At 40.8% G+C, this 72089-nt stretch overlaps 1 non-coding gene across 1 annotated transcript; it reads right to left on the bottom strand.

The window, feature by feature from the left end:
- Positions 1-39097: 39097 nt before the first annotated feature.
- LOC141593780 (small nucleolar RNA R71) lies at positions 39098-39204 on the bottom strand. Its single transcript, XR_012521844.1, has one exon. It is a non-coding gene; the product is annotated as a small nucleolar RNA R71 (small nucleolar RNA).
- Positions 39205-72089: the final 32885 nt, after the last annotated feature.

Here is a 72089-nt window from a genome sequence, read left to right as displayed (position 1 = left end):
ATTGACACTCCAGATGAAAATTTGGAGTATTGTGCTGCTATTGTTACCCCTCCGCCTCAGATTGAGAGCAAAAAGGAGGAAGGTTCGTCTGTTTTCCTTGCTGCAGGTACAGATGAAAGCAATGAAGGAGCTGTCAAGGGACATGGTGCAATTACTGTCAATCAAATTGGGAGTAAGGATGCTAAAGATGGTGATAGAGGAGGAAGGATGAGGAAAGTTCGTGCTTATGTGGATGTGAACTATTCCCCTCCTACTGTTTTAAACGATTCAAATTCAAGCTCATGGAAGTTGAAGAGGACAATCAACGTTGCTGAAATGACGTCCTCCAGTCAGGAGCCCACCAAGGGGCTACTGAAGTGCATTGGAAAGTGAGCGGGGAAATGCCCCGTGTAACACCTTGTAAAAACACTTTTTAAATTTTCTGTTGAATTTCTTTTAATGCTTTTAATTAGGACAATTAGTTTATAGACAGTTTTTAGCATAGATTTAAGACTATAGACTGTTCTTATGCGTATTTGGTATTTTGGGATATTTTTCCACGTGCTTTTATGCAGGTTTGGGGAAGTTTTACGCAAATATAAAGGAAGAAAGACGAAATTCAAGAGCTTACGCGAGAAAAGAGCTCGATCGAGTACTTTATGTACTCGATCGAGTGAAAAATGGTCGATCGAGTGCTTCTTTTTAATCGATCGAGTAAAGCAATAAATGGGACTTCTCGATCGAGTAGAATTCTACTCGATCGAGTAGATGGAGCATCAAAGTGCTCGATCGAGTAGTTTAAAACCACTCGATCGAGTAAATGCAAAAGGACGCAGGGAGTTGTTCTTCCTTAAACTCTTTTGTTCTTATTTCTAATTCATTTTCCCATTATTTCGTCTAACACCTCCCTAATTGCGATCAAAATCATCCCAAATCCCCATTTTTCGTGCTCAAAAACCAAATCCGCCTCCTACAAATTGTTGCTTGCTAATTAATCTTTCAAAGCCCCTTTCCCCCTTAATTTGTGCTCATTTTCACGGTTTTAAAGAGGGTTTAGGGTTCGCGGTTTTTAGATCGAAAAATCGCCTCTTTTGCTTGTTTAATTGAAGATTAATTGCATTTGTAGGATTTCTATCATCAAGTAAGTGATTTCTACTTCCTCATTGCATTTTAATTTCGTTATTTCGAATTATTATGAGGTAAATTGTTTTAGGGTTTCGAAATTATTGATTAGTCGAATTTTTCGACTTAAATTGCCATTAATTGCCCTTGTCTATCTTGCTTGATGATCAATCCCAATTCCCCACTGAATGTTGCATGATTATTTCGAATTTAGCACGAATTTCGCCATTGGGGCTCTTACAGTCTAAAATTTCGACTGACAGTTGGTCTTTGTTGCTGTAAATTGCCTAGTTAACTTCATTGTGCTTAATTGCTGCTGTTGTTGACTGCCATCATGCCCCTATCACCGTTTGCATGCTGTAATTCGAAATTTTTGAGGGATATTGGGAATTTTAAGGGCTGAAGTCGATTTTTTCGACTGTTTGGGGACTACAATGCTGTCACATGCTGGTTTCTTGCTGTTTTAGCCACTGTTTAGCCATTGTTATCTTATCATATCCCCTGCCCCATGTTCACAGGATGGAGTCTAGCTCGTTGCCTTCTACTAGTACCACTTCTAGCCCATCCTTGAGTGAGACGGTGGCCCCTGCTGTTGCCACCGCCTCCGCGTTAGTCGATCTGCATGATCCCAGTGTTCCTAGTTTGTTGCAGTGCATTTTTCGCTCCAGCTAGCTCTGCTGCTAGCCCAGTTCAGGCTGCCACCTCCGTTACGGCCACCACCATTGCTAGCACTGCTGCTCGTCTCTCTTCAGTGGTGGCCACAGCAGCCACTACTCCTACACCAGCCGCTACTTTTACGCCTGTGGTGGACTCCCCAGCAGCCGCAGCTGCTTTTAGATCAGCCCTGGTTCCCCACACCGTCACTGCACAGGCTACTGCTTTGGGTTCCAGAGGCCGGGGCAGAGGTCGTAGACAGTCCCGTTCTACGCCAGCTCCAGCCACCTCTACTTCTCGCTACTCCACTCCATTTCTTTGCTCCTTCTACTTCTGGCACTATCACAATTCGAGGGGACACTTCCCTCGACCCTCACCCAGACTATTCGCAGAGCGTCAGGCTCGTATGGAGAGGGATTTAGTCCTTGCTTTACACCCTATGTACAAGTACCACTTGAGGCGACACCGTCCGATCCCAGAGGGTTGGCCACACCCTTCCTTCTACCGGTACCCACCTGAGGGGTATCCGGAGTCTGCTGACGAGGAGGAGGACGAGGACCCTGAGGTGGCAGTGGAGAGAGCTCGAGCAGAGGAGGAGAGGAGGAGAGAGATCCGGAGTACACGGTGGTGGACGACGACGACAACGCTGATGGGTAGCTACTGGTCTACTCACTTCCCCAGTTTTCTGGCTGGTTTGGGGAAGTTCGCGTTTTGTATGTATTTCTTACTCTTTTATTTTGTCTCCTTTTTATTTTATTGTTTTTATTTATTATTGGTTGTATATTCCCGTTTCCCTGTATATATCTGCTGGTGTATGCTGGAGGACAACGAGGGCGTTGTCCGTTTTGGTTTGGGGAGGGTATTGCATCCTTTTGAGTCTGCATTTGCATTTGTTTTGCATTCACGTTTATTTTTCAGCTTGCATTGTTGTTTATTTCATTAAAAGATCAAAAATCCAAAAAAATTAGAAAATTAGAAAATTTCAAAAAAAATTCACGTTTATTTTTGCATATAGGTTGAGTCGGAACGGTAGATTTCCATGATGATAATGCACTATAACTTGTCATTTTACTTGAGCCTTGCACTTTATTGATAGTTATTAGCTTTGTCATATGCATAGTCTACGAGTTTCTGTTCAAATATAGCTGACTGTTTAGACTTGACCTGATAAATTGGCAAACTACTTGATAAATTCTGAGTTTTAGAGCCATAACTGGTGACATTCATGACCAGTTCATTAGGAATTGAGAGTAGTACTCCTTGCATAGCATGTTCATCATTTTTGCACTATTATGACATTCAATTTCTCGTCAAATGCACATATTTGGGTTTGTGGTTGGTGTCACATGCAGGGAGGTGCTTGCGAATTTTCCTTTTTCCTTATATTTTTCACCCATTTAGCTCCACATAAGCCAAAATTTGCCTTTTTGACCCATTAGCTACATCCCAAACTAAGCCTGCCTAGTCAAGCTAGTTAGTATGTCTTTTGTGGTATGTTTTTCCGGCTGCAGTTTGGCCCATATTTCTTTGTTTGGAGTTGGTGGAAATTATGGAAAGAGAAAGGAAAAAGAAAAAAACGAATTGAAAAAGAAAAAAAAAGAAAGACGTGAAAGAAAGGAAAGACGTGAAGGAAAAAAAAAAGAAGCTGGAACGTGAGAAAGAAGAAAAAAAAGAAAGTTTGAAAAGTTTGATTTGTATGATTTAGTTCTTTCAGACGGTATTAAAAAAGGAAAGTTTGTGACCATCTGACTCCTCCATTCTTATTCTATATTTTTGAGGAGATTGTGTTTGAGTTTAGTGAGTTGTGTGCCAAATGAAGGGCACTTGTACTTAGTTTTTCAGTCAGTTGAGATTCGGATGGTTTATTATGGTCCTGTTAGGAACTAGCTTGACGCTTTTACCTCCACATTTGCATAACCTATTTTGCCTTTTCTCACCTGAACCTCACTATTCCCATACTTTTTGTAAGCCCTCGGCTGTGATGGACATTATTGGTTGGAGTGTGTGCATTAGTACTTGAATTGTCTCTCATTTTTGTTGCATGCATGCTATGTAGGTCGCAGTTAGGTGAGTGACTGTCTTTTCTTCTCTCTTCTACATATAACATTCACCCTTTGCTTCATGAGAGAAGAGTGATACGTGCCTAATGTATAGTCTTTTTAGCCTATTTCAGCACGTATTTCTATGCATTTCTATACTGTTTTTATGGTATTTTGCCCCGAATTGGCTACTTTGGTGTATTTTGTCCTTTTTGTAGGAATGATCACGAAAGTAGTGGAACCACACTCCTTTTCGTCCTTTTTGCATGCATTTAGAGGAGACGGGATTGTCCCAGAGTAAGATGCTGCATTCGGAAGCATCACGGCACGCACTACGAGGCACTTGGGTGAAGACGTGAGCTGAAATGAAGACATAATCACTCGATCGAGCTGTTTGCCAGTCGATCGAGTGGTTTCTACACCCTCTGAAGCTCGATCGAGTAACATTTTACTTGACCACTGAGCTGCACAAAGACCAAGTTCTCGATCAAGTAACCAATTGGTCGATCGAGTGACTTTTGCTGAGAATTTGGTCGATCGAGTGGTTTAATCCACTCGATCGAGTGGTTTTTATTGGCATGGGCTTTTAATTAGTCCGTGTAATGTTTTGTTCCGCAAGCTTTAGTTTCTTTTCTATTTAAACCTATGTTAATTAGGTTAATAGACATCTTTTACATCTTTTTATCTACCTTTTACTCTAGCTTTCACAGTAGAACTTTACTACGTAACTTTTATTCCTCTTCATTGTTACTTTACTTTGGGGTTATTATTATATTGCTCGGATTCAGTTGTTCTTTACGCCGGATTCGCACTGATTGTAATCCTTTCTCTCCCTTTATTAATAATAATCATTTGTTGCTTTAATTTCTCATTTGTGTTCTTATTTTCCTTTGCCCTAATTTTCATTATTGCGAGTTTTAGTTTATTTATAATGTTCACTGCTGGTAAATTTTTTGCTGTTAGTTTAATCACCGATATGAGTAGCTAAACTCCCTTCATGTTGGGATTAGGGAATCTGCGGTAGAAAGATGACGATTTAGTAGATGAATTAGACGAATTAATCACGAGACTGTCACTATAGCAATTTAATTGTAATTCCCGACCTAGTTGAGTGCACGCTTCTATGTCACCCATTAAACTGGCTAAAATTAATCCTGGATCGAAAGATTGGACTAAATAGGCCTGCTAAAAACAGTAGACTACCCTAATGAGGACGAAAGTTAAGTTAGTGGTATTTTAGGATAGAAAGTGGACCGAAAGGACCTTTTAACATCCATCTCACATTAGTTCGTCGAGTCATTTACGGTGAGTTATTGGACTACCGTAGTGAACCGAAATCCCGACATGTCCCTCTCTTCTTGATAGTTTCAACCGTTTTTATTGCTTTTCTTTTGCTCTTCCTTTTATTTCTCTTCCTTTCAAACTTCGTAGTTTAGAACCAATTTCAAACAAACCCCCAATTGTTACCATAGGATTAGAAATAGACAGCTATAATTACATTACCTCCCTGTGGATTCGATACTCGACTGCCTCTGCTACATTTTAGTTGAGACCGTTAGGTTTTATCTTTGATAGGGTTGCGATAGCCGTGTCAAATTTTGGCGCCGTTGCCGGGGAGGCAATTGTTCAATTTATTAGTTGCTTTATTTTTAGTCCTTTTCAGTCTAAGGGACACCCGTTCCCTAGACTATTCTTATTTTCTGTTGTAGTTTCTTCTTATGCGCAGGTCACAGGGTGGTGAACTAATACCATTCGATCCAGTGATTGAGAGAACCTTGCGCGTAAAGAGGAGATTGTTTCAAGATCAACAGTTAGAGGAAGAGTCTAGTTCTCATTCCAACTATTACGAGAACGAACTGTTCGAGGACAATCCACCGTCTTCTCCAGTTTCCAATTCATCAGTTGAAACCGTTATTTTTCCAGACTTTCCCGAAATGGCCGAAGAAGCGACCATTGCCAGTCATTCTGAACCCACAGCTGAGGATCTTTACAAGGGGTTCGAGCTACCAGGGGAAGCCAGGAAATTCGAGCCGAAACCTTCTTACCTTAATATGGTTGAGAAGAATCGATTCGGTGGGGCGCAAACGAGGATGCAAAGCAAAGCACATGGAGACTTTTATTGATTATTCTGCTCCATACCCCTACCGCCGGCGTGACAATGGATCGATAAAAGAAACCATGTTCATCTTCTCACTCCGCGATCTTTGCGAGGGAGTGGTATAGGGATTTGGACCGAGCCGCTCACGGTATAACCGATCGGAATTCACCGGGCTTTAGCGTTCTATAAGAAGTACTTTTCTCGCATCGAGGACTATTGCCATTAGAGCTCAGATAACGAGCTTCAAACAAGGGCCTGACGAGAACTTTCACGAGGCAAGGGTTCGATTTAAGAAGCTAGTGCGTACCATACCGCACCATGGTTTCGAAAAATGGAGCTTGTGCAATCATTTCTATAATGGTCTCGTATGACGATCGAGGGCTATTTTGGATCTGCGACCAATGGCCGATTTTTGAAAACTTGGGAGCAACCAAGGGGTGGAAGATCATAGATGATTTGGCCATCCATAAGGCTGAATATGGGAACTCGAGAGGAAATCAAAGTAGAGTTCTTGAATCTTCTTCTCGCCGCACGCACTTGAAGCTCTTACTGCAAGGTTTGACAAGTATGAGTTAGGAGGAGCCTCCAAGGGGGGAATGTACCAGGTTAATGCTATGACAGACGGTCCTTTCGTCTGTAGAAGATGTGGGGGAGAGGGACATGTCTCAGATCATTGTCCCAACTCCTATGAGTCTTGCGCTGCCTTCCAACACTACAGGCAGAACAACAGTTACTACGAGCCGAATGTCCACCCCAATTTGAGGTGGAGTAGTCAGAATGTACTCAATCCCACCGCCCCTCCGCATCGCCCGTATATTCTCTCCACACAAGAATCAACGGGGCTATCGAAGCCTCCTTCTTTCAACCCTCCTAACCAAGGTGCATCATCTTCTAGTGGGGTGAGTGAAATGGGTGAGCTTAAGTCCATGATGCAAGCCATATCGAAGCAATTGCGTTTGAATGATCAACAAAATCAACGAAAAAGACGCGTCATTTAAGGCACTTGAGACTCAAGTTGCCCAACTTGCTGCAAATCAATCCTCGAGAAAGCCGGGTCATCTACCGACTCAAAATGAGAAGAATCCACATGAGACGGTAAACCTGATAGAATTGAGAAGCGGTCTTTCTTATGAGGGACCAGAAGTGCAAAAATCAGACCCTAGGGAAGCCATTATTGATGGTGAACGATTATCTTGTCGAGAAAAAAGGGCTCACGACAAAGGAACTACTCGATCGACTGAAGACTGGTGTTCGATCGAGCAGAATTGAGGATGATAGTGGTCGATCGAGTGATTTTTCCACTCGATCGAGTGAACAGGAGGAATAAACTGGTCGATCGAGTAGAATTCCTACTCGATCGAGTGAAGCAGATAATGAGATTGGTCGATCGAGTAGAAACTTTACTCGATCGACTGCTGTTGAAGAAGAAACAACTCGATCGAGTGAGGAACTTGGTCGATCGAGTGGTATTGATGACGGGAAGCTTATTCGAGAGCCTGCTAGTGCTCGTTTAAGCGAGAAATCACCGGAAAGACCTCGTTCGAGAGGTAAGAAGCGTCCAAAGGATACTGAACTTGCACCGGAAGATACATTGGAAGCGAGAAACAAGGGACTCGAGATACCAATCACGGTTCCCTTCCCGAGGCGGCTACAGAATACCAAAGTTAATCAACAGTTTGGCAAATTCGTCGAACTTTTGAAGAGCTTGGAAGTCAGTGTGCCGTTCACTGAATTGCTGACTAAGGTACCCTCTTATTTGAAATTTATGAAAGAAATTTTAGCACGTAAGAGGACTATTAATGACAGTGAGACCGTAGCTTTGACTGAGGTGGGATCACCTATTTGAGAATAAGTTACCCCTAAGCAATCGGACCGGGTAGTTTTTCAATTCCGTGTCATATCGGTATGCAATTGATTGATAATGCGCTATGCGATTTAGGCGCTAGCGTAAGTGTCTTACCTTTGTCTCTGGCTAAGAGACTTGGTTTGACAAAACTGAGTTGTACCAACATGGTATCCGGATGGCCGACCGTAGTCTATCACGGCCATTAGGTATAGTAGAAGACGTATTCTGTTCGGATCGGGAAGTTCTTTATTCCGTTGATTTTGTTGTCCTAGACATCCTCGAAGATGCACACACCCCTATTATTTAAGGGAGACCATTTTTGTCCACCGCCGTGCTGCAAAGAATACACGCCGTGGGGAAGACTTTGACCTTCGGGTAGGGGATGAGGAGCTGATTTTTCATCAGTCCAAGTTCCGGAGAGCTCCCATGCAAGCCCAGCCTTGCAATGCTCTCTCTTCTATTATTCCTATTATTGACACTCCAAATGAAAGTTTGGAGAATTGTGCCGCTATTGTTGACCCTCCGCCTCAGATTGAGAGCAAAAAGGAGGAAAGTTCGTCTGTTTTCCTTACTGCAGGTACAGATGAAAGCAAGGATGGGACTGTCAAGGGACATGGCGCAACCATTATCAATCAAATTGGAAGAAAGGATGCCAAAGACGGTGATAGAGGAGCAAGGACGAGGAAAGCTGACGCCTACGTGGATGCGAGCTACTCTCCTCCTCCCATTTCAAGCAATAATTCATGCTCATGGCAGATGAAGAGGACAGTCAACGTTGCTGAGGTGACGTCCTCCAGCCAGAAGCCCACGAAGGGGCTACTGAAATTTGTTGGGAATTAAACGGGGAAATGCCCCGTGTAACACTTTATAATAGACAATCTTTGAATTTCTTTTGAATTTGTTTTATTGCATTTTAATTAGGACAGTTAGTTTAGACAATTTTTAGCATAGACGTAAGACTATAGACTGTGCTTTTGCGTATTTGGTATTTTGGGAAATTCTTGGATGTGTTTTTATGCAGGTTTGAGGAAGTTTCACGCAATTCAAGGAGGAAAAGACGAAATTCAAGAGCCTACAAGAGGAAAGTCCTCGATCGAGTACTTTTTGTACTCGATCGAGTGAACTTATGGTCGATCGAGTAGTTCATGTACTCGATCGAGAAAAGCCAAAGGAGCAACTGGTCGATCGAGTGAGTGTTTATCGATCGAGCAATAGGGACATCAAAAGTCCTCGATCGAGTGATTTAAAATCACTCGATCGAGTGAAATGAACAGGACACGGGAGTTTTCTAAACTTAAACTCTTTATTTCCTTTTCTAATTCATTTACAACCCTAATTTCGTCTAACCCTTCCCCTAATTGCGTTTTCAACTCCCCCAAATCCCCATTTTCTTGCCCAAATCACCAAATCCGTCACCTACATTTCATTGCTAGCATATTAATCTTCAAAAGCCCCTTGATTTCCCCTCTATTTGTGTCCATTTTTGCGGTTTAAAAAGGGATTTAGGGTTTGCGATTTTTCGACTGAAAAATCGTTTGTTTTTGCTTGATTCTTGAGGATTATTTGCATTTGTAGGTCGTATATCAACAAGTAAGTGTTTCTTCATTCCTCTTGCATTTTAATTTCAATTATTTCGAATTTTATGAGGTAGAAGTAATTTAGGGTTTCGAAAATCCATTTCAGTCGAATTTTTCGACTTAATTGCCTTTATATGCCCTTAATTAGCTGCTTGATGATCTTATCCCAATTCCTTGCTGTTGTTGCTTACCTAATTCGAATTTTGCGCGAGATTTCCGCGATTAGGGCTCCTAAGTCGAATTTTTTTTCGATCGTCGACGGTCTTTTTGTCGCCTTGTTTTGTTTAACCTCGGCCCTTTCTTACTTTCTTTGTTGTTGTTAATCGCCTTTTCCGTCCCCTATCGCCATTACTTGCTGTAAATTGTTGGGAAATCTTGTACTGTGAGTCGGAATCCTAGACTGCTAGGAGTCTTACGTGCTGTCATATGCAGTGTCTCATGCTAGCCATAGTCTCCAATAGTCTTACATTGTCAATTCATCATCACTCACGTACCTCTATTCGTAATTTCAGAGGAATTGTTGGATTTATCTGCTGGAAGTCGAATTTCTCGACTGATAGGGCCTTTACGTGCTGTCACATGTTGGTTAACGTGTTGCTTTAGCCACGGTTAGCAGCCGTTTTTCTTATCATGCCCTTTACCATGTTGCAGGATGGATACTAGTTCTTTACCTTCCACTAGTTCGTCCTCCAGCCCGTCCGTGAGCGAGTCAGTGGCCCCTGCTGTTGCCACTAGCTCCGCCTTAGCCACCACTGCAGCTTTGGCTAGTGTTTCTACCCCTGCCAGGCCTTTCTCCATGCTGGACAGAGGACTCGCGCCTCGTTTCCCGACGCCTGGTATGCTGCCACCTAGGCCGAATCAGCCGACTAGCCAGTTAGCCATTACTTCCGGCTCTTCTGGGGCTGTTGTTACGAGGGAGGCCGCCCTTACTTCTTTACCGGAGTTACCCACGGTACGTTTCACTTCCGTGGATCATCGGACTCGGTTATCCGCTTTGCTTCGTTGCCCTCTCTCCTCTACCCGTTTCATTGCACGGACTGACCTAGAGACCTTAGGAATTTATGAGGAGGTCTGTAGTTTGTTGAACGGGACGGGAATGTTGGGTCTGATTACAATGCAGGAAGCTGCTATTCGTATCCCTACATACGAGTTTTTCAGCTCCTACTCTTTTGACACCGACTCTTATGATGCCAACCACTCTAGTCCCTGCATTCACTTCCGACTCCGCAATGAGTCGCACCATTGGACTTTGGCCAGGTTTGGGGAGGTTGTAGGCCTCGTTAGTGACGGCCCCATCGACCCACCTCGGGATATCCGTCAGCCACTTTGGGTTGCGCTCTCTCACACCCCCTTCCCCACACGGAAGGGAGCCCACGTACACTTACCTGCTCCCCGTTATTTCTTGCGACTTATGGGAGAGACCATCTTTGGGCGACCTGAGCACAATAACGTGACCAACACTGAGCTAGCGATTCTCGCGGGGTATCTCAACATTGACTACGGTACCCCGTTTGTTCTAAACATTGCTTATTTGGTAGCTCAACATTGGAACGGAATTGGGAAGAAGGTCAGGACCTTTGTTGTCTGCGGCGGGTTAGTGACCAGGATAGCCCGCCATCTTTACCCCTCTGAGCCTGGACTTACCGCGCCTCATAAGCAGGCCTACCTTGATTTGGCTGCCATGGTTGACTTCACCTGGTTCCCAAAGGCGAAGGGCGCGAGGACGTGGAAGATTTGTGGTTCCACGTCTGTTACCTTGTCGTGCCCTACCCTTCCTCCACTCTTACCGCTCCCGACTGCTGCTGAGGGAGCGAAGCCACCTCCTCCCACCTACCACCTCACCCTCATCCCTTCTTCTACCTCTTCAAAGAAGAGGAAGCGAGAGGTCGGAGAGCCTTCTGGCTCTCAGACTCAGACCCCAGCTCAGACTGGACCCACACCCACACCCACGCCCACACCTTCACTTACCCCTCCTCCTTCTGGTTCGGCCCTGCCGGCCAATTTTGTTTGCCCTCCTGCTTTAGGGGCGCCCGAGGTCATGGACCAAGGGCGTCTGCATGCCTTGCTTCTGGATATGTGCAGGTACATTTCCGAGATGAGACGGGATGAGGCCTTGGCCCTATTCCCGCTCTACGAGTTCCATATCCGAGCACGGCGACCGATTCCAGCAGGGTGGCCGCATCCCTCCTTCTACCGATACCCAGAGGGTGGGTACCCTCCACTCCCTTCTGACTCAGAGGACGAGGTGGAGGAGACTCCGGTAGCACGAGAGGTGCGGTTGCGGGCTGAGCAGGCGGCACAGCGAGCTGCCAGAGAGGAGGCGCGGGACCCCCCGTATACACCAGGTGCGGAGGATGTGACTCGAGACGACGAGTAGCTACTGGTCTACTCACTTCCCCATTTTTCTGGCCGGTTTGGGGAAGTTCGTTTTTGTATGTACCTCTTACTCTTTTCATTTTGTCTCCTTCATTTTTATTTTATTGGTTGTATATTCCCGTTCCCCATATTTCTGCTGGTGTATGGTGGAAGACAACGAGGGCGTTGTCCGTTTGGGTTTGGGGAGGGTTTTGCATCCTTTAAAGTCTGCATTTGCATTTGTTTTGCATTCACGTTTAATTTTTCAGCTTGCATTATTGTTTATTTTCAATAAAAAATCAAAAAATCCAAAAAATTAGAAAATGTCAAAAATTCAAAAAAAATTTCACGTTTATTTTTGCATATAGGTTGAGTCGGAACGGTAGATTCCCGTGATGAAATTGCACTATAACTTGTCATTTTACTTGAGCCTTGCACTTTTATTGATAGTTATTAGCTTTGTCATACGCATAATCTACGAACTTACATTTCAAATATAAGCTGACTGTTTAGACTTGACCTATAAACTGGCAAACTACTTAAAAATTCTGAGTTTTTAGAGCCATAACTGGTGCCATTTATGACCAGTTCATTAGGAATTTTGAGAGTAGTACTCCTTGCATAGCATGTTCATCTCATTTGCACAATTATGACATTCAATTTCTCGTCAAATGCACATATTCGGGTTTGTGGTTGGTGTCACATGCAGGGAGGTTCTTGCAAATTCCCCTTTCTTTATATCTTTTACCCATTTAGCTCCACATTAGCCAAAACTTGCCTTTTTGACCCATTAGCTACATTCCAAACTAAGCCTGCCTAGTCATGCTAGTTAGTATGTTCTTTTGTGGTATGTTTTCCATTGCAGTTTGGTCCGTAATTCTTGTTTGGAGTTGGTGTTTGTACTAAGGAAGGAGGAAAGAAAAAAAAAAGTATTGAAAAGGAAAAAAAAAAAGAGAAAGAAAACGTGAAAGAAAGAAAAAAAAATATGAAAATCAGAAAAAAAAAGAGCTGGAACGAAAAAAAAAAAAAGAAAGAAAAAAATTGTGAAAACAGTTGTGCCCTCTTGTCAGAGTTGAGAAGATGTTTGAAGACGTACAATCGAAAAAGGTTGTTTGTTTGATCGGTTGTTTGCACGGTGCTTTTAAAGAGGAAGTTTTGTGACCGTCGACTCCTCCGTTTTATCCCATATTTTTTGAGGAGATTGTGTTGAGTCTAATGAGTTTTGTGCCAAATGAAGGGCACTTGTACTTAGTTTTTCAGTCAGTTGAGATCCGGACGGTTTCATTATGGTCCTGTTAGGAACTAGCTTGACGCTTTTACCTCCACATTTCCATAACTTGTTTTGCCTTTTCTCACCTGAACCTCACTATTCCCATATTATTTGTAAACCCTCTATTTGTGACGGACATTATCGGTTGGAATTTGTGCATTAGTACTTGAATTGTCTTTCATTTTTGTTGCATGCATGCTATGTAGGTCGCAGTTAGGTGAGTGACTGTCTTTTCTTCTCTCTTTTACATACTACATTTGTCCTTTGCTTCATGAGAGAAGAGTGACCACGTGAGAGTCCAGTTTTGTTGGTCTTGCAAGGTCGATAGGTCAGCTTTATTTCTGAACAGCTTATAATTCGTTTGCGTATTGACTGCTTAGATTTAACTGTTGATTTTTGTTGCATTAAATTGGTTCAAGTAGACAAGTTAAGCTAGCTCTGAGTTATCATTTCCGTTCCATTAGTTTAGTTTTGAGTTTACTCGAGGGCGAGTAAAGGTTTGGTTTGGGGAGATTTGATACGTGCCTAATGTATAGTCTTTTTAGCCTATTTCAGCACGTATTTCTATGCATTTCTATACTGTTTTTATGGTATTTTGCCCCGAATTGGCTACTTTGGTGTATTTTGTCCTTTTTGTAGGAATGATCGCGAAAGTAGTGGAACCACACTCCCTTTCGTCCTTTTTGCATGCATTTAGAGGAGACGGGATTGTCCTAGAGTAAGATGCTGCATTCGGAAGCATCACGGCATGCACTACGAGGCACTTGGGTGAAGACGTGAGCTGAAATGAAGACATAATCACTCGATCGAGCTGTTTGCCAGTCGATCGAGTGGTTTCTACACCCTCTGAAGCTCGATCGAGTAACATTTTACTCGACCACTGAGCTGCACAAAGACCAAGTTCTCGATCGAGTAACCAATTGGTCGATCGAGTGACTTTTGCTGAGAATTTGGTCGATCGAGTGGTTTAATCCACTCGATCGAGTGGTTTTTATTGGCATGGGCTTTTAATTAGTCCGTGTAATGTTTTGTTCCGCAAGCTTTAGTTTCTTTTCTATTTAAACCTATGTTAATTAGGTTAATAGACATCTTTTACATCTTTTTATCTACCTTTTACTCTAGCTTTCACAGTAGAACTTTACTACGTAACTTTTATTCCTCTTCACTGTTACTTTACTTTGGGGTTATTAATATATTGCTCGGATTCAGTTGTTCTTTACGCCGGATTCGCACTGATTGTAATCCTTTCTCTCCCTTTATTAATAATAATCATTTGTTGCTTTAATTTCTCATTTGTGTTCTTATTTTCCTTTGCCCTAATTTTCATTATTGCGAGTTTTAGTTTATTTATAATGTTCACTGCTGGTAAATTTTTTGCTGTTAGTTTAATCACCGATATGAGTAGCTAAACTCCCTTCATGTTGGGATTAGGGAATCTGCGGTAGAAAGATGACGATTTAGTAGATGAATTAGACGAATTAATCACGAGACTCTGGCACTATAGCAATTTAACTGTAATTCCCGACCTAGTTGAGTGCACGCTTCTATGTCACCCATTAAACTGGCTAAAATTAATCCTGGATCGAAAGATTGGACTAAATAGGCCTGCTAAAAACAGTAGACTACCCTAATGAGGACGAAAGTTAAGTTAGTGGTATTTTAGGATAGAAAGTGGACCGAAAGGACCTTTTAACATCCATCTCACATTAGTTCGTCTGAGTCATTTACAGCTGAGTTATTGGACTACCGTAGTGAACCGAAATCCCGACATGTCCCTCTCTTCTTGATAGTTTCAACCGTTTTTATTGCTTTTACTGCTCTTCCTTTTATTTCTCTTCCTTTCAAACTTCGTAGTTTAGAACCAATTTCAAACAAACCCCCAATTGTTACCATAGGATTAGAAATAGACAGCTATAATTACATTACCTCCCTGTGGATTCGATACTCGACTGCCTCTGCTACATTTTAGTTGAGACTGTTAGGTTTTATCTTTGATAGGGTTGCGATAGCCGTGTCAAAGAGTGACCACGAGAGAGTCCGATATTGTTGGTCTTGCAAGGTCGATAGGTTGGCTATATTTCCGAACAGCTTATAACTCGTTTGCGTATTGACTGCTTAGCTTTAACTGTTAGTTTTTGTTGCATTAAATTGGTTCAAGTAGACAAGTTAAGCTAGCTCTGAGTTATCATGTCTCTTCTATTAGTAGCATTTTAGTTTACTCGAGGACGAGTAAAGGTTCGGTTTGGGGAGATTTGATACGTGCATAATATATAGTCTTTTTAGCCTATTTCAGCACGTATTTCTATGCATTTTTATACTGTTTTTATGGTATTTTGCCCCGAATTGGCTACTTTGGTTCGTTTTGTCCATTTTGTAGAATTGAACGCGAAAGTAGTGGAATCGTAGTCTTTTTCGTCCATTTTGCATGCATTTAGAGGAGATGGGATGTTCCTGAGTGAGATACAGCGTTGGGAAGCGTCAAGGCACGGTTTACGAGGCAGTCGGGCACGGACTTGAGCTGATTTGAAGACAAAGGACTCGATCGAACAGTTTTACCACTCGATCGAGTGGTTTCTACGTCCCATATTGGTCGATCGAGTAGTTTTCTACTCGATCCTTATGTTGCTGAAAGATGAGTTACTCGATCGAGTAACTATCTACTCGATCGAGTAGATGTTGCTGAGGTTTTGCTCGATCGAGTGGTTTTATTCCACTCGATCGAGTGGTTTTCGCTGTTATGGGCTTTAATCAGCCCGTGTGTTGAATTATTTCGAAAAACTTACTTATTTTCTTATTTAAGCACGCATTAGTTAGGTCATTAGCATCAGATTTTATTCACTACTTAGCTTTTATAAAACTTTACTGCGTTAAACATTCTTCTTCACTGTAACCTTGCTCCTCGGATTTACTTTGCTCTGATTTTGTGTTCTTTACGCCGGATTCGCTTGATTGTAATTCCTTCCTCTTCTCTTAATAATAATTAATCTTTTGTTTGCTTTAATTCTTCGTTTCGTTACATTTAATTTCTGCCCTAATTTACTCCTTATGCAATTTTATTATAGTTTTAATATGTTGAATGCTGGAAATCTATCTGTTGTTAGTAGTGTTAGTTTAATTAGCGACATGAGTAGCTAAACCCCTTTCATGTTGGGATTAGGGGATCTGCGGTAGGAATGTGACGATGTAGTAAATGAAACAGATGAATTAATTGTGAGATTCTGTCACCATAGCAATTTAATTGTATTTATCGACTTAGTTGAGTGCACGCTTCTGAGTTATTTCTTTAATCTGGCTAAAATTAATCCTTGATCGAAACATTGGACTAAATAGGCCTGCTATGAACAGTAGACTACTCTTACGAGAATGAAAGTTAAGTTAGCGGTATTTTTAGGATAGAAAGTGGACCGAAAGGACCTTTCAACATCCGTCTTACATTAATTCGCCTGAGTCATTTACAGCTGAGTCACTGGACTACCGTAGTGAACCGAATTCCCGACATGTCCCTCTCTATCTGATAGTTTAAACTTATTTCTTGCCTTTACTGCTCTTGCCTTTATTTCTCTTTCCCTTTAAACTTCGTAGTTTAGAAAATAATTCAAACAACCCCCCCCCCCCCCATTTGTGACCAAATAGACGGACTTCTACAGATATCTTGCCTCCCTGTGGAGATCGACCTGACTTCCCTAGCTATATAGTTAGTTTAGTTAGTTTATTTTTGACAGGTACACGACAGACGTGTCAATGAACAAGGGTCATGCTACCATAGCATTTTGGCCCCTCCTTCTTCAAGAAATCAACAAAGAGGTACACATGGATAAGGCAAAAGGCAAGAGCCCTTCTCCTAGCCACCTCTGAAACATTGGCATCTAATCGGTTCGAAAAGATGTTGATAAGAGCCAACATTTCCACACCATGTGGAGCAAGAAGAAAGTTGGCTTGAATTGTCGACAAACCCAACATGGAACGGAATTTCTCCTTGTAGCACAATCGAGTAGGAGGAAGCAGCGGAACACAACCCGGCCACCCACTAATGGCTCCAACTTCTTCGGCAAGAGGACAAATCTCACCCTTCGGAAAAACGATGGTGTTTCGAATCCTAAAACCGAGAACATGCTTCAAGAAATGAAGGTTGAACCTTGACTTGACGGAGCACCAACAATTGACCAACTCCAATACAAATGAGTTGATACTTTTTGGGAGGCGACAAATCCCGGCACCATTGTCGCAACACATTCTCAAAGGCATCCATGAAATATTTTTGTGGAAAAAGAAGAAGAAGTTTTGTAGAGATGTTTTTGTGTTTCGGATGATGAAACAAAGAAGCGCAAATATCACTATTTATACGAGAATGATCAGCGCGTTTTTCAGAAAAAGGGGAAAGCTGGCTTCCATCGCCAGGCTGCTCGCGCCTATTTAGGCCTTCCCCAGTATTCCCGTTGTTGACTTGTCTCTTTCAACTTGTGTTTTCTCCTGACACCTCAAACCTCCCGCCAGGACACTCGTGCCTCTTCGGGATGATCCAAGACATTTTGTGTTTCCTCACACTCACATTTCCTTGTTTTCGCGTTTTACGAAATCAGACACGGTTTCCATGTCGCAGCTTTAAACATACGGATTTTTCTTTCTTTTTTAAAGGGGGAAGGGCTAGTCGCCCCGATCCATGACGGATCGTTTCCATGTCAGTCCATGTCACTCGAAATTCCGAAATTTTTTTCGCTTTTTCACAATTTTCCAGCAAAATAAAAATTTGAAATTGATAACACGACATCAGTTTTTCTCAAAATGCAAGCACTCACAAATTTGAGTCTTGATCTCACAAAAATCAAATACACTCGCAAAATCTTTTCTAAAATTCATCCTGACGGTTTGAGTTCGAATTTTTCGAGTCACAAATCAATTTCAATAATTACGATGCAATTTAATTCAAGACACGAGTTAATTGCTCAATTCTCAAACCAATTCCTTTTAATATCTAAACGTGACGACTTGTCGCGGAATTTCCAAATATCATTTCAAATTTCAATTTCTAACTTCAAGTCATCTTGGTTAAATTTGTTTTTCAATCAAATGCTTTTACGTGTTTACGTTTATGCATATGTGCTGCCTGTTGCCTGTTTTCTACACTAACGATGCAGGAACTAGTTCAAATCAAAAAGGAGAATTGACAGCCGACAGCGCTCCTCCGAAACACAACACAAAAAAGCTAAAAGTCACAAAATAAGCCACAATCCAAAAACAAATATATACAAACCGCCTCACGCAAAATGTAAATATATACAAACAAGAGTCCAAGACACGAACAGGCTATTACAACTACTCAGCGCCACCCGTCGGACCAGTCCCGGTTTCACGAGAAGTCACCGCCAACGCAAACACCACCACCTGCTCAGACTCCCTCTCCGGAGAACTCTCCAGCGTCTCACACTCCATCTCGACGTGAAGCTCCTCCGCTGCAGCCAACTGAGCCCCCAGAGAGGCAATCTCCTCATCTCGGCTCCGTAAATCGTCCTCACGACGCCTCAACTCCTGGTCTCGACGAGTGATCCCCAACCCCTAAGCCTCGATCATCGACCTAGCTGCATCCAACTCAGCACGGACCCGAGCAAGCTCCGCTGGATCCGCAGTACCCTACAAAACACAATACAGGTCATCAAGATCTAAAAACGTGAAATGCAACATAAAATACTCAAAAACAACACACAAAAAGTACTTGAGAAAGCCGATCCTCCCTCACAGCTAGGTCACCAGCAAGTGCCCTCCAGCGGTTAGCCATCCGCCACAAAGCCTGATGACTAACGGTCGTCACCTACATTCAAAAATGTCCTTCAATAAAATGTAAGGTAGAGTATAATTGAGGAAAATGTTCAAGGCGGGAACTCACCCTCAGAACGATCAACCTCCACTCCATGCTAACGTCGGTCACCTCGGCAACCGCAGGCTCCGGTAAGCGCAGCTGAAGCTTCTCGCCACCCGGCCCCTGAAAGGTGGTCTCCGTCGGGAAAGCTGGGGGCTGAGTCCTCATCAGCAGGTCGACTCCCTACCATTTGGATCCATATCAAAGATGACAAACCCTCTTATCAAAAGGGGCAATGAAAACAAAAGAACAGAGGAAAACATACCTCGATCGGGTACCAGGCAAGCCTCGACAACCAGAAGGTGTCGTAGTCAACGTCCCGCAACAACAACTCCTCACCTCCCTGCCCGTGAAGGTGCTCCTCAACCTCATCAGAGGTCGACACCTAAAATAACACCTTAGGCGGGTCGACTGGTACGACGAAAGTCTCGGTGAAGCACTGACGATCCAAACGCTCGCCCAGGTACCAAACCGGCTCAATCGCCGTCTCCAGGTACAAACGCAGGGAGCTGCGAGGCCGCAAACCCTCCCTGATGGGAGCCGGCACGTCCGTGTAGTGCTCCCAAGGCCGCCCAACAAACTGCATTCAGGACGAAGCTACTCAGCTGATTGGGGGCTTCCTAAGCTACCTAGTCATCCTATATCTATCTATTTCTATAAAGAAGAGGGAAAAGAGAGCAAGAACTTACGTCAGCAATCCGAAACTTGTTCACGCGACGCCTGCAGTCCTCGTAAGTCGACTTAATCGACTTCTTCCGAGCCACCATCCAACCTCTCACAGCAGGGTAGGTCGAGGGAACACCGCCTGTAGTCCCCGGATGCAGAGGGGTGAAGTAAACATACAACCAAGCCTATAATCAAACACAGCAAACACAAATCAGCCAATTTCTCAAAAATTGCCAAAATCAAAATCAAAATCAAACTCAAAAAAAACCACAAAAAATGCTCGTACCTCAAAGATGAGGCCGGGACCAACAAAGGCAGGGGCACTACCATCCCTCACTGTCTCCGGGCGCATCGCCGCGTGCAAGTACCGGGTGAAACTCCCCAGAGCCGGCGTAACCCAGTCAAACTGACCCAAAGTGTCAAGGTCAGTGAGGAGAGGAAGCACCTTGGTCGACAAGCGCTCACCCTTGTCACCAAAGTACGTGGAACCCAAGAAGTACCACAACCACAACTGTGCCTCCTGCTCGTCAGCCTCAGCCTCTGCCTCCGGACTTTCCAACGGCGCCGGAGTAACACCTGCCACCCTCCCACTGAAGTGGTCCTACACGTACGAACTCGCGATCAGGTACAGAGTGATGTCAGAAGGCACCAGCAAAGCGGTACCAATCACACGAGTAACCGCAGGAGAGGACACTCTCTCCGGCGTCTCGGTAAACTCAACAGGCGTCTCTCCACAGCGAAGGCTGGATACCATGGCGAAGTCATCTAAAGTCACATCGACCTTCCCAAACTCCATGTGAAACGACGACGTCGTATCCCAATACCGATCCAACATGGCACGGATCAGACACAGGTTCGACCTAATCGAAGACCTGTGAATATCCCGCCAAGCGGCCACCAACGGCCGAAAAGCTGACCTCTCTATCAACGCCCTCGTCCCGGCTCGGAGATCTTCGTAAAAGCCCATGCAGGTAGTGAAACCCGAGAAAGTCCTCATGGTGCCGATCTCCCGAAATCAAAAACAAACAACGTCAGAACGCCTATTCAGGTCTGACACTTCAAAAGTGACAAAAGTTCAATCAGGTAATACGACTCACCAAGCCCTTGTGAGCGCGGTAGGAGATGTGTCTGTCCAGTCAAAGCAACAACAGGCTACCGTCAAAACCGTCGGCCCAAGCAGGCGCCGCCCGCAGGTGCAGCCCCTGCGGGGCTGTAGCCCGTCTAGCTCTCCAACTCGCGACGTGGGCATCATCCTCAACTGTCTCCGCCCTCCGTCTCTTCTGGCCACGTGACTCAACGTGGTGGATAGGACCCATCTCAACGACCCTGGTGACGTTCTGTAACGTCCGTCTAATCGCCCGGGTTACGACGCTGCCTCGTAGAAACCCTCCTCCTCGGAAACGTCCGCCACTACCGCGGCGGATGCACTAGCCGGGGTACTAACAGGCCCCGTCCCAAACAACTCCTCAAAAGTTGCAGAGAGGGACCCGGCCTGTCCTGAACACTCTCCTGTAAACAGAGAACGTCAGCCGAAATTTCGGCATTACGACGGCGTAAAATGGACAAATAAAAAAAAAACAACCTGCAAAGCAAAACAAGGGCAATCCCGCTCAAACCTAGCCAAACAAAACACTTCACAAAAAAAACAACAACAAAACAATTCACAAAAAAACGCACAAAAAAACGACTCGCCCTTCTTTTCAAGCAAAAGACGAGTCAAAACAACCATCACAAAAAAACGGCATTTCAAGACCCACACAAGGTCCGCCAACAAATCAAAATATGCTCCCTACACAATGGGGAATTTTTCTACGGCTCAAAAAGGCAATTTATACGCCAATTTGAGCACAAACCGGTCAAAAATTCAAAATACGACCACGATGAGGCAACGTGATTTTATCACGCCTCAAAGCGACCTAAACTACCGGTGAGGTCCATTTCAAGGCAAACTATTCAAGCCCAAACAGGCGCTTATTTTGTCAGACATAAGACCGTCACAAAAGGCAAAAATTCTAATTTTGCCCACAATACCCAACAAAGGTCCATGATGGCAAATACGGTCTTTCCCGACTACAATGCAACCTAGTGGGACCCACTACCCAAGCAAATAAACTTGGCATTGTGAGATGAGACGGTTTCTCCACCTCCCTCACGTTTTTTGAGCATAGGAGCGGGAACGGGGACCAAAATGCAAACTAAAAGCACCCCTATACTCCTAAACAGGTTTCTAACCTAATGCAATCATCAATTTCACTCGAAATGGGCTCAATCAAAAATGCCAAAATCGATTTTCTAGGGTAAAATTTTCGCCCTAATTCAATCTATCCAATGGCCAACAAATTTAAATGGATTCGAGAGGAAATGCATACCTTGAGATGACATTATTGTTGAAGGCACGAATGGAAGCTAGCAAAGGTCCAACAATGGCGATTTTTGTGGTTTATTTGTGTCGAAAGGTTGAAGATGACGAAGGAATGGAAGGCAGCCAAACCTCGTGTCTTTTACAGAAAAATAGGGAAGACCCTTTGCTTCGCCAGGTGGCTCGCGCCTCAATCAAGCGTTCCCTACTCTCTCAGCGAATTTTGGGCTTTCCCCATAACAAACTTCAAATTTTCATTGACGATATTAAAGATCGTCATTCTCTCAAAAACAAAAACAAATAGTGGAAAATTTAAATTCGCTATTTTCGAAAATTTCAAACAAACGGCGATCAAAACCGCCATTTTCCCTTCAAAAAAACAAAATATAGTGAAAATTCAAAATTCACTATTTCCTCAAAATTCAAGCGACAAGAATTAAAACCGCCAATTTCAAAAAATAATAGTGAAATCAAAATTCACTATTTTCCTTCAAAAATTTCAAAAATAATAGCGAAAATTCAAACCCGCTATTTCTCCCAATTTCAAACAACAGCAATTAAAACCGTCAAATTTCCAATTAATAGTGAAAATTCAAATTCACTATTTCTTCAAATTTCAAACGACGGCAACTAAAACCGTCATTTTCAAAATAATAGTTGGAAATTAAATTCCACTATTTTCACCACACATGTCAGCGGCGGCACATAAACCGTCATTTCAAACAATGAATAGTGAGGATTCCAAATTCACTATTCCTTCAAATGTCAACGAGGGCTTCCTCGCGGAACCCACTCATTTCAAAAACAGTGATAGTGAAAATTGGAATTCACTATTTCCACGGCGGCATCATGAGTTCGTTACTTTCAAGACAAGCCCATTCGACGCGGCTATTCTCACGGTCCATTAACCGACCGCCCTATGGCTGGCGAGCCTTATTACGCATCGCGGCTGGTGAGCCCTCCTCATGTACGCCCCATGTCTGGCGAGCCTTAATACGCATCGTGGCTGGCGAGCCCTCCTCATGTACGCCCCATGGCTGGCGAGCCTTACTACGCATCGCGGCTGGCGAGCCCTCCTCACATACGCACCACAGCTGGCGAGCCTTTGTCCGCAAACGTGCAAGGACGTATCCGAAGATGCCTCAGGTATGACTCATTCTTATCGCTGGCGAGCCTTTGTACATAGTCTAACGGAGTTTAAACGACCCGCACGGATAGTCGACAGACTCTAAACTGTTCCCGATGACAGGTCCTTGGCTTGTACCCTTGAGTCGCCTTGGCGTCACCCTTCCCGATGGCAGGTCCTTGGCCCGAATCCCTTCGAGCCGCCTTGACGTCGCTTCGGTCTCCAGGTTGTAATCTTCGATTGACCTCGGGGCTCTACTTTGACTTTTGCCCTGTCCAAGCCTCAGTCAAAGTGGGGGCTCTGTAGATACCCAGTATCTGCTGAGACTCCAACAAAAACCCGATGATTATCGGACTACAACATGCTTTGGAATCGCGGCGTTTGATCGACAGTTTGTGTATAACTTTACGTCGGAAAACTTATAACGATTTTGAAAATAAAACATTTCAAAAATACCTGGAGTGTTTAATGCACGACGACGGGGTCGCAATGACACTAACTAGAGTCAAAACCGACACCGGACCAAAAACCGACTCAAAAATTCAAATCCCGACTCCAACAACGAGTCAAACAGAGTCAACTACAAAAAACAAACCACTTCAAACCTTCTATGTTAAGGTTTCCCGGAATCTTACATAGTCAAATATAAAAAATGTTCATCCAAAACCTAGGATAGAACAAATCATGATTGCACTTGTGTGAAAGCGACAAGACACCTCGAAGAACCGCGACGTCGCTCGCGCCTCTTTGAGCAGCCCAGGTGGTCACGTCGCTCAAAACTCACACAACCACTCATTTTCCGATAAATACCCCTCAAATGCCCCCATTTGAGAACTTACGCGAGTGTCCGCCCCCTCTTTTCTCCTTTAAAATTCTCGACTCGACTTCTTAACTCACAATCCGACGCGTATTTACGACCTACCGATCGTAAATAAAAGCCTTACACATTGTTTGGTACCGTCATCATGCATTAAATCACTTGACCGACCACTTCGACCACTACACCATCACTAATCTTAAAATATACTTTTTTTACTTACCAAAACGGTTTTAAACCGAGTTTTTTCCGACCAAACGAGTTGTTACACTTACATCGGTCACTCGCCATAACCAAACATGTAAGTATGAGGGTGTAAATGTAACACCCCCATATTCAAAGGAGCCTTAACTAGGTCTTCCTTAGCATATAAGGGCGTTACCATCTCGGTTACCCGAGGAAAGTAATAATCAAACGTCAATAAAAGAACTATAATATTGTATTACAAGTGATTTAAACCAACAAGCTATATAAAAGATACAACTCTGAGATTACTTGCTACGACTATCGAATCTCGTGAAGACTCATCCCTGCCCGGACTTCAGCTATCACCAACATCAACACCTGCTAAGACCGACTGCTCACCATAAGGGATCACGGCAGACACATAACAAACAAACAACCACATAAGGTCAGTACTGAGATATGACGCAACAAAGGCGACTACTACTATCAACACAATATGATGCTAGCAGACTTATACACACAAACACAATAGTCCAGCCAATCTCATCACATCGATCGTCCTTTGGACCGATCCCCGCCGATGGGGGACCGCAGCCGTACCCACAAAATCCCCGCTCATCAACTCGAGCGATAACCCTGTCCATTAATGTGCACATCCCCTCCCGTGGCGGGTTCCACGGAGGGCGAAACTAGGGCGTGAAGCCACTCCCGCAAGTGACCCCACTCAGCCGAGGCCACGCCTCGCGAACCATCAACAACGATCACAACCATCACGATACAATTATTATAGCAAACAACCAAACACAACACAGCCACAACATCCGACACACTAGACCATCTACAGAAACTGAGTAGGCAAACCTACCTTTAAGCCATCGCAACCAATCCATGCCGACAGATAACATGTCCAGCGATCAAGCAACGCCTATAACCAGAATACAATTCTAGATTACTAACAAGCAAACCCTAACTATGAAGAACAAGAACACGGATGATGACTATGACATACCTATAGGGAGAAACTCAGCAAAAGACCGCTACCCGACTCAAGAGACGCTCTCCTAAGGCACAAGGATCTTCACAAAGGTTTCCATGGAGGTTTTGAGGTGAAGGGAAGGGAAAGAGGCGACTGAAGGATAGGAGGAAAGTGGCGGAAGTGATATGCGGATTTAACAAAACGCGATATAAAACCCTCGCTGAAAACTGGGTACTCGATCGAGTACCCAACATACTCGATCGAGTAGCCCCCTACTCGATCGAGTACCCTAACTACTCGATCGAGTAGCCTCTACTTTATCGAGTACCACTCTTAATGCGCAACCCAGATGACTTCAGCACTTACTTCTAAGACTATTCCCACTCCCAAGGTCAGTCAACGCTGGTCAAAGGGTCCCTAAAAGGACGGGTATTACAGTAAAAATCCTTCTTTTATCATGTCTTCATTTGTTTCATGACTATAACATGCTAAACATGCATAACATGAGCCAAAACATGGGAAAAACGAGCCAAAATTGATTTTTGGCTTGAGATAGAAGCCCCTTGGTTCGCCGGCTTGCCCGCGCCTAAATGGGGTGTCTAGGCCAGAACTCAACCGTGTTTGTTCTCGTCTTTCCCCTTTAATCCATTTTCATATTTGTAATCGGTTTTTACCATTTCAAGTATTTTCGAACCTTTTTATTTTATTTTATTTGTTTTAACCATAAAACACTTTTCACCCTTGGTTCCTCATACCATGACGGTTAAATCCGTGTTTCGGTGATAATATTTGGTTAATAACATTTAAAAGGTATTTAAAGCCTTTTATTTCATTTCTTTACATTTTGGGAGGTATTTTAAATCCTTTCATCATTTCCTTACATTCTCAAAATAAACATATTAGTCACCAACACAAAGTCATCCTTGGTTCCACATACCATGCCGGATTTTAACCCGGGTACGATGATGAGTATCGACTAATTATATTCAAATGAACTTAAAACAATTAGTTCATAATTATTTTCAAAACTATTCATGTCAAGCTTGTAATGTCGAACCCGACACCGAATATTATCAAAATAATGATAATTATTCGAGTCTCGTTCTTCAAATCAACAAATGTGGTCTAAACGACTCTTTCAAACCAAATCGGGTTCAAATACCCATTTTCAATACGTTTTACAATATTTTCTAAAAGGTCAGAACACGGCATACAACCGTAGGTTGACCCGCGCCTAAAACAGGCCTTTTATTTCTCATTTTCAAAGCCAGGGGAGGTCCCCTTACACCGTCGGCTGGCTCGCGTCTCATGTATTCGTCTGGTACAGGGCCTGTTCCCTTTCCAGTACTAGTCTAGGACGATCCCGACTCCGGTTAGCCCGGATATAGGACGGATCAGATGACTATTTGCTTATTCAAAATCATATTTTCAAAATGCCTTACTAAGACAAATGGATCACGTTATGCACCATAAACCTAATACGGTAAATGGATGTTTAATTTCCGTCTTGCATGCAAATCAATTATTAATCCAATTCGACATCTTATACTTGATACTTGGATTTAATCAACCGACTTAGAAAGCTCTCACATGTTAGGTTTAAATTATTGGATGCGCATTCATGCATTTAAACCGTTTTATCAACTTTTGCATTCAACCAACCAAGATCGATCAGTAGAGGCCGCTACCGTGGGCGGGATTGGGTGTCTGATTAAAGGGCTTCCCAATACGTACCTTCACCTCTTACTCAGAAACTTTGGATAGTGGATGGCCTTATCCAGGGCGTGCGAGAGTCATTCTAGAGATAGGATGCTAAAGAGGGACGATTCCTTATCTTTAGTACCTATGTCAAACCCTGCTTTGTGTTTCGTTTGACCGAGGTATAAAGTGGATTTGAATGGGTTCCAAGCATCCCACAAATGCTTGGTGGCGACTCCGAACATCTCTAATCGTTTCGAGACCCTTACCGAGACGAAACCGACCGATCTAAAATGATCCAGTCGAAAGCATCTTTACGCCGCCAAGCGTGGCTTTCAAAAGACCGCTATACGTCCAACAGATTGGCTTGGCGTGTAGGTGGCTATGTCCACACATCCCATACACCACATACTTCTCTTGCTTATTTCTCTATGTTGGGTGGATCATGAGTTGACAAGAGAAACTCTCCTTCCTTGTTGTCATTACCAATAAGGCCTCCATCTATACTTGTCATAGGTGAGTTTTGCAAGCTCTAATTCATGTTATGAAAAATTTCATGCTCTCCGAATAGAGCCATTTTAACATCATCAATATCTTTCTTCTAATTGGGCGGTGTGTCTTTACCCTTCTCTTTGAGATTTTTATCTTTCCTTGTTCTTTGAATGGAGATTCCATCTTGTTCTTCTCACCCTCCCGAGTATAGTGATCAAACATAAAGCATGGCTCAAACAAGTTGGGAGCTCTCATAGTCTTATCAAGATTGAAGGTGATTATTTCATTAACCACTTCAAGTGTGAGCATCATGTGCTTTACATCAATCACCGCTCCGGCGGTGTGTAGGAATGGTCTTCAAGAATGATTGGAATGTTGGAATCTTCCTCCATATCAACAATGACAAAGTCCACCGGTATGAAAAACTTTCCAACTCTAACGCGCACATCTTCAATGTTATAGCTCAAGTTGCTATAACATTGCCTGAATGATGCTTCACAAATCTTCAATATTATAGCAAAGGATGCTATAACATTACTTGTTAAACTTGTAACCTAAGTCAATCTAACGAAGACTAAACAAATGATTACAAGCAAGAGTATATATACAATGTGAAGCACATACTTGTCATTATCAAAACTTAATCATATATCGATATGGTCCAACATCAAGTGAAATTAATTCGGCAAAAGATAAAAGCGGCCCAGGATCGCCAAAATAGCTATGCGGACTTACATCGTTGGGACATCGAGTTTCATGTTGGGGATAACGTTCTTTTAAAAGTGTCGCCTATGAGTGGGGTAATGCGGTTTGGTAAGAAAGAGAAGTTAATCCAAAATTTCAATAGACCGTATGAGATTTTGGATTGTGTGGGAGAGGTTGCTTATTGGTTAGCTTTGCCACCAGCTTTGGATCGTGTACATAATGTGTTCCATGTGTCTCAGTTACGGAAGTACGTGAGTGACCCTTCTTATGTGTTAGAGGTGGAGAACATCGAGTAGGATGAATCCTTGTCTTACCTTGGAGTGCCAAAAGAGATTCTGGATCGCAAGGTTTGGAAAATTAGATCTGGGGAAACAGTGTTGCTAAAGGTTTTATGGTCTAACCACAATGTTGAGGAAGCAACTTGGGAGGAGGAAGAGGTTATCAATGAGCGGTATCCGTCTCTTTTTGATCAAGTATGTGTAGTTATGGGGACGTAACTATAATACCACGGATTTTCTTAAGTTAAATACTCGACCGAGTAGAGCCTACTCGGCCGAGTAGTGCTCATTGTGTAGTTAGTTTTGGTTCTGCTGAGGAATACTCGGCCGAGTATGTAGAATACTCGACCGAGTAGAGGATTCTCGGCCGAGTATACACTTTACTCGACCGAGTATGCGGTCTGGCGAGTATTATTGTAGCGGTTTGATGCGGGAGTGTTTAGGGTTATTTAATATTCAAAGTTAGTTTCTAAAACGTCATTTCAACCCTAATCATTTTACGATCACTCTAATTACTCTCTAATCACTCCCTAATCATTCCCTAATCTCTTTGTGTATGAAATCGTCGTGGTCCTTGCGTGTAATCTCTCATCCTACTGTTGGTAAGTTTTATTCCCCATGTCATTTATGTTCTTTTTGGGTTTTCTGTATATATGGAATTGGGGAATAGGGGGATTGTACAGTTTGTGATTGTGCTTATGTGGTTATTGTTTAGGAGAAGACTTCATAGAGGAGCCTTTCTGATTGTTCGGTTTCCGTGCTGCCGTTGATTGCTAAGGTAGGGTTTTCCCTACTCAGTTTACTGTTCATTGTTATGACATGTTTGTTTTGTGATTGTTGTTATCTGCTGATCATCGGACTATGAGCGTTGTTGTGACGGTGTTGGTGTGGAGATGTTGAGACAGCTGTGATGCTGTGTGTGTTGTGATTGTGGTGGAGTCACTTGCGAGAGTGGCTTCACACCCTAGTTCGCCCTCCGTGGAACCCGCCACAGGAGGGGATGTGGACATTAAGGGATATGGATTGTTAGTCGCTCGTTGATGAGCTGGACTAGGTGGGATTGGCTGCGGTCACCCACTGGCGGCGAGGATTACCTGTTGCGATGGGTAATCTGGCAGGGCTACACACTTTGATGTGTAGTCGGTTATCGTGTGAGATCGGGAGACCGGGGACGGAGGATCATCAGTTGGTTACCTTGTTTGTTTGTCTTATATTAATTGAGTAATACTGACCCCGTTGTTGTTTGTGGAATCTGCTGTGATCCATTCGGGGATGGTGAGCAGGCTTGACAGGTATTGCTATTGGTGAGCTTGGGACAGTCATGGGGGATTTGTCATCACCAGTCGTAGCATCACAGTTCGAGTTGTAGTTATGATTTTACAGTTGTCAGACATTGGATTTATTTTATTGTAACAGTTTGGGATTTTGGTTGATGTAAACGTTTATACTTTATGGTATTTTAATAAATGTGCTCAGTTCAGACGCTTTTGATATATACTAACCTCGGGCAACCGAGATGGTAACACACTTTCATGGTAGGGTGGTCCTGGTAAGGCACCTTGGTATGAGGGGGAGTTACAGTAACCGTGTTTCTTTTAAGGGGGTAGGAGATGATCGCATAAGGTTTTGGTACAGTTTTATGTCAGTTTTTGGTAATGTTTGTGGTTGTTTTTAGTCGGTATGAGTTTTGTTAAGTTTTGTTTTTGAGTTTTATTAGTGTCGTTGTGTTATAGTTGAGTTAGTGCGTTTGTTTTTCGGTATGGGTGTGAACTTCGGGGACGAAGTTCATTTTTAAGGAAGGAAGACTATAATACCTCAGTTTTATGACCTGTTGGGTACTCTATCGAGTAAGGCTTACTCTGTCGAGTAAGTCAGTTTTGAGTTCTGGAGTTAGTACTGCCTGTAGGGTACTCGATCGAGTAGGGGCAACTCGATCGAGTAGGGGCTACTCGATCGAGTACCTCAGTTACTCGATCGAGTAAGTCGGTTTTACACGGGTTTTCGCCGAGTTTTGATAGCAATGCGACAATGATATATAAAGTACTTTTCATCAGTTTCTTTTAGTTTTTACCTTATTCTAAATATTTTACAAAAGAGAACAAGACTATGGTGCATCCTTCTCTCACATTGCTATCAAATCCAAAGGCTTGAGTCGTCGTATTTCAGAGTTCTTTACTTTTTTTGAGATCGTCGTATTGTGGGTATGATCCTAGTTCAGTTTTTATGTTTTTTTGTTAACTTTGGTTCAAACCCTAATTGGGTGATTTGTGGATTTTGGGAGTATTTTTGGTATTAGATTGTGATTGTATGATTATGTGTTGATAGGAGATGATTTCGTAGAGGAGCGCTTTTGATCTGTTGTTGTGTCGATTTGTGGTGATTGCATTCCAGTTAGGGTTTCCTTCTCAGTTATTGTATACTCCCTCCGATCCACACCAAAGGTAACATTGACTTTTTGGCACTATTCATGGTCGTAGAGAATCTTCGATATTATTCTTAATCTATAAGACAAAATATATTCATATGAGATCTTATTTGATTCATCGTCATGAGTGCTATAAGAATATCAAATTTTTATAATTTTTAATAATGTGTAACTAAAGATATTTACGTTGCAAAACGTGTCTCGGCAAGTGTGAAAAAGTCAATGTTACCTTTGGTATGGATCGGAGGGAGTATATGATTATGAGATGGTTGTTGGTTGTTGGTTGTTGGTTGTTGGTTGTTGGTTGTTGGTTGTTGGTTGTTGGTTGTTGGTTGTTGGTTGTTGGTTGTTGGTTGTTGGTTGTTGGTTGTTGGTTGTTGGTTTTTGGTTGTTGGTTGTTGGTTGTTGGTTGTTGGTTATTGGTTGTTGGTTGTTGGTTATTGGTTGTTGGTTGTTGGCATTTGATTATATCGTAATTGATTTGGTATTGTTGATTCTGTAATTGGTTGTTGTTGTTGTTGTTTGTCTGTGGTTCGCGAGGTGTGCCCTCGGCTAAGTGGAGTCATTTGCGGGAGTGGCTTCACGCCCTTGATTCGCCCCTTGTGGAACCCGCCACAAGAAGGGATGTGCACATTAAGGAACATAGGTTTTCGCTCGGTAAAGATGAGCGGGGCTTAGGTGGGAACGGCTGTGGTTCCCCACTGGCGGAGTGGGTTACTGGTTACAAATGGTAATATGGCAGGGCTAGACCTTCAGGCTAGTCAGGTGATGGGTGTTGTGACGGCGTTGGAGAATTGTGTTTGTGTATTGTTGTTGCATTGTCTTATATTGTGTATGCAATAACTAACCCTGTTTAATTGTTTTAAAAACTGTGGTGATCCATTCGGGGATGGTGAGCAGTTATTGGGCAGGTATGACTTGGATGCGCGAGGGATTAGCGGGGCATGAGTAACCACGAGTCAATTACGACTCTTCCGTTGTTGTGTCGAACATTTTATTTACTTTAATTGGATTTTGGTTTTGGAACACCAGTATCGTATTTTATCAGTTTGGTTTGGCATGTAATCACTTAAACTATTTATTTAAAGTACGTTCTTTTCATGGTCTATTTGATATACATTGCCTTGTTGTAACCGATATGGTAGCACGTTCATGCTTTAGGTGGTCTTGTTAAGGCACCTTGGTGTATAGGGGTGTTACAGGGGGACCCATGGTACAGCCTGGTGGCCGGGTATGGTGGGTTTGTTCGTGTGTTGTTGATGGTGTCGATTGGTGGTGGTGGAGTTGAGTCAGGTTTTGGGTAAGAGTATAAGACGGGTATTTAATTAGTATATTTATACGTATTAGATTAGTATATTTATACGTATTTGTATACATATTAGATTAGTATATTTATACATATTTGTATAATGAGATTAGTATATTTATACGTATTTGTATTATTATCGTATTTTAGGAAATGGGTTTTGTGAGACGGTTTTACGAGACGGGCCTAACTTGTGTTTGACGGATTGTTTATGCGGATTGCTAAAAGGTAGGTTTAACCTACTCAGTTTCATTGTTGTATTTATTTATTAAATGATTCTTTTATCATTTAATTTCATTGAGTGAGTCGTATTTCATGTTGTTTGTCATAACGACTCGAGGAGTCGGGATATTTGAGGAGCTGGTATTTGTGACGTATTTGGCGTATGTTGTCTGTTGTATGTTGTGATTATATATGTTGAAGGATTTGTTGTTGCTGTTGTTTTGGAGACGTAAGACGATTGGGAGACCGTCTTATGCTCGAGTTGCATCTTGGAGTTTCCTACTCCAAGAGGGATGTGCACATTAATGGCTCGAGTCTTGGAGAGACGAGTGTGGCTGAGGCACGACGTATGGCAGGGGATCCGGTTGGCTTCCGTACCCGGTACGTCTGGGCGTGTCCCGATACCTGTTTGTGGTTATCGGTATATCTTGGCGTGTCCCGGTACCAGTGTGGTTGTCCGTATGTTTGGACGTGTCCCGGTACCGTGGTGGAGGTTGTTTGATAGTGGTTCATTCATGTTATAGTCACGTTGCATGTTCACACACTCGAGTCGTGTCACACTTTATTTATTATTGAAACTGACGTTTGTTGTGTCTGTGTAATTGTCACCTATTTCCGGGGTGGCATGTGTCGATGCATGTGATATTTTCGATCATATGTGGAGCAGGTTAAGTACAGGTTGTTTGGATATCACGTGGGAGACGGGACGAGCTTGATGAGTCACGAGAAGAGTATAGTTGGTTAGAGTAGTATAGATGTCATGAGTTGTACTACTTTTATTTATTTGTTTACGTTTATGTAATTCATTAAACATTACATTAATAAAATGTTCTTTGATTAAAGTGTTGAAACACTACCTCGAGAAACCGAGATGGTAAAGCTCCAATTATCTTGGCTGGATAATTGGGGTGTTACAGGAGTCATTTTCGGAAATGGCTTCACGCCCTTGATTCGCCCCTTGTGGTTCACGTCACAAGGGAGATGTGCACATTAATGGTCATTGGGTTATTCGCTCTACGGTGTTGAGCGGGGCTTAGGTGGTAAGGTTGCAGTCCCCACTAGCGATGTGGATTACTGGTTGCGACTGGTAATCTGGCAGGACTGCACCTTAGTGTCAGTCAGGTGAATAGTGAATTACTGGAGTTGGAGGTTTGTGCTTGTATTATACCACGTCTCATATGATGTTCTTCAGTTACTAACCTTGTGTGGTTTTGTGTGTGTTTCTTTCTTGTTATGTGTATGCGGTGATCCATTATGGTGAGCAGTCAGTCTTAGCAGGTGTTCACATATGGAGCTTGTTTGGGTGCGCTGGAGGGACGTGTCTTCCACCGAGTCTTGGCTTGAGTAGTCTCACTGTAGTTATATTGTCTCATCGGTTGTATCCTTCTTTTATGTTGCGTTTAAAATATGTAACTAACTGTAGTAGTTCTTTTATAGGCATTATGATATACTATTCCTCGGGTAACCGAGATGGAAACGCCCGTATCTACTAGGGAAGGTCTTTTTAAGGCTCCTCGATAGATGGGGATGTTGCAGCTACCTAATCAGTCAAATTAGGATGATACACGGCTAGACTTTGAACAACAATCTAGCAAATTGGTGCTCGAGTATTTCACCTAATTAGATTGATGGTGAACCATGATTCATGGTGGCTACCTAGTTAATCACTCAAATTAGTATAATTACTAGTATTAATTTTATTGATAGTAATGTTTTTCTTCTTTTTCTCATAATAATAATAATAATAATAATAATAATAATAATAATAATAATAATAATAATAATGATAATAATAATGATAATAATAATGATAATAATAATAATAATAATAATAATAATAATAATAATAATAATAATAATAATAATACGACCAAATAAATATTTGTAGTTGGTTTAAGGCGAATCATTTGCCTTGAAGCTTGCCCAGGATTTTTACTTTTTATAGGAGATATACTAGAGGGGCAGACATTATGAAACTTCGTAGAAGAATGGCTCTTGTGTGTGCTATTTACAGCATATAGAGGGACAGGAACAACATGATAGATATTTCAAGGGAAGGCAGTCTTGGCTTCACATCTTAGTCCCCTGATTAAATTACAAGTCGCAATTTGTGCGGGTTAGGCGTTTATTTGGGTTTTTTTTGTCTTAGGGGAGTCACCTTGATCTCCTTTGTAGGATTTTAGGTCGCAATTTGTGTGGGTTAGGCGTTTATTTGGGTTTTTTTTGTCTTAGGGGAGTCACCTTGATCTCCTTTGTAGGATTTTAGGTTTTGTTAAGTCTTGTATTGTACTAATTATCTTTAAATCTTTTCTGCAAAAAAAAGAAAAATAATAATACACAATTGGTCTCTTTAGAGACGGTCTCCAACTAAATTAATTTAAAAGGATTGATTAATTTAAGAGGGTTTATTGATAATGAAACAAAATAAGAAATGAGAGTGCGTTGCACGGTATTTACAAATGTCCTATTAGAATATGGTGTTATTTTTATGTGTCAAGTTAATCTGTTTTATGTGAAGTTGTTTAACACCAAAATCGAATCGCAAATTCTTATTTAAGAAGGGTATATTCATGTTAAGTTTAAGATGTGTCAAGTAGTATGAATAAACCCTTAAAAAAAAGTAGTATGAATAAAGATAAAAACATAATGTATAGAGAAAAACAACATATTGTCTATACACAAGTTGGATGATACTTAACATATTTTAATATTAAGACTTATAACTCGTCTTTCAATAAGTTTATTACGATACCGTCTCTGAGGAGACTTACTCTTAAAAAAATTAATTTGATATTAATTATAAGTAATATAAATAATTAAAATATGTGTAATTTAGGTAATATAAATCATACGAAATATAGTGATTATAGGTCAATTGACCTCTTTGAAATTCTAGATACATAACTTGCTTCCTACAAGTATAAAGTGTTTGTAGGTCAATTAACAAACATTATGCCATCTATTTCATCTTCCATTTGTGTCCAAGTCAAGTTCAATTACTTGTAGAATCCTACCACTTCAAATCCAATCCAATTAGATTTACTTATCTTTACTTTTTAACTTCCAATTCAAATTCAGTTATCCATATTTCCATAAATTGTAGATTTAAGAAAAAAAAATGCAATATTTTACCTCATAAATTGTAGGTGGAGATATTTTTTCATTTACATCTCGTTTGGTTCAATAGCATAGAATAAAATGGATTGTAATTTGATATCATATATGTAAGACTTTTCTCGTTTCGTTTATGTCGTGGTTGTTTGTTTTTTACATTAATAAATTATCTTTGTAAGTCCATCAAATTATACATCTTTAGAATTCGGGCACCCATTATACCATATGCATTAAACACATTTTTCATTTTAAAACGTCAAATCATTACCAAAATTATACAAATTACCTTATGACGAAGTCAATCTTCTTCAAAGCTATGATCCCTACAAATGAATAAAATAGGCTGTTAGAGACGAACATGAAAATATACACAAAAAGACATTGCTACCCACAATAACAAAATAATGTGCACAAAGTAAATAAAATCATGAAAAAAAATGTAGCAATAGAGAATGAAGAAATCATCCGACTGTGTTTGTTTTAAAACATAATCCAATATATATACGATACGTATCTAAGGAGTACTTAGTAATTAACATGGGTTCAAATTGCAATAAAACTAACATACCTCTTTGAAAGAAACACCTACGCAGTATAATAGTTTATATTTGTATAAATCTCTAAATCTCTACTTTTGACTTTATCAAAGCTAGGCTTCATTGTGGGATAGAGATAATTTGTAGAATTTGCATGGGTTGTAACTTCTTTATATTGTAGACATTATTTAAGATAAAAATACCTATTTATTTAGATAATATTTTATCACGGTTGTTTATTTAAACAATTTAGATAGATAGATAGATAGATAGATAGATAGATAGATAGATAGATAGATAGATAGATAGATAGATAGATAGATAGATAGATAGATAGATAGATAGATAGATAGATCGATAGATCGATAGATCGATAGATAGTCTTTGGGCCAAAATCTGCATATTGACCTAATGGAGTAAGCCCACCTGATACATGTTAAGGAGTTGGGCCGTGAAGGAGGAATAAAATAAGGGAAGCTCAAATGTGGAGGGGAATCCATCTAAACGGATGGCTCACGAGGCGTGTGGAAGTGGAGAGGCCGTTGATAGGAGAGTCCGTGTTTTGGAAGGCTCTCAGGGAGATTCCAGGGAGAAGTCAGGGAGATCAGGGAGAACGATGGCGGATGGCTCGTTATGGAAAGAGTTGCAACAAGAGTATTGTTCCTTTCCATAAACCAGTAGGATACATCTAGGGTTCCTACCCTATAAATAGTCAAGGAAGTAAACAAGAAAGGCATTCAATCTCTCACGCAATACCTTGTGCTAGGAAAACTCACATATCATCTTCGTTGTAATCATCCTCTCATTAACAAGCTAGTGCAATATTTGGCAGGGCACCGTCCCTCCCGCGGTTGTTCCTACATTGGGTTTTCCGCGTCACCAAATCCCTCGTTGATGTGACCAATATTTGAGCATATTTAGTCCCCAAATTAACCTCGTTCCTATGCTTTTTAGTGCATAATTGGGTCATTTACTATCTTTAGTCCTTTGTTTTGCATATTCTTTGAGGTTTTGTGTCCTTGGTAGGAGAGGAGTGCAAACCTTGCGTTTTCATGGCAAAATGGAGCTAAATTGATCGAATCTAATGACCAAGTATCAAAGTGAAAACATGACTAGAAGGCCTATGTAAATAAAGTAGTAGATGGACACTGATGAAGAAGATCCTTGCATCTCCGATAAAATCCTTGAGGATTATTAGAAGAAGAAAAGAAGGAAAGAAGAAGAAAGCTCGCTGAACTAGAATCCGCTCGTCCCAGAGTCGGGACGCTCGTCCAGGAGCTTCACAATCCGCTCCTCCCATCATCAGGCCGCTCGTCAAAGAGCCCCACAATCCGAGCGTCGCACAAGCCTGGCCACTCGTCCACCACCTACACAATTCGCTCGTCCCGACCTTTTGGACGCTCGGATTGTTCTCCAGCACACACGACTTCTTCTTGTTCTACTCGAGATGCGCAGATTTTTTGAAAGACAATCTAAAAGGAGACTCGCATATTTTCTTGAGAGGAGCGATTCCTCAACTTTTCTTAAGGACTTAATCGTCATTTAAGCCCTTAGTAACCCTAATTTTTGTACCTAATCCCTACTATAAATACCCCATTAGACTAATGAGATTAGGATCATCTTCTTATCATTCCTTCGTATAGTTTATATTCTTCTAATCTCTCTTTAATCTTGTAATCAACTTTTAATTAAGCATTAATACAAATATCATTTCCTTAATTTCTTATTGTTCATCTTTTATTTTGGGTAATTGAAGATTATTTGGGGTTTATTTTGGGAGACTGACAACCTTCCATCAATCATCAAGTACTTCTATTATTCTTTGCTTTATTTTGGAATCATTAATAGGTATAATTCTCTTAATCCCTTTTTAATTATTGCTAATCATCTTCATGTATTCATCATGTTTTGCTTTGTTAGTATGATTGACAACCTTGCTAGCATGTTTACCATGATAATAAGTGAGTAGTTTCATTAACTAGGGTTAATGGGGAATTAGGGGAAACCAACATGGGGATTGATTCATGCTTAATCTAATATGCTTTCATAATTAATTTGCTTGCTTGTTGTAATTTTAACTTATGCACATGTTATGTTTGATGAAATGCGAGCCTATGAATCCTTGTATTTTTTTCCATCTCCTATCTTTTCAATGAGATTTGTAAGACATAAACCAACTCGAGTCTCATTAGACCATGCATATTGTTGGATAGGGAGGATTAAGTCGACTTGTAGGTGTTGTACAATCTAATCGATTCGGCTCCGGGACCCAAACCTTCCTAGGGATTGTAAGATATACACTAACTCAATCCCATTACAACAATAATTGCTTGCATCTAGTTGAAAACATGTTTGTATGATCAAATCCTATGAATCCCCTATGAACCCATGACACCATAGTGCTTTTAATCAAATTGTTTAAATCCCACTTTTATCATCTTGGTTGTTTATTTACATTGTTAATTAGTTTAGTGATCTTCTACCTCAAACCCAATTTGTGACACCCTTAGATACCGCTACTTGCAATCGAAAATCCTACATCAATACTCGTCCCTTGGGATCCGACCTTTACTTACCTCTTTACTAATATTAGTTTTGTTTGTGGAGTTATAAATATTGTCTTGGTCTAGGTACTCCTAACAATAAGTAACCGAAAAAGCAAACTCCTAAGTCCGACCAAAAATGGCGCCGTTGCTGGGGACGGTGTTAACTTGATTTGATTTTCTTGGATTGTTATTAGTTGTGTCTTTCTTTGCCTTGGGGAAGTAAAACTCCTCAAGGTTTGTTCTAATTGTTTTCGAGTTGTTTGATATTTTGCATGTCTAGAAGATCACAAGGTAACTTGTTACCCATTGATCACGAAATTGAAAGGACTTTGATAACCAATAGAAGACTTGCTAGAAACACTTTGAGAGGGATTAATGAGGTTGTATATATTCGTTCAAATACTATTGAGTTCATCAATCCTTTTGCAAGAGAGGGAGAGGATAACCCAACAAACAACCAACCACAAAATCAACCCACAATGCCTAAATTTTCATCACATTCCATACCAACCGAGGAGAACCTACCCAATGGTACTCTCACACCACAACACTTGACCGGGAATTTCATTGCAAAATCCGCATTTTTCCAATTAGTCGAAAGAAGTCAATTTGGGGGGATGCCTAGTGAAGACCCTCATTCTCACATGGAGACTTTTTGTGACTATTGTGATGCAATTTCAAAAACCGGAGTAACTCAAGACCAAATTTAATGGGTCTTATTTCCTTTTTCTTTGATTGGTACCGCAAAACAATGGTTGAAGAGCCTTGATAAGGCTACTCTTGGTATTGATTCTTGGAAGAAGTTGGCTCTAGCTTTCTACAAAAGGTTCTACCCACCGGAAAAGACTAACATGCTAAGAGCTCAAATCACGAGTTTTAAGCAAAGGGACGAAGAATCTTTGTATGAAGCTTGGGAGCGATTTAAAGCAACTTGTCGCTCATGTCCTCATCATGGACTTACCGAGTGGTTCTTAGTACAAAATTTTTGGAATAGTCTTTATGAAGACTCCCGAAACATTCTCAACATGGGATCAAATGGTATGTTCACGGCAGTTGACGATAATCAAACTTGGAACAAGATTGAGGAAATAGCGGTCCATAATTCACAATATAGTAGGCCTCGCAAGGCTACAAGAGGAGGAAAGCATAAAATGGACTCTATTACTCAATTGGGTGCTCAACTTAGTGCTCATCTTGATACCATTAACTTGAAGTTTGAAAAGGCTATGGCTAAACTTGAAGAAGCCTCAAAATCTCCAAAGCAACATGTTAATGCCATGGTGGCATCTTCATCAATTCCAAATGGAATATGTGAGAACTGTGGAACTTTGGGACATGACACAAGTGAATGTCGGGGGACTAGTGAGCAAGTGAATGCTTTTCAAACATACAAAAGTGGTACCCCTTATTCAAATTATTACAATGAAAACACCAAGTTTCATCCAAATCTCTCATATAAAAGCCAAAATGTTCAAAATCCTTCAACATACACCCCACCACCAATGAGAAACCAAAATCAAAGACCCTTTTTCATTCAAAACCAAGGCTACCAAAATCAAACTCCATACAATCAAGCAAATGACCAAGGTTTTGATGTCCAAAAAGCGGTCATTCAAATGCAAAAAAATCAACAATAATTCTTTAATCAAATGAAAAGGATAGTCAAGCAAAAGAAATCACCATCAACAATATCCTAGCCCACACAAAAAGGTTGGAAGCCCAATTGACTCAACTAGCATCTTCAAGCTCACAAAGGCAAAAGGAGCAATTACCACCACAAAGTACTCCCCCAAGATATGAATCGGTTAGTGCCATCCACTTGAGGAGTGGAACAAGTTATGACGGACCAAAGAAGAAAGTTGAGGATGAAATTGTGGAGGCTAGTGATGAAGAAGGAGTTGTGCAAAACTCTAAGCAAAAAGAACCCCTCACTCAAGAAATTTCAAAGAAGAATGAAGAAAAGGCTAAAGAGAAGGAACCCATTGTGATTAGACTTCCTTTTCCAAGTCGTCAAGCTAAGCCTAAGTTTGATGACCAACTTGGAAAATTCATGGAGATTGTCAAGAATTTAGAAGTCTCAATTCCATTCACAGAATTAATCAATCACGTTCCGGCCTGTGCAAAATACATGAAAGATATTCTCACAAAGAAGAAATCAATCCGGAAGCTTGAGACTATTGCTTTCACCAAAGTAAGTAGTGCCATTCTCCAAGGGAGTTCACCTCCAAAGCTTAAGGATCCGGGAAGTTTCTCCATCCCATGCACTATTGGTGACACTACGATCAACAAAGCTCTACGTGATCTAGGAGCAAGTGTTAGTGTTATGCCATACTCGGTGAGTAAGAGGCTAGGGATGGGAGAACTTAAGTGCACTAATATCACGCTTCAAATGGCGGATAGGTCGACAAAGATACCTCTAGGGGTATGGGAAGATGTGCCCGTAAGGATTGGAAAATTCTTTATCCCGGTAGATTTCGTTATTGTTGACATGGAAGAAGACTCCAACATTCCTATTATCTTAGGAAGGCCATTCTTGCATACCGCGGGAGCGGTGATTGATGTTAAGCATGGAGAACTCACCCTTGAAGTCGGAGATGAAACTATCACATTTAATATCGGCAAGACTATGAGAGCTCCAAGATTACATGAGCCATGCTTTATGGTTGATCACTATAGCCGGAAAGATGAAAGGAAGAAGTTGGAATTTCAATGGAAAAAGAAAGTAGATGATGCTCCGTTCAATGAGCAAGGGAATTGCAAAAAAGAGAGCTTGAAAAGCTCACCCAAGTAAAACAATGAAGATGGCCTTATTGACCAAAACAAGAAAGAAGAGGAATTACCTCCATCAACTCGAGACATTTTTAGTGACCAAGTAGACGAAGTGTGCGGTCTTTGGGGTGATGAGTTTGAAGGGATATTCAATCCCTATGTTGGAAATGCTATGACCCAAGACCACAATGAAGAACAACAAGTGCAAAGGTCTTTTCAAGATCTTTATCATGACAATGAACAAGCCTTCAACTACTTCTTCAAGGTGTTGAGAAACATCAACAACACCTTGGACATGCCCCCATGACATCTCACTAAGGATGAGAGTTTGGTGGAGTCCTCTCCAAACCACCATTTGTTAATATTCTAACTCCCTAACTTGTATTTCAATTATTGTATTGCATTTTTGTCATTTTTGGATTTACATTTTTATGCCTTGATCAAGATTTTTATCATTTTTTTCTAGAGAAGTGGGAGAGGGACTTATGAGTTTATTGATGTGTAGTGTTTTGCCTTAGTGTGGAGATAGCACTTGCCTAGGCTAACCATGCCTTTCTAGTGCCCCTACAATGAAAAATACAAGATTTGATTAATGAAATAACACGGGTTAAGAAGCACCCACGGATGGACCTGAATCCGTGTGGAAGAGGAAGAATTCGGGCATCTAGAGGGATAATCCGCTCGTCTTGAAGGAACCCGAGCGTCCAAGTCATCAGACGCTCGTCTAGTGAAGCTTCAAAAATTAAAATTTGGGTCTGACTGTGAGTCCGAGCGTCTCTGCTGAGAATCCGCTCGTCTCATTTAGGACGGTCGTCCAACAAGAAAGACGCTCGTCTTTTGGCTGCCAAATTCTGGGATTTTTCCCTGGAAAGAAATCCGAGCGTCCTAAAAGAAAGACGCTCGTCTCAGCTCAGAAAATCTGCTCGTCTTTCCTGCAATCCGCTCGTCCCGTGGCGTCTTTCACTGAACCCAAATCTTGAAGAATCCGAGCGTCCCGATACTTGGTCCGCTCGTCTCCCTCTGCAGATTCAAAACCAACGGGTCTCTTTAAACCCCCTTCCCCATTCATTCTCATTTCTTCAAAACATAAACACTACCCAAAACCCCAAAACCCTCATCCTCTCCATCAACAAAAATCAATTTTCTCAACCAAATCAAAACCAAACTTCCTCAAAATCAAATTAAATCAATCCTTTATCATCAAACAAGTGATTCAAACACCAAAATCTTCATATTTTTAGTTGATTTTTAGGAACCAAAGCAACATCCTTTTATCCTAAAATCAATTTGGGCATCCTTAGAAATTGAAGATTTCAATCTTTCTTTGGTGTAATCAAGTAAGGGAATATGGCAAGAACTAAAGGAGCAACAAAGGTACCCCAAAACGAAGACCCTTTCAAAGAGGCAACAAACCCTTCAAGCAAAGAAAGCATCAAAGGCATTGGTAGTTTCTAATGCAAGGTTGGTGGTTCAAGAACAAAGTCCTCCTATGGAAGCTACTACTACTACCACTCCGGTCATTGAGAAATTAACCGATTATCCAGAGGGAATTTTCACTTCCGACTCCCATAGAAAGAAATTTCTCCACTTTGCTAAGAAAACCATTATGCCTACTAAGTTTTCATGTGATGATGCATTGTCAAAATTGGGTATCCTTGAGCGAACTAAAGCCTTTTTCGAGTCTATGGGATTGGATAAATTTTTTACAATGCAAGAGTTGACTTACTCCTCCCTCACCTTAGAATTCTTGAGTTCTTTGAAAGTTATAAAGGTGGAGACTCGAACCACTATCGAGTTTCGTCTTGAAAATGTCGATAGAATTTTATCTTATGACGAATTGGGAAAGATATTTGGCCTTAGTGATGACCCGACTTATACAAAGACTCCTATCAAGTATGACCCCGCTCCTCTTTGGATGGCTATTTCCAGAAGGAAATTCACAAGATTTCATGATTGTCGTGCTCTCTTAGTCCACCATCCGGGCATTAGAATATGGCACAAGTTCATTGGGAATACTTTGATAGCAAAAATGGCACAAATCATCTTACCAAACTCGATTTTATTCTTCTTGAGTCGGCCTTCAATATTGGGAGGGAATTCACAAAGCCATACAATGCTTTGAGACTTTTGGTTGATCGATGGCTTAATGTGGATTGTGGCAAAGAAGGCACGGCCTTTATTGTCAATGGAGGACTAGTTACTCATTTGGCTAAGCATTTTAACCCGGATTTCAACAAGGGCAATACCTACAAAACGGCTAAAGGAGGCCATCTTATTGATATGGACACCATGGTTCACAAGTTTAAGTGGGTCAAGAACGACACTCTTGACAACAAATATGGGTGGTTAACAAACGAAGCTAGATCCTTCACCTTGCCTTCCAAAATTTGTCGATTTAATGTTCACCGACCGAACTACCTTCTCCCACTCTCCGAAGAGGCCGACTACATCATCCAACACCAAGCTACTGAACCATCCTCCTCCATTATCACCCCGCCTTATCCATTTGAATACCATGAGTTCACACCCAAGGATGCTAAGGCGGGAAATGATTATTTGAATCTACTTATGCAAGAAATGCATAAACAAGCCTACTATTATAGAGTTGATGCTTACAAGGCCCAATATCCGCCCCTCCTACATCTTGCTAGGCAAGGACATCTTGATCCATCTTGTCCTTTGCCTAGTTGGGAGGATAAGTAGGTTTTCTTTCCTAGCACCTCTTGTGGTGGTAGACCAGGTGATAGGGAGATGGTTGATGATGAGGGTTTTGATGAGGAAGAAGAAGTTGAGAAAGAAAGTGAAGATGAAGAGAGTGAAGATGAAAAAATTAACCAAGAAGAAGAAAGTGAGGAAGATCAAGGAAGTGCAAGTGAGAGTGGAAGAGACTCCACATCCATGGAGGTTGATGATGTTTCAAGTGAGGAAATTGATGATGATGATGATGATGATGACACGATGGGTGAAGATTAGCAAACTGTTGGAGGCTCCTACATTCCTACGCCTCATATATGGTTTATCTACTCCTTTTGTCTTTATTTTATCTTGATCATAGTTTTGAGAGTCCTAGCAACATGGAGGAATAACACCTTGGCCTCATTTAGGTGTTCATTTTATTGTTCCCGACTTGTAAAATCCAAAATGACAATTTATTTTTTAGTTTCATGCATTGCATTCCATGTGCATGAACTCCCCCGAAATTGTTAACATTAGAAATAGTGTCTATTGGGAAGTCCATGCATAATTGCATATGCATTAGGAGCTAATCTAAATTATGCTCTCCAACATAACAAAAACACATGCATCATGTAGTATAGTTTAGTGTAATTTGCATAATTTCCTGTCGTATTGGCCATTGAGGACAATGCTCATACTAGTGTGGGGATGGGGAATTCTAACTTGAGTTTTATTCAAAATCCAAAAAAATCAAAAAAATTTGAAAAATACAAAAACAAGTTCATTTCCTTTATAGTGTAGTCTCTTGTATATATTGTTTGTTCATCCTTGTTCACATTGATTGACTACGCCACATCCGAGACATGAGGATATTGAAGACCGCATGGTATGATCTTTCCTATCTCCTTTTTCCTCTTTATGTTAATGACTATGTGGCTTTATTTTGATTGATGCGGTATAAACAATGTGAATTTAGGACTTGCATTTAGATTATATGGCAAATTAGTTGGTAGAATCATATGCATTAGGATGTATAAATGCTAGTTGCATCATCGCATGTAGTTTGCATGTTAGAAATATTTTGTGAAACCGTCTATTTAGGAAGCTTGACAAGTGTATATAGGCCCTTGTAGATGCTTTTTCTTCTTAAGACTTTGCTTGTTAGAATACTTGTAAAATAACCTAGGATGTGTCATGCTAGTATCCTTTGACCCATGGATTAAGGCCTAGTCAAAGTACCTTGTGGTGTGATAACTCCTTGGCTACCGTTTATTCCAAGGTGACCCTTGAAACCATGCAACCTTCTATCATCCATGTTCTACCATATTTTGTCATCAAAGAGAATGGGCACAAAAATTGTTCAAAATTTGAGTTCAAGAAATGAAATGAAAAGATAAAAGAAATTTTGCAAAATTGCATCAAAAAGAAAAGAGGAGCAAAAATAAACTCCTATACTTCAAAAATAAGCACCCTCACTACATATGGGGTAACTTTGAAAATGTTCAAAAGAAAATGCAAAGAAAAGTTGAAAATTGTCAAGTATTGAAATGCCAAAAATAAAAAAGAAATGGCAAAAGAAAGTGTTCTCAAATGTTATATGCCACAAGAAATTGGGGGGAAAAACAACAACAAAGCAAACTCCCAGATGAAACTCAAATACTATTGATCCCTTTATCCATCGTATCCACTTTTGTTCATGGTAGAGAGGGGACGACCCTTCTTCTTTTCTAGGCAAGAAGGCGAATTCCGCGATCCTCCAGTGTTTCTAACACCATAGGGAGTATACTCTCAACGAAAGCATTTTGCGATTGAGGACAAAGGTACCCTAGCTTGACACAATTTGGAGGTAATTTATTAGTATCCTTCTAGGCTTAGTAGTTTGAAGAAACCATATCTATAATGGATTGTGTACCCTTGAATTACTTCCCCTTTAGATATTTTCCGCCACATAAATGAGGAAAGTGGCTATTCTTTTGTAGATGCATCCATTACTTGATTTTATGTCCTTTAATTCTTGGATGTGTCGCCATTTTGGCAAGACCCACCTTGCCTTGCAATAAGGCATCCTACCTCATGGTTGTCTTGTTGTGAGTTAAAGGGGCGGAGTGAGACCCGCTAATTGTCTCATGTCGACTTTATTAGTAGGTTAGTTTAAATAAAGGTCTTAGTTTTTGACACCTCTTTACTCGGGACGAGCAAAGGTTCGGTTTGGGGATATTTGATGTGACCAATATTTGAGCATATTTAGTCCCCAAATTAACCTCATTCCTATGCTTTTTAGTGCATAATTGGGTCATTTACTATCTTTAGTCCTTTATTTTGCATATTCTTTGAGGTTTTGTGTCCTTGGTAGGAGAGGAGTGCAAACCTTACATTTTCATGGCAAAATGGAGCTAAATTGATCGAATCTAATGACCAAGCATCAAAGTGAAGACATGACTAGAAGGCCTAGGTAAATAAAGTAGTAGATGGGCAATGATGAAGAAGATCCTTGCATCTCCGATAAAATCCTTGAGGATTATTGGAAGAAGAAAAGAAGGAAAGAAGAAGAAAGCTCGCTGAACTAGAATTTGCTCGTCCCAAAGTCGGGACGCTCCTCCGGGAGTTCACAGTCCGCTCGTCGCAACATCAGGCCGCTCGTCCAAGAGCCCCACAATCTGAGCATCGCTCAACCCTGGCCGCTCGTCCACCACCTGCACAATTCGCTCGTCCCGACCTTTTGGACGCTCGGATTGTTCTCCAGCGCACACGACTTCTTCTTGTTCTACTCAAGATGCGCAGATTTTTTGAAAGACTAGCTAAAATGAGACTCGCATATTTTCTTGAGAGGAGCGATTCCTCAACTTTTCTTAAGGACTTAATCGTCATTTAAGCCCTTAGTAACCCTAATTTGTGTACCTAATCCCCACTATAAATACCCCATTAGACTAATGAGATTAGGATCATCTTCTTATCATTCCTTAGTATAGTTTATATTCTTCTAATCTCTCTTTAATCTTGTAATCAACTTTTAATTAAGCATTAATACAAATCTCATTTCCTTAATTTCTCTATTGTTCATCTTTTATTTTGGATAATTGAAGATTATTTGGGGTTTATTTTGGGATATTGACAACCTTCCATCAATCATCAAGTACTTCTATTATTCTTTGATTTATTTTGGAATCATTAGTAGGTATAATTCTCTTAATCCCTTTTTAATTATTATTAATCATCTTCATTTATTCATCATGTTTTACTTTGTTAGTATGATTGACAACCTTGCTAGCATGTTTACCATGATAATAAGTGAGTAGTTTCATTAACTAGGGTTAATGGGGAATTAGGGGAAACCAACATGGGGATTGATTCATTCTTAATCTAATATGCTTTCATAATTAATTTGCTTGCTTGTTGTAATTTCAACTTATGCACATGTTATGTTTGATGAAATGCGAGCCTATGAATCCTTGCATTTTTTACCCATCACCTATCTTTTCAATGAGACTTGTAAGACATAAACCAACTCGAGTCTCATTAGACCATGCATACACTACTACAGATACAGGCTATAACAACGGGTAAAAACCGTTGTAAAAACAAAAAGCGGACGTTGTTAAAGCGGCCGTTGTAAAAGGTATTTACAACGGTTAGGTTATTTACTTAAACCGTTGTAGAAAGTATTCACCACGGTTAAAAGCCGTTGTTTTAGCGTGTAAGCCATTGTGGAAAGTGTTTCAAAAATTTGGTGGGAATAATATAACAACGGTTCTTAGTTTAATAACCGTTGTTGTAACTTTCCCTCCAAAATTGTGAAGACTTTTAACAACGGTTATATGATACATACCCGTTGTTGAAATTTGTAGTAACAACGGTTCTTAGTTTAAAACCCGTTGTTGTAACTTTCCCTCCAAAATTGTGAAGATTTTTAACAACTGTTCTTCGTTTAAAACCTGTTGTTGAATATTATGCGCGGTATTTGTGAAAGGTATTCACAACGGTTTTGTTTTTAGTAACCGTTGTGAAAGGTCTTCACAACGGTTTTTTTTAGTAACCGTTTTTATTACGGACTCCTAATGTTTTTAAAAATTAAATTTGTTTCATGCCATTCAAAAACATGCATATATCAGCAGCACCATATACCAACACCAAAGATAAATCACAAATTTGGGTTCATCAACTCAATAGATTCAATTCAACCACAACAAGACATCATATATATATATATATATATATATATATATATATATATATATATATATATATATATATATATATATATATAGATTTAGGATCCGGTAAGAACAAACATTCAGTGAGAACGGTGAGAATGAGTGGATACATTCACTATCCATACGACTAAATCAATATATAAGGCAAAACGTTCATTTACCACCCTATCCCTTCGTCATTCTCAAATTCAGTCAACCCACCCCACTCATCACACCCCGCCACCCACTGCTTCATCTCCGGCCAGTCAGACAACCATCGACACCACCCGGAGTTCAGCAGTATGCCGTCACCTCCAACAACATTCATCAGCCGTCGCTGGCACCTACTACTTGTCATCGTCGCCGGCGACGGATCACCAACAGCTCCGGCAAACCGTCGCGAACTTCTCTGATGTTTTTACTTTCGAGCTCTATGGATTCCGTTCAACATTCCGAACCTACAACTTTCAAGCTCCATACCTCGATTATACTTCTTCAAATCTCGATTTCGGCGATATCTTCTTTAGATCTCGATTTTCCGGCGATATTTGTGGCATGGGAGAGGTCATAGAGGGTAATCTTTGGTCTTACTGGTAAACCGCAGACGGCAAGTCGCCGGCGACTTTATCGTCTATTTCGATGTATCTACACCAATTTTTAATGTATCTTACTACTATTTTAATGTAACTTAAAATAGATACACAAAATCAATTACTAGGTACATTAAAACGGGTTTGAGATACATCAATATAGAAATCATATATACTATTTTCGTGTAGCGCAAATTGGTTTTGTAGCTCAAAATTATTATACATCACCGTACAATCACCACCGCCAAATCCAAACAAAATGAACAAATTAACTCTCAATTGATTTTGTAGCAACTAACAGCAATGCGAATGGTCACAACCAGGACATGCAAGTTGCAATTACTTTCAATTGCCAAATGGACATAACCAGGTTAATCGAAGATGACCAATCATGGTTAATTAATTATATAAATGAGATATTACATGGTAATAATGCAACAAAATGTTGATCGCAGATGACCAGTGGTTTCGCCGCCGGTAAGTTAGCTCGGAGACCGGTGAAGTGAACGACATCAGTGAAGAATGGATAGAAAATAGATGCAAGGTGATGGTACAGATGACGAAGTAGGAAGAGAGAGAACAGTCGGTGAGATGCGCCGCAGTGGGTGGCGACGGTGGTGCATCAGGTGGCCGACGGTGAAGGAACTGGTGATAGGGATGTGAGGTGCACTGAGAAGTGTGAACGGAGAGAGATATGAGTGAATTTTGGGTTTAATAATAACGGTCAGTCTTACAGATTATTAGAGAGTGAATATATATATGCGTTCTCACCGTTCTCACCGAGTATTCGTTCTCACCGGATCCTACCTCTCTCTCTCTCTCTCTCTCTCTCTCTCTCTATATATATATATATATATATATATATATATATATATATATATACTTACAAGGAGTTAAATTTACATGAACTAATCAGCATTCCCTAACTTCAACAAAAAATTTACTAATAAGCTGATCTAAACTCTGAGTATCATGCATTTCTATTTTCTAAGACGTATTTGCCCAACATGTCCCTTACCTCGTCTATATCTACACTTGAGTACTGCTGAATCTCTGGTGACGGGTTGATTACATACTGCGGAAAAAACAAATTAAAGACAAGACATTATTGTAACAACATCAAATACTGCATAGCAACATCAAAAAAGTAATAAACGTAACACATTATTAAATTAATAACCTTTTATGGAATAAGGATATATCTTCGCCTAATAATCTCCAACATGAACCGACAAACGTAGTATCCACATTGTATGCTATCCGGCTGGCGAGGGGCCTATTATTACATAAAACCAAACAGACGAGAGAAGGCTCACATCAGAATCTTGAACTTTAGGTATTGTATTAGTATTAAACACAGATTTTTGCACTTAATGTATTGTATTTGAGCACGTACCCCTGTTATCGTAATAAAATCAGGGCCATCATCAGAATCTTTAGTGGGTTGATCCTGCTCGTTAGCTCTTCTCTTCTCAAAGGCCCTTTTTTTAAAAAAAAAAAAAAAAAAAAGAGGCAGACACTCATTTTTTTAGGGACAAAAATGAGCTTTTTGCTATAAATAAAAATTGAAACTTAATGTTATTATAAATAAATCAGTATTATAAACTTACTTATTAATCAAGCGCTTAAAAGTCTCGCTTGGTGGATTATGTAAAGAGTCCAACCAAAAAACTTTCTTCTTTGTTGGCATGATGGTTGCTAGCACCCAATGAGTCCTACATCAAGAGACATCATCATTATTAACAAGTACATATATTAGCTATGAAAATGCAATTGTAGGGGGAAACGTAATATTAATTTGTTTATTACCCTTTTTCATTATAAGCGGCAAAAATCAGCTTCTTGGTTGTCGCCAATTGCTGAGCAATATAATCTACCCGATCTTTGAACGAGAAATCCGGAATAAATAAAGATAAAACATAGGGGCACAGGAATCCGTATTGATCAACTGGAATCTTCTTCTCGGGGATCACTCTCAATTTCAATATCCTACATTATTACGGTATTAATTCCGGTATTTAATTAAAACACTATCTAGTAGTCAGAATATTAGAATATGAAATTATTTATTAAGAAACTTACTATATCCAAACAAATAGGTGTGCCACTTCAATCTGGTCTAGGCCAGCCCAAATGGCTAGCATATCCCATGACATAAGTGCTTCGCGCTCAACCCCTAGAATATACTCCTCGAGCGGAATAACTATCAATTGCTCTGTGGCTATGCGACGGCAAGCCTCCTCATGCAGTTTTCTCATCGTCGCCGTTCTTACTTTTTGCATGTAATCCTTCCCAGTATATTGTGTGGAGTTTAAACTCCTAACTTCTTTTAGGTCGGGGAAATAATGATTCTTTGATTTTGTGCTACTACCACCAGCCTACACATGTAGATAATTAAAATAATAAAAAATCCAAAGGTAACATATCCTAGTTGGAGTAATAAAAATAAAAGCGTACTTAACTAAATACCTCGTCAACTTGCTCTTTCAATGATGAGGTAGTAGTAGCAGTATGATTTGGGGACTTAGGCTTATCAGTCTTTTTTGTCCCCTACACAAAATTACCATGCATGCTTTTAAGAAATACAGACAAAATATAATTAAGGGAGCGAGGTTTTTAAAAAAATGGAGAAGTTAATTAAATACCTCATCAAGTTGTTGTCTGGACGAGGTAGTTGGCATGTCCGGGGACTTAGGCTTATCCGCCTTAGCCGGCTTTTCTGTTCCCTACACATACAAAAAATTTCCATGCTTTTTAGAAATACAGAAACAAAAAAAATTAAAGGGAGGTTTTCATAAAAATGGAGAAGTTAATTAATTACCTCATCAAGTCCCCGGACATTAGGCTTACCCGCCAAAGCCGGCTTTTTTGTTCCCTACAAAAAAAAATAACATATAAATTTAACATATAAAAACATTCAACAATTAAAAATGTAACATATATATAAAGATATTTCTTCTAACCCCAATGCTTTCTGCCGAGGCGGAGACGAGCCGAGCCAAGTAGATGTGAGTTTCGAGCCATTGGATGAAACTCCCAACCGCATCTCCCGAGAATGGTAATGTCGTCACAATTGGGACAGCGGTTGTGATTTTCATGGCCTGGAAAGAGGCGTAGTTATCTCTACTTTTCTATGATTCGGCAAAATTTTTTCGCCATGAACTACTACAGTTACCGCGGCTGATTTGGTGTGCATTTCTACGAGACCCCGGCCAACACGCACATTTGGATTTTCGAATTTAGGGTCAGCAAGAATACCTACTACCCTCTTGTTTACGGCCTGAAGAATATACACATACATTATTATATCCCAAAATTTAATAGAATTCATATAAATTTAACTAATTAAACACTTCATGTATGCATACCTTACTGAAAACAGGGAACTGACTTGAAGGGGATGTATGCTGTTTTCCATCAGCCGTCTTCTCAAGTTGCATCTCCTTTTCAGACCCATTATTTACCTAATAAAATTAACCAATGGCACGATGTCAGAAGTTATAGCATTAGAGTTGGCAGGGAACACACCCCCTGATCTTACCCAAAAAAAGAAAGAAAAGAAAAATAAGGAAATATTAGGTGGTACCTGATCGGCTTTAGTTGTTACAACTGACTTGAAGCATTAGGTACACGATCTTTCGAATCTCGTTGACCGATACTTCCTTCTCAGCATGTATTTCCAAGGTAGTAGTGTTCTCGGCCTCTTGACCAATCTGTTATACCTTATTACCCCCTTTACAAATGACATCCTCTATCATCTTCACTTCTTCTTCGGAAAGCTTGCCTTCAGCATTCAACTTTAGTAGTACGGATGCCATTAACTGAAGCTGCGTGCCAAGAATGTAATGTGTCAGCAATTTTTATCCCAACAATAACATGTGAATTGAACTTAAATGAAAATAATAAAATAAATGGTACCATGTCAGCCTTCTCAGACTTAGTCTTCCTTTTCTTCTTTATCGGGGCAGTTGTCCCATAATATTTCGTTACTCCAACCTGTAACGGGACGCCCCTCAAACGACCTGGATGTTCGGGTCGGCCGATCGCTCTAGCAAGAACGTCATTGTTAGGCCCAGTTTAGCCTGGACTAACTCTAACCTGGCCTGACCTTACAAGGCTGATTAAGGCAAACAGAGACCAGACAAATCAAACCATTATTTGGTAGATGAAGAGTATTGCAGGATGAATAGGCTACTTAATTCCAGAAGGAAGGTCTGATGGTAAGCACGGAATAGCCTGGCAAAGACACCTAAGCGGGCGGATTAAGTCAAGAGCAAAAAACGGTTATATAAAGATAAATATTCATGTCCTATTCTCAAGGAAGACCAAGTCTAATTATGAGACTATATCACCCATGAACCTAGACGTGCAAGAGGAGAAAAAGCTAAGGATCAATCAAAGAAGAACGAGTCAACCGAATTAATAGGGACTGTGCCCTATTAATCCGGTAACAACTCCGACAAAAGAGAAGAACGTTGAAGGTCAATACAACGTTCATGTTTATGACTATAAATATTGTAATCTAGCATTTGTAATTTCATTCATTATTCATCAGTCTTGAACTACTTCACTACTTATCTTTCATTATTTTCCGAGCATCCAATTACTAAAACAAATTTGTATTCAGCTTATCTAAATAATATAAACATTATTCTTTATACTTAGTCTTTCCTTGTCATTCATTTACAATATTCCAAAGTTATAGAACTAGATACCCAAATTATTCTTTAATCAAGCCGGACCCATTCAGGGAAAATCCTGCTAAAACAATTAGCGCCCACCGTGGGGCATCTAGTTCTTCAACCAATAAAATTCCCTTTATCATTTTTCATTTAATATTCACACAAAAAAATGGTGGAACTCACCTCAGAACAACAACTAGCAGCTGCCCTGGCCAAGATCAAGGAATTGGAGACAATCCAGGAGAAGGCAGCCCAGGCAGAAGCAGAAATCAATAGGCTGAAGGAATCTGAGTCTAGCCTGAGGAAAAAATTGGAAAATCAGGCTTCGGGCTCCAAGACCAGATTCGAACCAGGAACCCCATTCTCATCCATTATCAAAAACATTGACTTTTCCAATTTTGGAACCCCGGAGAAGGATACATTATCCGGTACCCCAACCATTTCAAATGATGAAACAAACAAAATCAAGCAGATAATAATGATGGCTATGCTTGGGAAATCCAAAACTCCACAACAAAATAGAAAATATACCGGAGTACCGGACCTATGCCCGAAGTAGAAATTGATAGCTTTTTGACTCGCCCTTTGCGGATGAAATTGCAAAGATCGATCTCCCAAGAAATTCACCGTCCCATCTATGAGAACTTATGATGGAACCTCTGATTCACAAAATCACGTTGCTATATTCAAACAGAAGATGTTGGTTTGCCTCAATACCCGGTGAACTCGGGGACGGTGCATGTGCAAAGGCTTTGGTACAACCCCCCGGGAGCAAAGACATTACAATAGTTCATTAATCTCCCAAATAGAGGCATCAAGAATTTTGCAGAATTGATCAATGCCTTCAAACAACAATTGCAAGGCGAGAGATATGGCCAAGAGACCCAAAGAATGCTGTTCGAGGGTAAAACAACTTCTGGAGAATCTCTCAAAGAATTCCTGGCAAGATTTGTCAAAGAGAAGGTGGCCATTCCCAGGTGTGATGAAGAAACAGCGGTAGAAGCCTTGAGGCAAGGAGTCTGCTTGACGGTGACATCTATGCAGACTTGACCAAGAAAGCATGCCCAACCTTTGCCACTGTTCAATCCATCGCCTTATATCATGTCAGATTGGAGGAAGATCTCAACTTCAGGACGAACTCATCCGGAGGAAAGCAAGGCTATGGACACACTAACAGGAAAAGCTCCTACCAGAAAGGAGGAAACCCCAAATCAGCACCCTATTCCAGGCCTGAACGATCTGAAGTCAATATGGCACAAGAACATAAAGGTAACCTTTCTAGCCTTCCAACTATTCTTGAATATAACTTCTCTATTAATACTGCAGGATTAATCAAACGCTTAGAAAGCCTGGGAGATACGGTCAGATGGCCCAAGAAGTCCGACAACCCCAGGAAAGACCCAACGAGATGGTGTGACTTCCATCAGGATATCAGGCACACCACAGAAGAATGCATCTAACTCAGGAAACAGGTGGCATATCTTCTAAAGAAAGGCTATTTGAAAGACTTAATCCAGCATCCAAAGAACAAAGATGAAGGACAAAACAAGAGAGATTCAGGGAACGGCAGAGATCCTCCTCCTCCTCCCCCCATCTATGAAGTCAAGTTCATAAATGGAGGATCGAAATCATGGTCCGACCAGCTCAATTTTGCCAAAAGAATATCCAGGGAATCCGGACTTGACCCCCTTCCGGGTCAAAGTCATTGCCCGCTATTACTTTTGATGACTCGGACTGCGGGGAATATCGATCTACACCATGATGACTTGGTAATCACCATGCAAATTGGCACGACTAAGGTATCAAGAATCACGATAGACGGAGGCAGTTCAATCAATCTGGTGATGCTTGACGTCCTGAAAGCTATGAAGATAGATGAAGGAAAGATCATCAAGAAATCCAGCGTCCTGGTTGGATTCAGCGGAGAAACAAAGAACACCCTGGGCGAAATCAGCCTGCCAACCTATGTGGAAGGCGTGGCTTCATATGAAAGATTTGGAGTAATGGATTGCCTATCCTCATATAACGTAATCCTGGGCAGACCATAGATCCACAATGTCAAAGCAATCCCATCAACATACCATCAATGTGTGAAAATTCTAAAAGAATGGAGGATAACCACCATCAGGGGAGAACAGAGGACGGCTCAGGAATGTTACACTCAGGCTTTGAAACCCTCAAAGTCAGGTAAGTCCCTTGCATAGCAATTAAAGTCACCTGTCAGGGAAGAATATATAGCGCAATCACAGATGGAAACAGGAGAGGTCATATTGGACCCAGAATTCCCTGACAGGAAAGTACTTATAGGGTCAGATGCACCAGACTCGGTCAGACTCAATCTGGTCAGCTTTCTCAAAACTAAAATGTCTTGTTTTGCTTGGTCACATTTTGATATGACTGGTATAGATGCTGATGTTATAACTCATAAGTTGAATATTGACAAATCCTTTAAGCCTGTACAGCAAAAGAGAAGAAAATTTGCTGCAGAGAGGCATGAAATCATCAACCAAGAAGTTGACAAGCTATTGGACATGGGAATGATCGGGGAAGTAATGTACCGGCGGCTTGCAAACGTAGTAGTCGTCCAAAAGAAAAATGTCAAATGGAGAGTCCGTGCAGACTACACCGACCTAAACAAAGCTCGCCCAAAAGATCCATTTCCCCCTTGCCACACATCGATGCAATGGTGGATGCCACTGCAGGCCACGAAATGTTAACATTCATGGATGCCTCCAGTGGATTCAATCAAATAAAGATGCACCCGCAGATCGGAAAGCACGGCTTTCATTCCGAAAGAGGTATATATTGTTATCTTTGCTATGCCCTTTGGATTAAAGAATGCGGTGCAACCTATCAAAGACTAGTCAACATGATGTTCAAAGACCAAATAGGAGATACCATGGAAGTCTACATAGATGACATGGTAGTCAAGTCAAAAAGGAGAAGATCCCGTCAAAGACTTGGAAGTAGCTTTTCAAATCTTTGGAGAAATTCAATATGAAGCTCAACCCACAAAAATGCCACTTTGGAGTCTCGGCAGGCAAATTCTTGGGCTATTTGGTAACGAGAAAGAGGAATAGAAGCCACGAACGGATCAAAGCTATCCTGGAGCTAGAACCACCAAAGACAGTCAAAGACATACAAAAGTGATTTGGAAGAATAGCGGCCCTGAGACGATTCATTTCAAGATTATCAGAGAGGTGCAAATCATTCTATAACCTGCTAAGGAAAAACAAGGACTTTCAATGGACCCCGATCATCAGTGCCTTTGAAGACCAGAAAACATATCCATCCTCTCCTCCTTCTTTGGCAAAAACCGGTCAAAGATGAACCCCCGAAAGATACGTGTCGATCCACAGCTTCTTTGTCGGTGCGGTCTTGGTCGAGAAGCGGACGGACAACAACACCTGTCTATTACGTAAGTAAAAGTCTCTTGGATGCGAGAGATCGGTATGGCCTACTTGAAAAATATGTTTTAGCTTTAATTATGAGTTGCACAAAATTAAGACCATACTTTGAAAGCCACCCTATAATAGTCGAGAACCAACCTTCCTATCAAGTCCGTACTTAGGAAGCCGAATTTTCCAGGGCGAATGTGCAAATGGTCGGTCCGGTGAGCACATACAACATAACATTTGAGCCAAGGACAGACAATTAAATCACAAGCACTAGCGGACTTTGTGGCTGATTTTAGTCCAACCCTAGAACCCGACCTAATAAAAGAAGTAAATAAAACCGACCGGCGACCAAACAGGACCTAGAATGGACCCTATTTGTCGATGGTGCAACCAACATGAGGGGCACGGGCCGGGGGTACTACTAAAATCGCCACGGGGGATAAGATAGTACATGCTATATTTGTGCATTTGAGGCTACCAACAATGAGGAGAATATGAAGCCTTAATATTTGGATTAAAGGTATGTATTGACCTTGGTGTGCAAAACCTAAAGGTAGGTCTTTGCGATTCCCTTCTTATTTCCAACCAAGTAAACGGAATATATCGCAAAAGACTCAAAAATGATACTCTATTTGGAAATTGTTCAAATTTTAAAAGCAAAATTCCGCAATTTTAATATTGACCAAATTCCCAGGGACTTGAATACCCAGGACGATGCCTTAGCCGGCCTAGGATCCAACTTCAGTCCCCTTGACTTCGATAAAATACCCATTGTACATTTATTAGAACCTGCAATAAATAAACAAGATGAAAGTTTCCCAATTTATGTTGCCAATTCTTGGACAAAACCTTACTATGACTGGCTACAACAGGGAATCCTTCCCCTAAATAAGCAAGATGCCAGAGCACTAAAAATAAAAGCTGCTTCATATACTATTATTAACAACGTGCTTTTTAAGAAATCGCAGGTTGGGCCATACCTCGGATGCCTGGAGCCACAAGAAGGCGAGCGGATATTATCGAAATCCATGAAGGATACTGTGGAAATCATAAAGGTGGAAGAAGCCTGGCAAGCAAAGTACTCAGAATAGGTTATTACTGGCCCACCTTGAGGGCCGATTGCCTGGAATTTAGCTCTAAGTGTAAAGCTTGTCAGATTCACGGACCATATATCCATCAGCCATCTGAGGAACTACATTCCATATCCGCACCCTGGCCATTTATGAAGTGGGGCATGGATATAGTAGGGAAACAACCTCAAGCACCCGGACAAAAAGTTTTCATGCTAGCAATGACTGATTACTTCTCCAAGTGGATAGAAGCTGATTCATACAGGCAAGTCAAGGAAAAGGATGTCATAGCATTCATCAAACACAACATCATATGTAGATATGGCATCCCCTCTGAAATAGTATGTGACAATGGCACGCAATTCGTGGGAAAAAGAACAGCAGCCTTCTGTGCTCAATGGAACATCAACCTGGTAACCTCCACGCCAGGATATCCAAAAGCTAATGGTCAGGCAGAATCCAGTAACAAAGTAGTAATCAGCTGCATAAAGAAGAAACTAGAAAGAAGGAAAGGCAGACGGGCTGAAGAGCTCCCCCTGGTCCTCTGGGCTGATAGAACCACGCTTAAAACATCCACAGGCCAAACCCCCTACTCCTTGGTCTATGGATGTGAAGCGATAATCCTGAGGTCGACATTCCATCACCAGATGCGGCTGAACACAGTAACAAGCAATATACCTCTAATGGAGAACAGCCTGGACTTAACGGAAGAATTAAGAGATGCAGCCAGCATTAGATTGGCAGCATATCAGCAAAGAGTTGCATAAAGCTACAACAAGACTGTCAAAGCCAGGGTATTCAGGGTAGGAGACCTTGTCCTCAAGAAAGTCTTCCAAAACACAAAAGAAAAGAATCCTGGCAAATTGGCCCCAATCTGGGAAGGTCCCTACCTAATTGACTCAATAGTCGGCCAGGGAGCTTATAGATTACAAACCCTGGACGGCGAAATGATCCCAAGAGCTTGGAATATTGCACACTTAAAACTATTTCACATATAAAATATATCTCCCGGTCGGGTATAATTTTCGTGTTCACATTTCTTGCACGACACGATGTGAAACTAAATGTATGATACTTGCCATTATATGAATAAATGCCTTATAGAATTTCTTCTATTATGTGCCCAAATACTTGTCAATATTCTTATACTTATTAGAATCTTCAATACTTATTTTACATACTGCATTTTATTTAAAACAAATCTTAAAGATTGGAGGCCACCCCACCAATATCCAACTGATACCCAATTTTCAGTTACAAAACAGGCCTTAAAATACTGAGCTCAACTTAACATACAAACCTGGAAAAACTATTCCTGGATTGTATAACATAGATGGGTCATAAGCCCTCCAGACAGGCAGGGGACGTAAGCCCTCCAGACAGGCAACAATTCCACCCATAACACAATAAATGGCGAGATCAAGCCAAAAATCGCCCGATCGGTCGAATAATCGCGAGATCCGATAAGACATTCAATACTACAAATGCCTTATCAAAACACAAAAAGAACCAACAAAGACCAAATATTTATTTACCCAAAATAGCTGGCCTTGCCACAAACCTAATTATCCATTCCAGGGAGATTCCCCCTGGATGAGCCAAAAAATACCTAAATATTCATTCCAGAACACTCCCTCCCCCTGGATAGGCCAAAACAAAAAGAAAAAACTCCAAACTAAGTGTAGGTTTCTCACCGAATCGACTCACAACCATCCACCATTTCCGATCACAGATTTTCCCTTGGAAGGAGGAGAATCCGCCTCATCTTCTTGACCCATATTGGCCAAATCAGGATACTAGGCGTCCAAAGCTGCCTCATCACGGTCCGAGCCCCAATTAGCCCGATCAGAATCCGGATCCCTCATAGCATCAACCCGGCCTTTCCCAAAGAAGTACTGAGCAGCATCAGCAAGCCGCGCCTCCACTAGTTCCTTCTCGGCGCCAAGATCTTCATTTTTCCTCGGTGATCTTGCATAGCCGCTTCTCGGCCCAACTCCTCGATTCTGACCTCTAACTCTTGCCCGACAGCCTTGTCGGCATTTGTGGCGACCACCTCACAAACTATAGCACGGACGCCTCTCTAGTGTCCCAGTGAGATTGAAGCACTACCTCATTACTCCCGGATGGATGTATGCGGCTCACGGTTAACTTTATCCACTTTCTCTTCCAAGCTAGAAACCCTGGCACTGGGCATCCCCGAGTTGACAAGCAAGTAGCCAACCTAACATCCAATCCCTACAAAAAATAAAATCAATCAGCCAAATATAAAAGTGACACAAAGAACACATAACAAATAAAATATCTCTTTACTGACTAACCTCCTTAGCCCGAGAAGCAAGTTAAATGACCTTTGTCACGAGAGAAGTCAAGATAGAGACCACCTTAGTAGAAGACTCAAGGGTATTAGCAGATAAAGGCGGCTGCCCATCTTGGCGGAGAGAATTCATCTATCCGCGCCAGGCAAAGCATCCATATCACCAATCCTAGCGAGACACCGCCTGATACTCCCGATCGGTTGAGCTGAATAGGCTCTTTCTCTTTCTCCTTCTCTTCCTCCTCCTCCTCAGGGACGACATCTTCCCTCCTCCTTTTGGGAGCCTGGACTACCTCCGGTGATACTAGCCCGGTGAATCCCGAGGAGGCTGGACATCGAAACCGAGAATGTCAAGCGTCTTGTTACTCCCACTAGCCTCCTGGCTCTTGGGTGATTCAGCAATTCTAGCCACCCCGACCTTTAAATCTTTTGCAGTAAAGCGGCCAACGTAGTGAAGACACCGAACACCGAATATATAAAGAATGCACATGAATATGAGAAGAGAAGTCATAACAAGACAATAATCAAACACGAAACATGCGAAAAACATACGGGAAAGAGCAATGGAACTAGGCTTGCCTTTGGGCACCACGACGGCGCTCGGCTTAGTCTTCATATACGGGGCAATAATTCCCTGCCGGACTAGCAGCCAAGCTCTCTCTTCCTCGGGAATAGCGAGGAAAGCCTCTATCCGGAAATAGCTTCCTCATCGGGGATCGAGTTCCAATCGGGAGCTGCAAAAATCATCAAATACAAAGGTGAAAACTCAAAATATCCTAATTTCGTAGAATATATATTGCAAATTAACAAAGACAGAAACCTACCACTTTCCAGAGGGGGATATCTCGGGTAATCAAAGCTGACCCCAGGCTCTCGGTCCGGACAAACATGAAAGTCTTTGCCCGACTTTTATCATCTCCGAGTCCGGGTTAGTAATTAATGGAGACATTTTCGACTTGATTCTCAAATTAAAACGACCATTAACGGGATTTTTCATATGATATATTGCCTTGATATCATTAATAGTAATTACAAGGTTGTGTTTAGCACATAAATTTTCAATAGAATGAACAAGTTTCCAAACCGTTGGCATAATCTGGAAAGGTGATACTTCCATAGCACGAATGGTGTCAATCATTAAGGGAGTAAAAGGTAACTTACGACCTGCTTTGAACGCCCATTCAAAAATACAAAACCAACCAGGTGACACCAGTTAGCTCGATGGACAAGACTCGGGAATCCATACCTCAGTCGACTCAGGAATTATTTTCTTCTCCCTTAAAACCCTATCATAGTTTGTTTTCAATAAGTTTTCTTCAGGAAAGTAAGGATCCAGAGATTGAAGGGCAGTAAAAATAGAATCTTGATATTTAAAAGCACAGCACGAGCTGGAGGATCAACTTCCATCACCTCTTCCTCCTGGACGTCTTTGGGTTCAGATTCAAGACGACCTTCCGGGGTGCGAACGTTTTTTGGCTCCCATATCCTATATTATTTAGTTTATTGTGACGAATTTTATTTAATGAAAGATTATAAATTAGCAGAATAGGATTCCTGGGAAATAAGGAAGAATTTCAGAGAAAGCTTAGCAAAGAAAGTGGAAGAAATTTGGTGGAAAACAATCTCATCTCAAACACCGTATTTATAGAAGGAAGATAACGGTGTAAAAACCGTAGAAAACATAAAGCGCAAAGCGTGACATCACCCGATTTAGCCGTTATAGTATTTAACGGTAACTAGGAGTCTAAGAGTCATTGAGCATATATAATTCTTTTTATTGTTCAACCCGGTAAAGTTGACATCTCACCTGGCCCGATCCAAAGACGGGCAAAATGTCAAGGGGCAATTGTTAGGCCCGGTTTAGCCTGGATCGACTCTAACCCGGCCCGACCTTACAAGGCCGATTAAGGCAAACAGAGACCGGACAAATCAAACCATTATTTGGTAGATGAAGAGTATTGCAGGATGAATAGGCTACTTAATTCCAGAAGGAAGGTCTGATGGTAAGCACGGAATAGCCTGGCAGCACACCTAAGCAGGCCGGATTAAGCTGAAGAGCAGCAAAACGGTTATATAAAGATAAATATTCATGTCCTATTCTCAAGGAAGACCAAGTCTAATTATGAGACTATATCACCCATGAACCTAGACGTGCAAGAGGAGAAAAAGCTAAGGATCAATCAAAGAAGAACGAGTCAACCGAATTAATAGGGAATGTGCCCTATTAATCCGGTAACAACTCCGACAAAAGAGAAGAACGTTGAAGGTCAATACAACGTTCATGTTTATGACTATAAATATTGTAATCTGGCATTTGTAATTTCATTCATTATTCATCAGTCTTGAACTACTTCACTACTTATCTTTCATTATTTTCCGAGCATCCAATTACTAAAACAAATTTGTATTCAGCTTATCTAAATAATATAAACATTATTCTTTATACTTAGTCTTTCCTTGTCATTCATTTACAATATTCCAAACTTATAGAACTAGATACCCAAATTATTCTTTAATCAAGCCGGACCCATTCAGGGAAAATCCTGCTAAAACAGTCATTACTACCACTGGGAGTAAATTTCCCTTCTTCTACCTCTTTCAATACGTTGTCCTATAATATATTAAATAAACTTCAAATTATATTTGTGTCTAAAATAATAAAGTTAGTAATGAACTCGTCTTAATAAAATAATGCTTACTATGTTGGCCAACACTTCCTCATCATATTTGTCACGCGACCAGGATCCTTTAGGTATGTGCCCTTCTTTATAAGTTACATGCCGATCCACCTCTTTCACTCCCTTTGCCACCTACACATTAACATGGTAACATTTATACATGTAAATGTGTATCAATGCAAGTCCAAGTGTGATTAAAAAAATAAAGTCTCACAGGGGAATAATGCATGCTACTTACGAGGTTCTCTTCTATCTTTCTGTAACCGCCTCGAGAACCATACCATTTCCCCTTCTTGCATGAAATGTTAGCACGATTTCTTCTGCTAACGGCCTTCAAATAATTATATAAAAGCGCAAGTAGATGAGATAATAAAAAGATTATATAAAGGACTCATTAATTAAAAAAAATGATAGGTAAATCGTTAAAAGGCGAGGATATTTAACTCGAAACTTCTCGTAGTTCTCATCTTTTGAAAAGATCCCATTGTTCCCGACTGATGGTGGGACACTTGTTTTCCGGTGGGCTCTTACGCATCTCCCCGTTGCCTTGTCCACATACAACCAATCCCTAGCAACGTCACACCTCCCTTCTGTGGACATCCGCTGCCTTATGCATTAAATACTTATCATGGCTTTCATCGGGTATAATAAAGCCTTCCTTTACACGAGCCAAGTATAACTCCGCCAATTTTGGATTCAAACTTCTAACATGCATCATCTAAATGGATAGGCACAAACTGTCTTGTGCAACATCCAATCCAACTGGAGAAATAACCCGCATTTGGACCAGTAGGGAAACCCTTCAAGCTTCATGTTATTTCCAACGGCTGTTTAGCGGCTATAGCTGCAAGGACTTTCTGGCACTTCGTAGCACCCCTCTCACCAGGCTTATTATCCTCAGGCTTATTATTCTTTTGACTTCTTTTCCATTTTTCACCCATGATAATCCTAAAACCCAAATATGAATGATATAGGAAATGAACAACTTAACAACGTACACGCAGAGTATTATCTAAAACCCTAAACCCTAATAGGAATGAAAATTTAAAACAACAGATTGAGCTTCTAAAATCCTAAACCCTAATAAGAGGAGTGAAGTAGATGATGCGGGATGATAAAGATAACAAAGAAGACGAAAAACAAACAGATGCATGAAAAAGAAAAAAGATGATCGTCTTAAAACCCTAATGACGAAACACAAAATTAAAGTGAACATACCTGATGATGATGATGATGATGATAAAGAGAACGAGCAGGATGATAAGGGAAGGCAACGGAATCTGGGCGTCGGAAATTGGACGACGGCCGGCAACGAGAATGTAGAAAGCGAGGAAGAGAGAAGAATTAACTCAGGATACCTACGGTTGAACTGGTGTTGTGTGTGTATGTGTTTGTAAATTAGTTTTTTATTAAGACAGACTATTGACAACGGGTTCTAAAAGGAAAACCGTTGTTATATAGGATCGGTGACATAAAACACTCCTTATAGACAGTACAACAGACCACTTCTTATCCATAGGATCGGTGACATAGAACACTTGTTTAGCTTGGGATGCCATTATGAAAGGATCATCCTTATTATTGCCAACCTTACCCAGATTGACCAACGTAAATCCCATCTTATCCTTTCGGACACAATGGATGTTGTTATCAACCCAGTTACATCGAAACAAAGGCATGGTGAAATCAATGTAATCTAGTACCAATATTTCTTGAATAACACCATATTAAAGGCATTTTCCCCAAATAGGCTTTTTATCTTTTGAAGTAGCAAAGTGCATTGCCTCAAATTCAGAACTCACACCACTATTTTGCATTGTGCTCAACTCATCTTGCTCGCGGGTGTAAAAAGTATATCCATTAATGGCAAAACTGTTGTAAAAGGTGACCCTGGCATTTGGACCTAAACCAAGACGTAGTAACCTAGGAGAGATGTCATCACCAGTTTGATCCGTACACTCTAAGACAATATTCCTAAACCACTCTGCAAACGTCTTCATATGCTCGTTCGCAATCCACTTCTCGGTCTTGTTTGGGTGATCGTATTTGAGCTCATCTTTGTGTTGTTGAATATAAGGTTGCACCTCATCTTCGTTGTTTAGCACATACGTGTGTGCTAAATGCAACATTTCACGTGTCACAATTTTTTCAACCCGGCCCCTAATACCTTTTCCGGTCATCCAGTCACTATGACGATTCTTAGGAACGCTAATCAACTCCTCAGGGGAGAGATGAGCGTAACAATATGAAAGTGCTTCGTCTAAAATAGCGCGTTCAGCAATACAACCTTCTAGACGATACCGATTAGATGTTTAGTCCTTGTAGACTTTCATCAATCTTTCGAAAGGATACTGGTATCTCAAGTACACGGGCCCAAGGTACAAAATCTCCCTAACCAAGTGAATGGTCAGATGAATCATGATAGTGAAGAAAGAGGGTGTAAAATACATTTCCAACTGACAAAGAGAGGTTACAACGAGGTCCTGCAATGAATCCGCGTCATTGGGATCGATGACTTTCTCGCATATGGACTGGAAGAAGAGATAGAATCTAGTTATAGCATATCTTACCTTTTCAGATAAAATGGAACGAATAGCCACAGGTAGTAATTGTTTCATCAAAGTGTGACAATCATGTGACTTTAACCCGGTGAGTTTTAGGTCTTGCATCGACACTAGGCTTTTGATGTTCGACGAATAACCATGTGGCACTTTAATTCCATTCAAGCATGCACATAACTCTTTTTTCTCTTTCCGTGAAAGGGTATAAGCTGCTGGCGGTAAAAATGTACGATTACCTCTCTTCTGTGGTGCCAACTCTAGTCTAATACCCATCATTTTCATATCTTCCCTAGCTGCGGCGTTATCCTTTGTTTTACCAGGAACAATCAGAAGGGTATTGATAATATTATCAGAAACATTTTTCTCAATGTGCATGAAATCGAGGCAATGTCTGACCTCCAGGTCAGGCCAATATGGAAGTTTATCAAAAAATATGGATCTTTTCTTATACCCATGAGTAGACAATTTAGAGCCGCTCTTCTTCCCATAATCTATCTCAATATGCTTTACTTTCTGATAAACTTCATGCCCACTCAAAATTCTAGGAGGTTGACGAAGTTCTTGTCTTCCATTGAATGCTTTCTGCATCTTGCGATAACAATGGTCATGATACAAGAACCTCCTATTTCCCATATACACATACTTACGAGAAGACTTCAAGTATTCAGACTCGATATCCTCCCCACACAATGGACAAGCCTCTTTCCCATGAAATGTGTGCCCAGAAAGATCGCCATAAGCCGGATAGTCAGTTATTGTACACAATAACATCGCTCTCAAATTGAAAGTTTCGTTCTTATATGCATCAAATACTTCTATCCCACTATCCCACAACAATCGCAAATCATCTAGAAGAGGTTCCAAATATACATCTATATCATTTCCAGGTTGTTTAAGACCGGAAATTAACAACGACAACATCAAATACTTTCTTTTCATGCACACATATGGAGGTAAGTTATAAATAGCCAACACTACTGGGCAAGTACTATGTTGGCTACTCATGTTTCCGTGTGGGTTCATTCCATCAGTGGACAGCGCTAGACGTAAGTTTCTAGGTTCATTGCCGAACTCGGGATACTTAGCGTCGAACGATTACCATTGCATACCATCTGCCGGGTGTCTTAGCTTTCCATCATTTATTCTTCCTGTTTCATACCAAGTTAACATTTTTGAATCATCGGGATTCGCATAAATCCTTATGACTCTTGGTATCAATGGAAAATACCACAACACCTTAGCCGGGATCCCTTCCTTATCCTTATAACGCCACAACAAACATTTAGGGCAATTGGTTAAGTTTTGATATAATTTCTGATACAATATGCAATTATTTGGACATGCATGTATTTTCTCATATTTCATACCCACTCCTCTTATTAGTTTTTTCGCCTCATATGTCTTAACAGGTAGAACATTACCATCAGGAATCAACTCCTTTATTAAGGCTAAAAAACTAGTGAAACACGTGTCACTCACCCCATTTGCCCCCTTGATATTATACAACTTCACCACAGCCGACATTTTTGTGAACTTACAACCAGGATACAGAGGTGCTTCAGACTCACACAACTTCTCATACATGTTGTTAAGGTCATCCCAATTACTAGTGTCATCACCTACATCTTCAAAAGCAATCGACTCATCATCATTCTCTTCATTATCTATAGACCCAACATTCAACTTCTCTACTTCCAACTCTTCCAACTCAAAAAACTCGGCAAACTCAGGATCATCAGTTAGCCTTTCGTGTACCTCAACATCATCTTCTTCAGAGTTATTCTCTTCCTCTAATGATTCCCCATGAAAAATCCAACGTGTATAGGATCGACTAAATCTCCACTTTTCTAGGTGTATTTTAACGTCCGGAAAAGCCATATAGCTAATATTACCACATCTTTCACAAGGACATGCAATACTAGAAGAACCTTTCAAATTGTTCGAAACGAATTCATAAAATTCAGCTAAATCATCCTTGTAGGTGCGGTCACTCATATTTGCATCAATCATCCAAGTTCGAGTCATTATTCTACATTCGTAATAATAGGCAACTAATTCAGAAAATACAATAATAGGCAAACAAATAAACGAAATTCGGAAAGCAATTAAGCTAAATTATCAACAAATTAGATAATAACCCAAAAATCCTATATCTATAAGCGTTGCTAAGAAACATATATATACCTGATTGATAAACACGATGAGGAGAGAAGGGTGCGGTGACAAAGTGATGGAGATGAAGACAGAGAGACGATCAGGGAGGAATGGAGGATGATATAGTAGCAGTACGACGTATTAGCTTGTGTTTGTGTTTTGTAGCGTATAGCAGAATAAAGCAATCTGTTGTTCATTCTTAAGATTTTCATAACATTAATAACAACGGTTATTGATGCAAACCGTTGTTAAAAAGTATTAAAAACGGGTTCTAATATAACCGTTGTGATTACTTTTCATAATTTTGCGCCAAATTATTAACAACGGTTAAAATTTATTACAGATTCAACCGTTGTTATTAATTTTTATATTAACAACGGTTGTGCAATTTTGACCCGTTGTTAAAACCAATAACAACGTTTAACAACACAGAACCGTTGTAATTAATTTTGGTAAAGTTCGCGGCATAAATTCTACAACGTGTTTTGATGATTTTCGTTAATAAGCGTTGTTAAAGGGCCGTTGTAGTTGCCTGTATTTGTAGTAGTGATATTGTTGGATAGGGAGGATTAAGTCGACTTGTAGGTGTTGTACAATTTAATCGATTCGGCTCCGGGACCCAAACCTTCCTAGGGATTGTAAGATATACACTACCTCGATCCCATTACAATAATAATTGCTTGCATCTAGTTGAAAACATGTTTGTATGATCAAATCCCATTAATCCCCTATGAACCCATGACACCCTAGTGCTTTTAATCAATTTTTTAAATCCCACTTTTATTATCTTGCTTGTTTATTTACATTGTTAATTAGTTTAGTGATCTTCTACCTCAAACCCAATTTGTGACACCCTTAGACACCGCTACTTGCAATCGAAAATACTACATCAATACCCGTCCCTTGGGATCCGACCTTTACTTACCTCTTTACTAATAGTAGAGTTGTTTGTGGAGTTATAAATATTTTTTTGGTCTAGGTACTCCTAACGACAAGTAACCGAAAAAGCAAACTCCTAAGTCCGACCACTCGTGTTAAACTTATTTACGTACTTAGTTCCCTTATTTAGCATTATACGTAATCATACAATCGAGACACAGCGAGTAAGACCACATTGACCTTATATAATTAACTCGGTAAAAATCACCTAAACAGTTTGGTGCTCACCGTGGGGCATTGTGGTCGTTAATCGTTGATAACTCAGACGCATAATGGATAAACAAGCATCAGCAACTATGTCAGGGAGCGGTCAGCCATCGTTACCACCAAACCCAATTCAGAATCCGACATCGACGGCACCAACTCATGCTCCTGGGCACACCTCAAGAACCATACCTGTGGCAAAAACCTCTTTACCTCCCAAGTCCCCTGTTGTCACGGCTCAACCCAGATCGGACAAAAGTACAACAAGCTCAGGCCTCACCTCACCACCCAGTCCAACACAAATCTTGCTCGCTGGCGTGGAGAACCTTCAGAGGGTCATAGAAGATATGCGAGAAGACCAGAGGAAAGCTGAAGCTGAAGCAAGAAAAAGAAACAGGGAACTATGGGCACAGATAGATATTCTGAAGCTGCAGTCTATCCCACCAGCAAGCACGGAGGGTGAAGGTCGAGCTCCGGTAGTAGATCTAACATAGGGGGCATCAGGCAGCAGGAGTCAACTTCGACAAATACCAGCCGACCTGGTGACAAGATTGGATCTGACAGCAGTATCATTAGAAGAGAAAATAACCCCACGAGGATTGGGATACCTCACGCCAAATAGCTGGTAGCCAGCCAGCCACATGAGAGCACAATCAGGTAACCTCCTAGTTGGTAACTTTATAGTAACTAATCAGACACCTGGTTCAGGATCCGCATGCAGCCCGCAGATAAACTGGCATCAGGGAACATTCGTGACTTCAACCTTATTAGCTGCCATGACACATCAAAACCTTCAAGAGTTTGGACCTGGAAGCAGTACACAGAATCAACAGGTAGCAGACAGTCAGCTCCAGACTCAGGAAGCCTAACCAACCAGCAATACATGGAACTAAAGGAGATGCTGAGTAGGGTCACAAGATTGTCAGCCCCACTTGAAAAGGCGGCACCCGATAGTTATGCTGACTCACCATTCGTGGACTCCATATCCGTCATTTCCATGCTAAAGGGATTCATAAATCCAAACATGCCTCTCTTTGATGGCACGACAGATCCCTTTGACCACATGATCCAGTACAAGCAGAAGATGATGACAGTGACGGCTGTAGGACAAGTAACGGAAGCTTGCATGTGGAAAGGATTTGGATCCACATTGTCGGGGCTAGCACTCCGATGGTTTGTAAGCTTGCCCAACATATCGATCTCCATGTTTGCTGACCTGGTAAATGCATTCACCCAGCAGTTCACAAGCAGACAGAAGCATGAAGGAGACTTGTACAGAATTGTTCAGGGAGCAGGGGAAACCATTGGAGAATACAACACCAGATTCAACAATGAGAAGGTGGCCGTACGGGAGTGTGATGTGTCGACAGCAGTGGAAGCCTTTAGGAGGGGCCTCCACGATGACTCTGACTTATACAAACAGCAAACTATGCACCCTTGTCATAGCTTTGAAGCAGTGCAAGAAAAAGCGGCAGCTGCAATCAAATTGGAGGAAGATATCCTAGCCAGAGCCAGCATGCCTAATACACCAAGTGTATCCAGCACCTCAGCCATAAAGAAATCAGGGAGCTAAGATCATGGAGATGAGTGTGGTAATAAAAGAGATGAACATAATACGCTAATTTAAGTATGTGTAACAATTGTGGATTGTGAGCTAAGATCATGGAGATGAGTGTATATGTATATATAAGTGTGTCATTTTGCGGTAATGTGGAAAAGATGGAGTAGTGGTTACACTGAGGATTTAATGATATATGTTATGTGAGTACAGAATAATTGGAGGCACGAGTACTGTTAGAGAAAGAGAGCCCTGGATATAGGAATGGTTATCGGTCTTGAGGTTATAGTAGGCGATTGTTGACATGCGGTGGTAATGAGGTTTATGGGAGGTATAGCAAAGGACCTAATATTATTGATTTACGTGGACGTAACATTTATCTTAAGAGAAGTAGAAGGGGAAAAGAGAGTTTGATGGTTGTACATGTTATAGTACAATTGGAAGTTTGAGTGTTGGTGTAGACACTACAATAATTTAAGGCTTCGAGAACGCCCCTTAGAGAATTGTTAATAGCGGAACCGGCCTGCTTCTTATTTTTAGTCTGGCGTGCATCCAGGAGTCCATTAGAGAACGGTTGCTTGTTTAACCGTTCTGTTAGATTAACAAAGAGAACGGTTAGAGTTGACTAACCGTCTTAATTTAACTAATAGACCGGTTAATTAGCGTAACCGTTCTCTTTAATAAACAAAGAGACCGGTTAATTAGTCTAACCATTCTCTTAAATAGACAAATAGCACCGTCACAATCACTGACCGTTCTACTTTAAATCCGAACCAACCTTGTGAACAAACTCTACTTCTAATAAGACTACAAGTCTACAATAGACTTGCCGTTAACACTCATATCTCTTTCAAACGCTACAATCACCTCTTTCACCGTATCACAAATTGGTTTCGCCCTAGCACCGGTTTGATTTCCCTATACTCATCTCATCGCTGGTTACCCTTGGTTTTCAATGGTCTCTCCTACTCCGACCACCACCTGGTTGTGCACGCCTTTCATCGTTGACGATTGTTCTGCTGGTAAGACTTTATTTCACTTCGCTTAAGATTTAGGGTTTGCTTCTTAATTTCGTAATTCGTCACATTTACTGTGTGCTCTATAAGTACGATAATCAATAATTGAGTGGACATATGTCGCTCGATCAAATGCGGATTCTTTTTGTTACACATTGTCTTATAATATTAATCGCAAATGGAATTAGGGATGGAAGAGGATAACAAAGGGTAGAATTGCATATCAATAGGAGAATTAGGTATTATATATGGTTGCCTATTTCTTATTTATACTATATATTGGCAAAGTAAATATCAGCTTATAGTGACGATACTACCATTGGAGACATTATGTTACAGGTTAAAGGTTGGGTGGGGAGTTTATATTCTCCCACAATGCTTCTCTAATTATTCATTACTTCGTTCATATTTCTGATTTTTTTTTTATCATTAATCATATGGTTGACGATGAAGATGTTGGTTTTGAGAAGGTTTATTATGGTTGCCATCTCACATTCTTCATAAATCATGAAGCTTGTGGCGCTGTTAAAATATAAGTTCATCACTTAATACTCCCTTCGTCCCAATCATTTGTTTACCCCTCAAAACAAATAAAAAAGTTAAACAAATGATCGATATAAAAAGGGATGTCACATTATTGAATGTTTGCTTGTGCTCTTCAATTTTGAAAAGTAATAAAACTTGTGTATTGGTTGAAATTATGAGGTAACAAACTTTACCGATAATGTTTAGTTATATCATGAGTAGGTAAAAATACAATGTTTTATGCCTGTAGTGAAACTTGGTTAATGTGTTGCTGATGCATGCTTTTGAAATGACTTGTTATCCGCTGATATTGTTGCTGGTTGCAGCAGCACCGATGTTGACTGTTGGTTGCTGATTCCTTGAATTATTTTTAAGAAGAGAAGAATGGACAGTCACAAAGAAAGTCAAGGAGGTGTTGGTCTCCTGAGTTACATAGGAGGTTTCTGCATGCACTTCAGCAACTTGGTGGCTCACATAGTAATTTTTTAATATATTCTTGTGTCCATGCTATTTTTTATT

This window comes from Silene latifolia, chromosome 7 (genome assembly GCF_048544455.1).
Source record: "Silene latifolia isolate original U9 population chromosome 7, ASM4854445v1, whole genome shotgun sequence".
NCBI classification, from domain to species: Eukaryota; Viridiplantae; Streptophyta; class Magnoliopsida; order Caryophyllales; family Caryophyllaceae; genus Silene; species Silene latifolia.
Note: the sequence above shows the minus strand (reverse complement) of the source record. Positions and strands in the feature narration are given on the sequence as shown.